Genomic DNA, 69054 nt, shown 5'->3' with positions numbered 1-69054 from the left:
GCGTCCCTTTAAAAACGCCTGAACTCTCGGAGTATCGGGTCCGAAAACAACCAAAGGAGCCTCCACTTTCTGATGAGGACACACAGCCCCAAGAGCTGAGGCGACTTGCCTGAAGTCACGCAGCTGGTTAGAGAAGCCAGACCTTCCCTGTCAAGGGCTCTTGGCTCACCCCTCCTTCAGGTTCCTCATGGACTTGGGGCCTGGCTGGAGCATTTCGTGAGTGAGGGAAGTAAAGCTCCTCTCATACAGTTCTGCCCACCTTGTCTTCCCCAGAGAACGCTCGCAGCCAGGACCGGGGAGGCCAGGGAGGCAGGCAGCCCCCACTGGTGCCAAGGGCCTGAGGAGGCAGACGCGGTTCACCTGCCCTAGTTGCCCCTTCTTTGGGTGGGGGTCACTTCCCTGTACCTTGTACTTCCCTTGTGCCCACTTCCTGGCTCCTGGCTCTGAACAGACCCACTTCCCTCCAGGTGCCACCCAATACACCCAGGCCTTTCGATCTTTGCCTTGGCTTGTAGTACACTCCCTCCCAATCTAAAGAATCCCTATTTACCCTTTAAGACTCAATTTGGGTCACCTCTTTTGTGACTCCTTTCTCACTCCCTGTCAGGCAGCTAGTGAATCTATCCTGTGTCCCCAGAGCACTTTGTGCGTGCCCTTCTGAAACACCTGCAGCCTCATGTTGTTCATGTTGTTATGATCTGTTCACCTGACTCTCGCCTACTCGACTGTGGCCTCCCAGAGGGCAGGAAATGAGTCTTAGCCATCTCTGCAGCGTTGGCACCGAGCACAGTGCCTGGTGCAGGCCCAGAGCCTGACAAATGTGCGTGGACAGAATGAATGAAAAAAATGAATGAATGAACGTGGCCCTGCCAGACATATACTGGGGTGAGAGGGCCCTGGAGAATGTGGGGTCTGCAAGAGCCTGAACTTCATAGTCTCAGGTCCCTGCCTTTGAGGTTCAAGTCCAGGTGCTTTGGCTGGCTGGCCAGCAGGCACAGCCATGGGGGAGGGGGGAGGACGCACCCGCTAGCCTGGAGGGTCCCCCGTGGGCACCTCACAGAGTCAGGGAAGTGGGAGGCACACACACAGGTGCATGGGCCACCTGCCAATCACATGGGCTCCAAGGTGCCTTTTTCACCTCTAATTCCCAAGTGGGCCAGGATGGGACAGGACAACCTCCAGGGGCCAGTCCGATGCCCGCGGGAAGGGATCAGGTGACTTCTGTCTCTTCCTTAACAGAGACTTGCTCACAGGATCACATCTGGCTCTTCCCCTCAAGGCCTATGAAGATACCTACTCCCCTGGGCTCAAGGGGACTCCTAGGCCCATCTCTTCCCACCCATGTTCTTGTTCATCCCCAGAACACCCCCACCTCCCCTGCTGTCATCAAGCTCTTACCAGAGAGCAGTTCTGGGTCCTGTCTAGCAGCCGGATCTGCGATAAGGGCCCAGGGCTCAGTCTGTAGGTTGAGAGAGCTACTGTCCCTCACCAGGACAGGCTACAGGTTTATGCCTCTCTGGAGGCAAGGATGTAGGCTTCCAGGGACCCCGCCTGCCCCGGTGACCCCACCCCTCTCCTGCTCTACTTCCAGGAGAACAGCATCAACCTGTTCAACGCGTGCCCTGCCCCAGGCCGTGGGCCCTGGCCTCCTGAGGGCTGAGGGGGCGGGGAGCTGCCAGGCAGGTGCCAGCGTGGGTGGAGGGAGCCAGACCAGAGACAGGTGGCCACCGAAGGTTGGCTTGATGGGCTAAGAGGAGAGGAAGGAAGGCACCTTTGGGAGAGGGGCAGCAGAGAGGCCGTGGGAGGGGTGTGTGTGTGTGCGTGCGCACGTGGACGGGTGATGAGGGAAGGCATTTCTGTTCTGTCATCATCACGGTCATTAGGAAGCATCTAGGATTCATGACGAGGCCTTGTGGGTGTGATAAGGGAATAAGAAATCCTGTGTGTCCACAGATTCCAGCAGAAAGCAGAGCAGCTGAAAAGTTGTCCTCCATCTTTCTGCTGGTCTGTCTGCACATCATTCGCTCCCTCCCTTTGTTTTAGCTACAAAGACATATCAGTGGCACCGCTAGCCGCCTATGTCTATGTAGGCAGAGACGGAGATAGACCAAGTGGTTTCCTGGTGTGTCGTGTTCAGCGCGTCGGCTCCTCTTGGAGTATTGTACCCACACGGACTCGCACATACAGAGGCAGAGTGAGTTAGTGGCAAGGGTAAAAGGCATGTGTGCTTTGGGAGTTGTTCTGAAGTCCGTGCTTGATAGGAATTTTAAGGGGGACTTTATGCACTGCGTCAGGTTTCTAGATGACAAATCAAGACATTTCCAAGCAAGACTCCTATAGTGTTGGGATATTGTGTCTATGTCTATATGCATATATATCCTGAATACAACTGAGTCTGTCTTCATGCTCTAACTCTGAGGCTCTCCTCAGCACTCATCGAAAAGGAAATGGAGCCTTGAAAACCATGAAGAGGGGCGCCTGGGTGGCTCAGTTGGTTAAGCGTCTGACTCTTGATTTCGGCTCAGGTCATGATCTCAGGGTGGTGAGACTGAGTCCAGCCCTGGGCTCTGAGCTGGGCATGGAGCCTGCTTCGGATTCTCCTCCCTCCCTCTCTCTGTCCTCTCCCCACTCTGTTCTCTCTCTTTTTCTATTTTTTTTTAATGATTTTATTTATTTATTTGAGACAGAGTGAGCAAGAGAGAGCACGAGGTGGGGGAGAGGCAGAGGGAGAGGGAGAAGCAGACTCCTGGCTGAGCAGGAAGCCCGATTTGGGACTTGATCCCAGGACCCTGGGATCATGACCTGAGCTGAAAGCAGATGCTCAACTGACTGAGCCACCCAGGCGCCCCTCCCCCCAATTCTGAAAAAGAAAACCATGAGATGAAGAGAAGCTAGGTCTTTACTGGAGGTATTCTTGAGGGGCTAGTGGTGAATGCCAAGATCAGACCATCCCACGCTCAGCAAAACTCCCTAAAAACCCAATTATACCTCTTTCTCCAAAGTGTCATTCAGTATGACAGATGCTCCCAAATCTCTCTTCTCTGTGTCATAAAACAAAACCTCTGCGGTCTCTGGTCCCTGCCCCCTATCTTTTGGCTCAGCTTCCTTCTCATCCCCTAGGCCCTTCTTCTGCGACTATCTAGTAGTGCTTCCTCCTTCAACAGCTCCAACGAAGGGCTTGGATGTGTGGGAAGGCGGTCATGAAGTCATTTGGTCCCTGTCACATGGGCGCATGTGTGCAGAAATAGGTGTATGTGCTATATTCATTCCATCTCTACCTATCTCTCCCTTTCTGTATCTCTTAATCAGTGCTTTGATGTGATACCACTGTCATGCAGCACATCGTCCTGGGCTGTGCAGTCTCTCACCCTTTAATCAGCTCCAGAGAAGGTGGCCCCCCCTCCCCTCCCACCGGCCCACCATTGCCTCAGTGAGACTTTTGGGAGTTTCCTGCCGGTGTCCACCCCCTTTCCACTGGCTGCAGGCCAAGGTTTCCAGTCCAGATCGTCCTCCAAAGACCTGGAGACCGGTTTCTAGAAGCCACATGTGTATCTGCTCTCTTTGAGGGCCTCAGAAGTCCATGTAGCCAGCTTTCTCTCCTCCGACCCGGAAGTCTTGCTCCTTTCATTTCTCTTGCCCTCCTTCATTCACTCTGGACCTTACCAGGCCTGTCTTTATTCTCCTTATGCCAGCCCCATCCCACCTCTGTCCCAATACACCGTCCCACAAACTGCCTAACGGCGTTCCAACAAGGCGGCTTTGAGGGTTCGAGGCAAAGAAGAAATAAGGGCTTGCGGGGTCAGCCAGGTTGAAAATCTCGTGCTTTTGGAATAAAAATATCCATGTCAGCTTTGTCCCTGCACTGTCCCTCCCACCCATCCAGAACACCCCGTCTTCTTGTTACTTCTCCAGGCCCCCTTCCTCGGAGTCTTAGGGACAGGCCCGAGAATCCCTTTAGAGTCCAGAGGCTCCTTCTCCTCAGAGTCTTGGTCTACAATCAGGGGAATCTGGGATATAATTTAAATTGTGCTGGAAGAGGTTTAATTTAGACTGATTCGAAAGAATTCTTTAGGTCAATTACAGTGTCTTAACTGAAAACAGGAGGCTGGGCGGTGCATGGTGCCATTGTAGGCGGCAGGCTCTGCTCTCTATGTCCCTCTGGTGGTCACTGCCATAATTACCTCTAACGTGGGCACCAAGCTTGTGATTTGTGTGTAGTTGCTAGAAAATGGGGATCAGGGAAGGGAGCTGACCTAGGGGAGGAAGCCACCTGTTCTCTGGGAACCTGAATGTCTCTCTGACCCATAGAGTCCCTGCAGACGCAGACGTTGGGACAGGCTGTTATTTCCTCACCCATTTTCCTTTTATGATTGTTGACTTTCTCCTTAGGAAGGGGCCAAAGAGGACAGAGAGGGAATAGGCTAGTGGAGTTCACAAGGGTGGAAGGTACTGATCCTGGCAAGAATGGGAAGAAGCTGGCACAGACATACTGCCAGATCTTCGCTGAGTAAAAACCAACTAGGGAGGAAGATGGGCTGGAATGGAGGCGTGACTATCTGGTGGAGAGGCAGGAAGAACAGGCCCCAGGGGGGTTGCATTTTATATTTCCTATGGGAGGTTGGAAGTCTTGGGGTGCAGATTGCAGATTGTGAGCTATACTTCTATAAATTCTCCTTTCTGAACAAAATAAAACCCCGAGAATTCTTTCTTTTCTTTTCTTTAAGATTTATTTATTTGAGAGAGAGCAAACGAGAGAGCATGAGCAGAGGGAAGAGGCAGACAGAGAGGGAGAAGCAGGTCCCCCGCTGAGCAGGGAGCCCGATGCGGGACTCGATCCCAGGATCCCAGGATCATGACCTGAGCTGAAGGCAGATGTTTAACTGATTGAGCCACCCAGGCACCCCGCCAGAATCCTTTCTTATCCTCTAAAATACTTTGAGGTTTCTTCCCAAACCCCCAAATCAGCTTTGGAGCCCAAGACACCTCCAAACTCCTGGTTGAGTAGACAAGTCTTGTGATACTGTTCAGGGCCTTGTGACACTTGTCGCAAGTTCAGGGTCTTGTGACACTTGTTCAACTTGAAGTTGTGCTGAAGAATTAAAGAAGTGTGTCAAACTTCAATGTGTCAGCTCTCGCTGCCCCCAGGCCTCCACTGCCAATCCCTCTACCCACGAGGCTGGTATGCAGTCCACTGCCAGTTCCAGCCTAAATCCAGAGATGCCTCCTCTGTCAGCTGATCCCCCCCAGAACCCCAGCTCTTCCTGAGCCCCTGGACATGCAGCTGGAAGAGGTGTTGGAGCTCTGGCCTACTTCACGGTTGATGAGAGAGAAACTTTCTTCCTCAGCTGTGATTGCTAGGCCTCTCCTGATGGGACCGAGCCCCTAGATCCTTGTAAAAGGTACTGGGTCCCAGATGGAAACTTTGAAGTTCTCCCTCCAGGAGAACTTGGAGGCAAAGTGCCTCTCCATTACACCAGCAACCCTGGGTCTATGCAAAGGCCCACTCTGCTTTCCCTAGTCCTGGTCAGGGAGAGCCAGGTGTTCTTGGCCAGCACCTGAAGGATGGAGGGGGTGGCATAGAGGGCACAGAGTGGTGACAAGGCATTGTGCTCCCTGGTATAGAGGGGTCCAGCCCCTCGTATGCCAAGGCTGCAGAGTCCTACCAGGGTCCAGGTCACCTACAGCCCTGACCTGAAAGTCCCTGCGCAGCTTAAAGCGAAGACAGAAAAGCCCTACCTCCCCCTAGATGAAATTCTAGTCCAGGGAGGTCTCCATCTGCACAATAGGGAATAAATATCATGGGATGATTTGCTTTGGGGAACCACCAGCTTCAGAAGTGGTCTGCAGTAAAATTTTAAATTCCAGCCCCTGCCCCCACCCTTGACCCCTCTGTCCATTAGTGCTAGAGTTGAGCAGACATGGGCACAGATTAAGAGTCTGGAGACCTGAATCCCATTGAAAGCTCTGCTAGGAGCCTGCTGTATGGCCCTGGAGAAGTACCTTCGTCTCGGGGCCAGAGACATCATCTGTGACCGAGAGGGTGGAGCTGCATGAGCTCTTGCATCCTTTCTTGTGCTCAAACTCGATTTTACCCAAGTTGTCACCCCTCACACCTGTCCTGCAACCCCCAGGCCCCTCACCAGCTCTGTCTGTCAGCAAGGAACTCTTTCTGCACAGACACAGCCGGCAGAATAATAATTCTTAATAATTTTTTTAAAAGACTTTATTTATTTATTTGACAGAGAGAGACACAGTGAGAGAGGAAACACGAGCAGGGGGAGTGGGAGAGGGAGAAGCAGGCTTCCCACTGAGCAGGGAGCCCCATGCGGGGCTCGATCCCAAGACCCTGGGATCATGACCTGAGCTGAAGGCAGACGCTTAACAACTGAGCCACCCAGGCGCCCCTAATTCTTAACAATTTTAAGCAAGAACTCCTCTAGTTTTCATTTTGCACTGAGACCTCAATTATATTGGAGGTCTGCCTTGGTACCTTTGGGTCTAAGCCAGGAGACCTGCCAGTCACATCAGGGAGGGACCCCAGCCCCACTCCCGACCCTTACCACGCAGAGCCCCTGCAGGTAGATCATGTAACCAGCCAGTATTGGGTTGGGTTTACTAGAAGTCTCCTGCAGTCATTCAGAGGACTGAGTCCCCAGCCCTGCCTCTTGGATCCCCAGAGTCTCTGGCTCACTAAGATCCAGGGACCCATCCACCTGGCCCATAGGGGAAGTGATCAGCTAGGTACTCCTACAGTCGGAGAGACAGGGAAAAGTCCCTGAGGAGGAGGAGTTCTCCCCGTTCAGAGAGAAGACTCCGTCAGGGTAAGGCCCCAGTCTCTCGCTTAGCTTAAAGAAGCCCCCCTGCAGTGCGCTGAGATCTCCCTGGGGAAGCAGGTCCGTCACCCCCCCTCCAGCCCACACGCGCCCCAGCCACCCTTAGCCCCGCCCAGGCCACCAAGCCCCGCCCCTGTCCTCTTAATCCCCGCCCCTTTCCGCCGATCATCTCCACCCGGGTCCCGCCCCCGGCGCTCACAGTCCGGCCCCACCACTCTAGCCCGCTCGGGATCTCCCTTATCACCCCGCCCCCGGCCTGAGAAAGCCCGCTCGCCCCGCCCCGGCCCCGCCCCCGGAGCCTCCGCCCCGCCCCCACCGTGTCCCCTACTCCCGCCGCACCACGCCTTAGCTGGGCGGCCGCTGTCCCCGGGTCCGGTCTTCCAGCGCCAGCCGCTTCTCCACCGCGGCCCGCAGCGCCTGAAACTCCATGTGGTCCCGGCTCAGGCCCAGACTGAGCTCTGGGTGCAGGACAGTGGTGACCAGGACCTTACCCCGCTCCACCCGCCTCCGCGTGACTTCACTGAGCGGGCTCCCCCACCCCCAGGCACAGAGGCTCCCTTCTGGGCCTTGGCGTTCTGTGCCCTCCCTCAGGTACCCCTCCCCAGGGGAAGATGATCAGGGCAGGTCTAGTGTGGGGTGCCCGGGAGCTCAGCTCCTAACAGTAGTTTCCAGGGGGCACTGAGGATCCTGCAGAGGGCAAAGGGACACACCGCGTCACCATGAGTGGCTGCCATAGAGGAGCAGGAGAGTCCCACGAGGGGTTGGGGGACGGCTGAAGACAGGGGAACTGGGCAGAGGGTGGAGCGGGGAGGGAAAGCCCACTGAGACCCGGAAACCTGGGTAAGCCGCTAGACTTTTCCAAGGTAGTTTTCCAAACGCTCCGAGGTGGGGACTGCAAATGTAACCTAGCCTGCCTCACAAGATTCAGGTGAGACATTAGATGGAGACGTCCTTAGAAAGAGAAGAGGGGAATTGTAAAAGATGAAGATGCTGCTATTAGGGGAACTGGGTGAGAGGCAGGTAAGGAGGAGAGAGGTTAGGTTGCCCTGATGGTGGGCGGGGATGCAGGGGAGAGTCCAGGGCTGTGGGAGGGGAAGGGAGGGGCAAGTGTGTGCGTGCATGGGGGTGGGGCAGAGAAAGCATTTTGAGGATTCCCAGGCTTTGAACCGCACAGCAGTGAGGAGGGGGATGGAATGCCCTCTCCAGGCTTTCCCCCCTTCTCCAGGGTGCCTTCTTCCAGCGGCTCCACAGCTTTGGTCACCAGAACGTACAGCTTCTCATGCTCCCAAAGCTTCTTCAGCTCCTGTGGTGTGTGGAGTGGGGCTGGCCCTGAGTGGGTGGGGCTCTCTTCCTATCCCCCTCCAGCTCCCTCGCTTGCATCCCTGGGTCCACCCTTGTTTCTCCCTATCCCTCCCTTGTCCCTTTCCCTTGGAAGGGTGTGTGTGTGTGTGTGTGTGTGTGTGTGTGTGTGTGTGTGTGTGTCCCCCAGAGGGACAGGGCCCCTGTAGGTTCTAGTCCTAGGTCTTCCCGGACTCCCTGTGTGACCTTGGACAACTCACTGCCCCTCTCTGGGCCCTTTTGTAAAATAAAGATCGCTGCCAGCTCTCACAGCCCGTGCTGCTCAGGTGGGGGCACAGCCCTCAGGAGCAGCCCCTCTCACCTGGCCTGGAACCCTCGACCGGCTTCCCTACCTCTCTCTGCAGTGTTTTCTTGGTTCTGGAGGACAGGGGCTTGTTCCCACACATCTCTCGCAGGAACGTTCCTTGATGGTCTGACTCTGCATGATAAATTGCCCCTGACCCCAAAAGTGAAGAATTGAGGGCTGAATTCACTCAGTCAAAAGTCTCGAGGAGACAGTGATGGCCCTAAGTGCAGATGTGAGTATTGTGACTGGGTGCAGGTAAGCTAGATTCCAGGGAGCGGGAGGTGCGTGGGAATGGTGGTGGCAGTAGGACATTAAACGGGGACAGAGAGACAAGAACTGAGAAGTGCCATGATGCACTCACTCCCGGTACTGGAGATTCCGGAGCCATCTTCTTCACCCGTCTGAAGAAAGATGGGCTTGAACCTTGGCGTTTGCTTTCAGTGCCCCACTGGGCTCACATGGCCCCTGCCGCCGGCCTCTGTCATGGCGGCTGCCGTCGCTAACCTGTCAGGTTGCCAAGGATGGATACCATGACTTCCTCATTTTTGTATCTGCAGTGCCTGGCACATAGTAGTAACTCAATAAATGTCGAATGAATGAATGGGCTTGTGGTGGCATCTCTTTTGGCAGCTCGAGGCCTTGCTCTGCTTGGTTTTCTGCCTTCCTGGTTGGGGACACAGTTCCTCATAGGCAGCGAGGTTGCTGGTGACAAAGTCCCAGCAAGATGAGGTGAAGCTGTTTGTAGTCGGAACTCCTCTTAGCCTAACGGGGGAGGTGCAGCCCTCCCCTCGGTGTAAGCTGTCCAGTTGCTTCTGGTTTTGAGGCTGATAAGCCCTCCCTCTCTTGCAGACAAGAGAGCTCGGTGTTGCACTTGAAATGTCTGCATGTGAGCCCAGGACAGGAAGGGTGGGGGCTGCGCCTCCCTCGGCTCCTTGGTACCCACAGTTAGCTCCCTGTTCACTTCCTTTAGTAGATAACAAGGCTTTGTAGATGCTCAGGTCTCTGTTTCTGGGGTAGGTCTTGGTCTCCCCAGGTTCAGAGCTCCCCAAAGAGAAAAGATCCTATTTCTTCCATTAGTCTGGAAGTTCCCCGAGAGTTAGGTTCATGTCTCTCCCCCTCAGACTGGGAGCTCCCTCAGGGCCGCTTCAGGCTTCTGCTCCACAGGGCAGGAAGAAATTGGTGTGCGAGGGCTGAGTGGGGGACTTCTCTTCTCCCACCCCTACCTACAGCCCGCTGGCTCCAGGATGCCGCATGTGGATGCCAAGCTGGGTCCTGCCCCAGACCTCTCAGGTTCTTCTGGACCAGATATGTGGCTGGGCTTTCTTTTTTTTTTTTTTTAAGATTTTATTTTTATTTATTTGACAGAGAGAGACACAGCGAGAGAGGGAACACAAGCAGAGGGGGTGGGAGAGGGCGAAGCAGGCCTCCCACCGAGCAGGGAGCCCGACGTGGGACTCAATCCGAGGACCCCGGGATCATGACCCGAGCCGAAGGCAGACGCTTAACGACTGAGCCACCCAGGCGCCCCTATGGCTGGGCTCTCTTGGCTCCTGGCAGCTCTGTTCCTGGCTCCCGCTCATCCCGGTGCGAGTGTTGGTTTTGACAGAGTGCATCTGTACCGACCAGAAGTGTGAGAAGCAGGCAGCAAAAATGAAACCGTCCAACTGCCGGCTTGGCATCTCAGAACATGGGTCCTATGATCCTTGGTCCCCAGTAGAGAGAAGGACGGGGGAGAAACTGGTTATGCCACCCCTTCCTGCCTGCCCACTGGACAAGTACGACCCAGAGGCCAGGGTGCAGAGGGAAGGGCTTAGGGATTCAGCGACTTCTGCTCTAGGCGGGAGCATCTCCGAGTCTGTGGAGGCTCCGCTCTGTCCAGTGTCCTGTAATGCACTGAGTTGGAGCTATAGCTTCCGATGCCCCCTCCCACCAATTTCCGACTCAGGGACCCCCAGCTGACTGGGGTGAAGGGGTCTCTCCCTGGCACCTCCCCAATCCCCCATCTTCTGTCCTGCTTGTCCCCCCTCTCCCTCTGCTGCCCTAGATCCCAAGAGAGAAAGGAATTTGAGCCAGAGGGGGCCATGGGGAGAACTGGTAGATCACTTTTACTCTCCAGGGCCCTAGGACCCCTCCTGACCTGGGTTCCAGGCAAAGTTTCCCTCCCTGGATCTTTCCCATCCTGAGCTTACCTCGGGGAATTGGTGTTAGGTGTCCAGATGGGGGAACCGATTCTCTGCAGATCTCAAAGGTGCCATTTCTGCGGCTCAGGATAACAGGAAGTCAAGTGAGGCTCCAGAGATGGGCATAGATGATAGAGTCTCAGGGCCCCACCTGTCCCCCAGCCTCCCACTCCCGTGGGTCTACATCCCAGCATCCCAGTTTCCCAGCATCCGGTGAGGTGCATCCCGGCCTGATTTCAGGAATGGGTAGGTGAGCAGAGAGGGACAGACAGTGGCAGGGGAGAAACTGATGGAGGATTTGAGAGGGTTGGGGCCAAGATTCCAAGGCCCAGGCTGGGGTGTGGCTGGGGCGGAGGTCGAACTACAGCCCGGAAATTCCCACATCCTTGTTCTTTCCCCACCCCTGAGCATCCCTGCAAGTGGGAGGCCCATGTCTCCTGGAAAAAGAGGATGGGGTGGGGGTCCCAGGTTTTTCGGAGATGAGTCAAGTTGAAGCTTCCTGGACGATAAGAGGGAGCTCAGCCTTGGAGTGGTGGAGGGAGCCTGAGAGATGGCAAGAGGAAGGGTGGTGGTGGTGGAAAGGAGACAGGGAAGTCAGGGTGGGTCAGAGGGACTGGGGAAGTGATGGGTTCCCCTTTGCTTCTCCTTGAGTGGCTGCCCCATCTACCCCAGGCTCTGCCCCAAACTGGGTGGAGCCCTGGTTCAGTGGTTTTATCTTCAGCTTCTATTGGGGTTTCCATGAGCTTCCCCAAAGCAGCTGTTTCCTCCCTGGAGGCCGCATGGCTGGATCATCCTACATGGGGGCAAGGGATGGGGTGTGTTGACCCCTTTGGTCCCTTGAGAAGCCAATTTGGTGATAGGGATATCTCATAGGGCCCCCCTCCTTTGGCCTACTTGGTCTCTGCCACCCCAGGAATTCCTTCATTAACTTTGAGCACATCTAGTTTCTCTGTACCCCCTGCTCAGACTCCCACTGGGAGAAAAGACAGATCGCCAAGAGGGGAGCAGCTCCCTCTCCCTTTGCTTCCTCTGCCCCGTCCAACAGGCTGGAGGCTGCCAGCTGATGACTGATGCCTGGACGTTGCCCTCCTTCCCTCCTCCCTCTTTGTCCTCCCTCCAGCCTCCTCCCATCCTCCATTCTGGTTCCATCATCATTAATTCACAGGCCCTGGCATCCCTAGCAGATAGACTCCGGTGTCAGGAGCTGGGAGGTGGGAGGGGAGAGAGGAGTTGGCATCCAGCCCAGTGGGAACACCCACCACCGAAGCGGTGGCAGAGGATGTGGTGAAGAGCTCAACACCCTCGCACTCCTCATTGTCAGGCCACAGATGTTCAGTGAGGTGAACAATAAGGAAGAGATCAGGGGCATTAATAAAAGTGACTTTTTTTTTTTTAAAGATTTTATTTATTTATTTGAGCAAGAGAGAGAGAGAGAGCATGAGCAGGGGAGAGGCAGAGGGAAAGGGAGAAGCAGGCTCCCAGCCGAGCAAGGAGCCCGATGTGGGGCTCGATCCCAGGACCCCGGGATCATGACCTGAGCCAAAGGCAGACGCTTAACCGACTGAGCCACCCAGGTGCCCCAAAAGTGACTTTATTGAGCTGTCCAGTGATATTCTGGGGGTGGGAGATCTCCTAGTCCCCATCCCCCTCCAGCTCCCAGTGACCTATCTTCAGCTCCGACATAGAGGAGACCACTCTTCTCCCAAGGGAAAGGGTTCAGAAAGCCCGTCAGTGTATAAAGGAGGGAGCAGAGAGATGGGGCATCTCTGGAAAAGGAAGCAGCGCTCTCTAAGCCAGGGGGGTCCCCAACAGAGGGCAGAGGGAGAGGAGAGAGGAGCCTGGAGCCAAGAGAGAGGCAGGAAGTGAGGGTGGAGCTTCTCAGGAGAGGTGGAGAGAGGAGAGCAGGAGACCACAGGGCCCAGCCTCCCCTGGTCTCTCTCTGCACCCTCTACTTCAGCCCCCAGGGATGTCTCGTTGTTGCCCATACTTTCCGAGTTGTTTGCATCCTCTTTGCTTTTGTCCATCACTTTGTAGCTGGAGTCCTCCCTCTTCTGCCCAAAGCCCTTCTCGTTCTTGAAGAGTCAGCTCAAACATCCACACAGCGAAGCCTGGAGATCACTCAGCCGGGTAGAGGCTTCTTCCTCTGTGCTCCCACAGCCTTCTGCTCCCCTACCTCTGAGTGGGCACTCGTACCATCTACTGTCCGTCTCTGTTCTGTTGCCCCCCACCATGGGGACTTGGGAGCTTTGGGTCTCTGAGTTAGAGTAGGCACCAAACACTCCAGGCCCCACAGAGGGTGTTGGTTGAGAGAGAGATTGGGCTTTTAGGGGAAATGGGAAAGGAAGGGGGGTGGAAGTGGGATGGGATGGGGTTGCAGAGGAGGCAGAGAGGGTCAGGGGAAAGGAGAGGGCGGAGGGGGAGGAATGTAGGCCAGGTCATCAGAGGGGGCTGGAGGGGTGGCCCCGGTCCTCAGACCACTGTGCTGAGGGTGGAGGAGTCCTCGGAGCGCCCGGGCAGCACCGGGGCCCGCTTGAGGGGACGTCGGGGCTCCTCCCGGTTCTGCCACACGTAGTGGGCCAGATAAGCCACCACAAGTGCCAGCCAGCCCCCCATGGTGACCAGCAGAGCCACATCAGTGCTCCGCTGGGCCCCGGCCCGCCCCGCCCCACACAGCTCCTCCTCGCCCGCCAGAGGCAGGAACTCCTGCCCCACGAGGTCGGGGCGGGCTCCGGGGCCGCACACGATGCCTGTTCCAGGGCCTGGTGTCAGCCTCACCTGCCTGAGCACCTCCTGCAGGGCACAGTCACAGCGCCATGGGTTGGCGGACAGATTCACTTGGACCTGCAGGCCCACGAAGGCCTCTGCGGGCACCGAGGCCAGCCGGTTGGCAGAGAGGTCAAGGCGGCGCAGCGTGCCCGCCAGGCCCCGGAACGCGGCCCCCGAGAGGTGGGCAAGGACGTTATGGGACAGATCTAGCTCCTCCAGGATAGGAAGGTGCTGGAAGGCTCCTGCGGGCACCGAGGCCAGCCGGTTGGCATCCAGGTAGAGCTTGCGTGTGTCGTTGGGGATGCCGGTGGGCAGCGTGCTCAGGCCCGCCTGGCTGCAACGGAATGTCCGCTCACCAGCTTCTTCGGCCACGTAGCAGCCCTGAGGAGGTACCCAGGGACTGGGCTCCGTGCCACATGTGCCTGTCACCAGCAGGAGAGACAGCAGGGGACCGGCTGGTGGGAGCATGGCTGAAGATGGGCATAGTCCTGGAGTGCAGTAGGAGCTGGGGAAGAAAAGAATGAGTCGAGGGACTTCCATTCCACACATTTCCCACCACCAGCTCCCTCTTCTGGAGGTTTCCCCGTGGGGGCTCTGAGGGCTGGGGCCTTCCTTTGGGGGTTCACTCAAGTCTGGGTGACTTTTGCTTCTTCTTTGGGGTTTAAGGTTCCCTTTTCAGGCCCTTTGGGTAAGAGGTCCCCTGGGCCTGAGATTCTTCCAGCACCTCTTTGTTTCTGGAGGGTTAATCTATGACGTCTCTTGGTCCAAGATCCTGTTGGTCACTCTGGGTCTGGGGGCTTCCAAGTCTCTGCTTCCACGCATGTATTAGTTTCTCTTATTGGAATAAAGTCTTTCTCTGCCAAGCTAGCTGGGTGGCTGCCAGGTGGGCCCCGTAGGCACCAGAGGGCCAGGTTGGCTCTCATATAAAAGAGACAAGGAAGACAGGTCAGCGATCGGACTTCAGGGCATTCAGCTAGGCTAGGTGACGAAGGTCTGCTTTCTATGGCCATCTCCCCGCTCTCCTGGACCACCCACCTCTCTGCCTGCCCCAGCTTTGTCCTCTCCACCCCGCTCTTCCTCGCCCCTCCCCTCTCTCCTCCTCTCAACCTCTCACCCCTGTTGGTGGGAGAGACTTCTCCTGTGTGTCCTCTCCCCGGAAGTAGTCTGTCTCCCTGCTGCCCGACTCCGGAGACCCGCTTCCTCCTCCAGAAACCCTGTTTGCCTGTAGCTGCTGGAAATTGGGGGCTGGGGCCCAAGAGTGTTGGGTTTCCTGGCATGTGACTCCGGGCCCCAGGTGTCAGATACCTGAGCCGTGGCCTGGCCAGGAGATGCCAAGACAGGGCAGATCCTGGACCCTGATGAACTCTGCCATGGGGAGGCCAGGCCCCAATTCCTTTCTCTGCCTCAGGCTCCCCTCCCAAGGCCTTGAACACCGCCATCTTCTGTCCCTCTTCTCTGAGCCAGAGCTAAGACTCTGCCTTCCAAAACCTCTGCCGCTCGCCCAGAGCCTGGCCCAGCAGAAGGATCCCGGCTCGGCAGGCCTGGGGTGGGGGTCGGGGGCAGAAGTGGGGTGGGCCCCATCTCACATCCACTGCCTCCAGCAGCCGTCTCCCCCAATTCTGTCCCTCCCCCACTCTCCTTCTCTGTCCTTCTACCGTGCCCTGGGCCACCTTCTTCCGTGGTAAATGGACTTCCCTCAGCCTTTTCCTTGGACCTCAACTCCTGACTCCTCCCAGTGCTCTGGTGCCCAACGCTCTTGCCTGGTAGAGGGCACTGTGGCTCAGTTTTCGTTTGTCCTCTGCACCATGGGTGGATGGCCCCTCCAGGAGTTGGAACGGGTTCTTCAAGGTGTCTGAAGTCTGATACAGTCCCCTATAAGTTTTCCTGCTGATTTTCTGTTTTGGGTTGGAGCTGACTCCGGTTGTCTCTGTTCGCTGGAGCCCTGGACTCCCAAGTTGGTCCTTTTAAGTCTCCCTCATGTCTGGGAGCCAGGGAGGGCTCGTTCCCCAGGGCCTCTTGATCTCAACCGTCATTTGTACCCCACGCAACCCTATTACAGCACCCTCTCCTAATGCAGTGAAAGAGAACTGGCGAGTGGGGTTTCACAGGACACCTCCTTTCTTGCACAAAGGCGGCTGAGGACATATGCTGTGGAGACCCTACTAAGAAGGAAAAAACCTCGCTGGATTTTGTAAGAGACTATGAGTGACCAGAAGCCGACACATAATTTCAGGGCCCAGTGCCAAATGAAAATGTAGGGCCCCTTGTTCAACAACTGTTAAGAATTTCGAGATGGTAACAGCGGATTGTAAAACCAAGTGCAGGACCCTCCTGAGTGCGGGGCCCGGGGCTCTGTGGGATGGTACAGGCCACGTGCCCGTGAAGCCGGCCCTGGAGGTGACCTTTGATCAAGCAGTTTCAGAAGTGGGATGAGGGCCAGAATCTGATATCGGATGATATCATCTCTGGAGACACTCAACCAGTGACTCATGCTTGTGACGTCAACAGGGGCACTTCTCAGACTCACATTTGTCCAAGAAATCAGATAAGACACATTTTCTACACTTGGGCAGGAGAAGTGAAAATTTTGTCCGTGGGTTGCTTGTTAGGCACTCTGCCCCTGAAAACTTGCGTGTCCATTTTGGGATTGTGGCTGAATGTGGAAGAGCAAACATTTGGGATCCTACCCCTCACACTGTTCTTCTCTCACCCTGGGCAGGAGTTTAGCTAACTAAGGCGCCCAAAGTGGGCCTGGCTGTTGATGGAATGATGTCCTTCTAAGACAAGGGCAGCTACTGAGAGGGAGAGAGCAGGACTGGGGTGCCCAGCACAACAGCGTCAGGAGAAGCAGGCAATGTATAGACAGGAGGGTCCACCTGGAGCATACATGCGGTTAACTGAGGGTGGCTAAGGGCCATGCTGAGCAGAGAAGGAACGCAGAGGAAGGGGGAACCACAGGGGATGATGCGCAGTGCCGGCTGGGGGTCGACAAGGTTGGGGCAGAAATTCTCTGCCATTCATTCCTCTGCTCAGTGAGGATGTCCCGTGTGCCTCGTGTCCCAAGAACTGTGCTCACTGAAGGGGACATAGACCCTGTTCTTCACCCGGATCGATTAAATTCAACTCTCGGTGGCTGGGGTCTAGGCGCTGGTATTTTTCACAAGCTCTGCAGGCATGTCTCGTGTGCAGCCCGAGCTGAGAGCTGAGAACTGCCTGTCTAGAAGGAAGACACGGACATGCTGATCCAAGTCTCCACGGGCATTCACGTGATGTCTGATGTGAGTACGAGGAGCTTTCAGACCCAGAGAGAGAATAAGTAACGGTGGCAGAATCTGCCGGCTGTCAACGCCGTGTTGCCGGGGAGGTGACGTTTTCCCTCTTCCCTCTTAGGGCTTTTCAGCGGGGCCTGTGGACTGAACTCACAACACAGATCAACGGGAGAAAAGCACACACATTTATGTAAGCTTCACATCACCCAGGAGCCTCATGAGAAAATGAAGACCTAAAAAAGTGGCAAGTTGCGAATACTTTTATGTTAGGTTGACTAAAGAGAGACAATATATGGAGAGGCTAGAGAAAGAGAAAGATTATTTTTAACAAGGTCTGTTTGTACAGAAGTCTCTCAGCTTTGACTCCCCATCGAATAGTACCAGGAGGGCATCTTTCACACGGGAGTTTTGTCTCCTGTTTTCAGGGGAAAAAAGGTGGGGAGACTAGAATACCTTTCTTGCCTCTGTTTTTTTTTTTTTTTTTTAATGTGAATTGAGCTCAAAATAATCGTAATGCCAAAGTGGCATATTTTGGGGTGGCGTATTCTGCCCCCCTTCAATGTCTGTTCCTTATTTCCTTCCTTTATACCACCCGCCGATTTGGGAGGAACAATGTGCTCGATCCCTCCTGATAGAGCCTGATTGGTCCTCTCAGTCTATCAGGAATCCCTGTTGCGCATTTTCCCAGCCTCCTTTGTGGCTGGGGGGCTGGCCCAGTTCAATGACATCTAAGGGGAAGTCTGCTTGAGGGCTTTCTGGGACAGTCTTTGATTTGTTTATAAACGAGGACGGCCCCATCCTTCTCCCTATTGCTTTGTCCCTGCTCTGAACATGGAGGGTCAGCCATAGCTATCCTGTGACCATGAGGCAACGAAGCAGGAAGGAAAGGTCAAGAGTATCACCGAGAAATTGGCCTGAATATCACTGAGCCACTCAACCAACACTAGCAACCGCCTGCTTCTTTCATTATGTGAAAAAAATAAACCCCTGCTTCAGTGATTTTCAACGTGGCTTCACGTTAGAATAGGGGAGGTTTTGAAAACTACTGGTGCCCGCACCCACCACAGAGATTCTGATTAACCTTGGTCTGGCATGTGTCCAGTAGATGGGGACTTTTAAAAGCTCCTTGGGTGACTCTCCTGGCAACTCAGAATCATTCCCTTGCTTGGGTTTTCCGTTGCTTTCAGCTGGAAGCATTCCTACCTGATACACTCACTTCTCCAGGATATCAGGGAAGGCTTTACCAAGGAGCGAACATCTGTGCTGGGTCTTCAAGGCTGAGTGCATCAGGTGGAGAAGCAAGATATGAGCAAGAGCAGGGGAGCACGAGAAGGTTTGGCTTCTCCTAGACTGTAGAATGGAGGGCTGGTGGCAAAGGCTATGGTTGAAGTGGAAAGGGAACAGATCCTTGTGGTCTTTCATACCAGGTAAGAATTGGGATTTGATTTAGTGGCCGGTAGATGAAGGGTTTTAAGATTAGCTTTGATGTTTCGATCACTTTCTGGTTGTGTGGAGGATGTATTGGTGGAAGAAAGACCAGTTACTGGGACAGTCCAGGTGGGACGTGGTAAAGGCCTGAGCGGAAGCTATGGTGCAGGACTGAAGGAACTATGACTAGGGTGTTCCATTCTTTGCCATGGCTTATGGTGTACATGGGAAAACCCTTGGGCCGGGCCCAAGACCACTTCTGCCATTGGCTGCATCCCTCTCCAATCCCCTTGGACCTCTGGACCTCATGTTCTCTGAGCTCCCTTCCAGCCTGATGTTCAGTGTGTCTATTATGGTGGGGCAGGGACGAGGTTGAGGCATGGCAGGGCCTGGCTCCCAAGGGCAGGGCCCAGGAGAGACACCCACCCTGGTTGAGCTGAGTCCCAGCTCCTCCCTTCAAGGGCAGTAACTCCATGCCTCTAAGATGTGACCTTGGAGGAGAGAGAGTAGGCCTTCAGGTCCCTACCTCCCTGAAGTGGAAGGCTCCCACATCCAGCCTGGATAGAGAGGGATAATTGAAAGGAAAGGAAGAGGGCTAACCATTGTGTTAGCCAGGGACTCATCTAATGCCAGTTTACTGGGCAGTTTAGGCAGGAGGGGCAGCAAAGGCCTTTGCTGGAAAGTTCCTCGTGGGAAATGACAAAGGGGGGGTGCGTATACCCATCCATCTCTTGTTTGTTCAACTCATACCTCCTGGGCCTCTTAGACATCGGGGATGCAGAGAGAGGTAAAATGTCCCCCAGACAATAGATGAAGCCAGACCTGTGCACCTGATAGCCATGGGGTGGGCTCTAGCTGGGGTGTTTGCAGAGGTCAGAGGAGCGCGGAGGTCTGAGCAGTAGACTCTGCCTGGGCAGTTGGAGAAGGCTTCACAGAGAAGGTGACAGGTAAGGGATGGCCTTGAGGGATGAATAGGAGTCTACCAAATGGAAAAGGCTGGGAGGAAAAAGCACTGCAGCCTAAGGTAAGAGCCAGAAAGAACAAGGTGTATTCTGAGAATGGTTAGGAGCTCAGAGAGGGTGTATCTGGGATGTGCAGGTCAGTTCTATCCTTCTGCTAACATTCACTGACAACCCACTGTGTGGAGGAAATGCATATGAGTAAGACACAGAGCCAGCAGCCTAGCAGGGGAAGCGGGTGTATAGCAGATAATTTAAATATAGTGCCCTCAGTGCAGATAGAAGTCTTTACAAGGCACCTGTGGGAACATGAGGGACACAGTGGGTGGGAGGTATGGGGCCAGGAATGGATTTTGGGAGAAATGCCACTTCCTTAGTTGTGTGACCTTGGGCAGAATATTTAAACTCTCTACCGCAATTTTCCCATTTTAAAGTCAGGACAATAAAAATACCTACCGCACAGGGCCGTTTGAAAGATTAAAAGAGCTCATACACGTGAAGCCCTTTGCCCAATACCTGGAACACAGCAAACACTGCGTAAGTTAGTTGTTGTTATTACTGGTGGAGGAGTGGGCATTAGACAGGAGAGGAAGGTGATCTGGTGCAGTAGAAATCCTGCACCCCAGGATTTCTAGAGAGGTAGGGCCTACTAGAGGTAGTAATGCGGTTGGGATGCACTAGGGGACTTCTTCTTAAAGCCACGGTTTCCCTATCTGTTGCCCTTTTGCTCTGTAATATTCGCAGTTGTCTAGCCTACTTTTTTTCCCCAGGGGAGAAAATGTCAATGGTCCATATCAAAGAATATGCAGATAGAGAGGTGTCTAAAGAACAGCCCTGCTCTTGGTTCTCAGACGGAGGTTCTGGTTCCCAGGCCTTGCCTCTGGGCCTGGAGGCCCCGGGCAGGGTCCAGCCCCAAATAGCCAACCACAGGGCTGGATGCTGCGCGGAGAGCGAGGCCCCCCTGGCAATGCTCCCTGTTTCTCACCAGCTCAGTAGCTCTCACTCAGTGCTTCTTTGTCTGCTCAGCATCACCGCCCCCTCCCCACCGCTGCCACCCCAGGCTTGGGGTGCCCCCCACCCAAACCCAAACCCCACTGCCAATGAACTAAACAGCTCTTTTCTTCCTTGCACTTGGTCTAGGTGTGACCTTCCTTCAGGAAGGAGGGAGGTGAGGTAGGGGGGTAAAAGAATGAATTGGAGGGGAGGAGGGGGTAGTAGGAGTGGAGGGGTGACCTGCTTCCCCCCCGCCCCCCAGCGGTCAAGGAAAGGGGCTCTGTTTCTTGACACCCCACCTCCTCACTTCCCACCACTGCCATCATCTCGGGAATGTGTTCCCAGCTATGACCCCGCCCATGTTTGCTATCTCGGCCTACGCAGTTGTATCTGTGGCAAGCAGAGGCCTCGCCACCCTGCCAGATGGAAACACCAAGGCTGGGGAATGTGTCTATCTCAGCAGACTAAGGAGCTCCCAGAGAGCAGGAGAGCCTCTGAGAGTGGCTTCCTCTGTTTTCAAAACACAAGCACATTTCATAAAAAATTGAAAACTCATAATCTCGCATTACACAAAGTTTGAAACTAGAGCATGAAGGAGATCGCCCCCAACCCCTCCATCCTAACACAAGATCTGTTTTTATTTTGTTGGATTTCCACGGCCTAGTAAAGTAGATGCTCAAACATCATTCAAAGGTAGACTGGATTAATAAAATGTAACACGGAGCACTTACTAGGCGCCAGGAATTGCTTGAAGTGCTTCACATTGATGGAGCCATTTAATCCTCACAGCGACATGAGGGTGGGCATGATCATGCTCATCCCCCTCTCCTTTTAGAAACGTGGTAACTGAAACACAGAGAGGTTCAGTGACCTGTCTAAGGTCACACAGCCGGTAAGTACAGGAGCTGCTTGTTGAACCCTGGCAGTTTGGTGCCAGGGTCTAACGGTGTTGCTCTGTTTTTTCTTATCATCGCCGTTACTGCATATGCAGATTTATAAAAGCTTTTATTTTTTATTTTTATTCTTTTTTTTAAAGATTTTATTTATTTATTTGACAGAGAGAGACACAGCGAGAGTAGGAACATAAGCAGGGGGAGTGGGAGAGGGAGAAACAGGCTTCCTATTGAGCAGGAAGCCCGATGTGGGGCTCGATCCCAGGACCCTGGGATCATGACCTGAGCCAAAGGCAGACGCTTAACGACTGAGCCAGCCAGGTGCCCCTATAAAAGCTTTTATTACAGACAGTTTCAAACATAAAGTAGTAGAAAAAATAATATAAGGAATCTCATGTCCCCATCTCTCAGTGTCAATAATTGTCTCACAGCCCATCTTGTTTCTTGTATCCCCCCAAGTCCGTAAGCCCAGATTATTTTGTTTTTTTTTTTAAAGATTTTATTTATTTATTTGACAGAGAGATAGAGAGCACAAGTAGGCAGAGTGGCAGGCAGAGGGAGAGGGAGAAGCAGGCTCTCTGCTGAGCAGGGAGCCGGACATGGGGCTCAATCCCAGGATGCTGGGATCATGACCTGAGCCGAAGGCAGCCGCTTAACCGACTGAGCCACCCAGGCGCCCCAAGCCCAGATTATTTTGAAACAAATCCAGTCATCACTCATTTCCTCCACATATATTTTAGTATATATCTCCAAAAGAAAAGGAAGACTTTTTATTTAGAAAAATCACAAGGCCATATCATGCCTTAAAAATTATTATTCCTTATATCATCGATATTAAGTATCAATATTCAAACTTCCCTGATAACTTAATAAAATCTTTTTTTTTTTAAAGTTAGTTTGCTTGAATCAGGATCCAAATATGGCCTTTGGTTGATATATTGCTTGATTTGTTTTACTCTGTCTTTCCCTCTCCTTTTTTCCCTTCTAACTTATTTGTTAAGGGATTGGATGTTTGTTCTAGTTTCCCTTTTCCTAGATTTTGCTGACTGCATCCCCAGGGAATACTCATGCTATTTTTTCCCCCTGATCTTTTCATATAACCTAGCAAACATTTTCCCATACTGACCCATGGTTTTCCAGAACCACTAATTGTGCCATAACCACACTATGCCATCCAATGGCTATACTATAATATTTTTCTTTTTTTTAAAAGATTTTATTTATTTATTTATTTGACACAGAGAGAAAGAGACAGAAAGAGAGAGGGAGCATAAGCAGGGGGAGCGGCAGAGGGAAAGGGAGAAGCGGGCTCCCTGGACTCGATCCCAGGACCCTGGGATCATGACCTGAGCCGAAGGCAGACGCTTAACCGACTGAGCCACCCAGGTGCGCCTCCATAGTATTTTTCTTGGGCATTTAGGTTGCTTTCTGTTTTCCACATTATAAAAAAACAACAACGCAGGAATGAACATGGGGTATACTTCCTTAGAATATGCTACCAGAAATGTAATCATGCCTCTAAGGTCCGAGTGACTTTTCAGCCTCTTGGCCCATATTACCCGTTGTTTGTTCAAGGGATTGTGCATTCCCCAGCACCACATAAGAGTGCTGTCACTCATTCTGAACAGTACTTAGGCCTATTCATGGCTGAAGGATGTTTGGTAAAGACAGGGTAATTATGAAGGCAGAGAGCTAAAGAAGGAGAAAGATGATGACAGGGACTCAGGCTAAATTAAGCAGAAAGTGATCCACAATTTACCACAGACCTAGAGTGAGTCAGAACTCTGTTCATTCCCATTGTGGAAAAAAAAAACACAACTCGATAACAGGAGTTATTAATAGGGCATGGCATGTCGGGTAATCTTTCCGTTAGACTATGCATTAGTCAGCCCTTATTTGAGACGTGGATCCAGTCTGGGTCACTGAATTTCACAGAAATATGAAGAAACTGGCAAAGATCCCGAGAGCTTGATCAACTTGAGGGACGATGGAAGAATTCCAGAGAAGAGTCAAAGAATCAAGCAGGCTCACTTTGGAAAAAATAAGACATCTTTTTTGCCTCAGTGCTGGGAGGTTTCTGTAGAAAGGCCAATACTCAGTTGTTTGCTTATGTCTTCAGAAGGCTGACTACAAAAAAGGGGCTCCCACGAAGCAGGAGAAATTTTTGTATAAGGTAGAACTTTTTCAGACTCTGGGGTGATTATTTAAGTCTTGGGATGAGCGCTCTTTGGCCATTGGCCCTGGAAATATTTGAGAAGCTTCCTGTTCTCCTGCTCTGAGAGCTTCAGATATCCACTTGCTTCCCACTTGGTGCCTCTGGGGGCCCCCTCCAGTTTTGTGATGACTGTTTCCTGGCAGTCGCCTGGGGAAGGGCAGGTGAGGTCTCAGGGAAGTGCTCCCCAGTTTCCCTGGGCCAGCATTCTCCTTTCTGGCCCCTCACATTCAATCAGGCTGTGCTTACAGCCAGTCAGGCTGGCATGTCATGACGTCATCTGACCCTGCTATTCCAGCCCTGCGGTTCAGAGTGGACTCAGAAGCTGGGTGGGGGCAGTGAAAATGACTCAAACAAGGCCTTTTTGGTGACATGGAGAGTGGGACTGACCCAGGAGACCTCAGGGCCATTTAGTTCAACTTCCTACAGAATAGCTTCCTACAACGCAACAGGTGCTTTACCTACATTCTTTTGAATTCGCACAACCTTGGAGATAGGGTTTCATAGATGTGGAATTGGAGATGAAGACATTTTTGTCTTTGCTCAGGGTCACACTGCTGGTAAAGGAGTGCCTATGTTATGCTGGCCTGGCAATAAAATCTGTGCCCTTGACTATGGGACATACAAGTGAGAAAATTGTGGCCCAGAGAGGTGGAGCCTCCCACCCAAAGCCACACAGGCTGACCTGGGACTAGAATTCAGGCTCCTAATGATTTATCATGGAGTCTTCCCAAGACACGTGGCCTCTTCTGAAGCCTAATGTGGGGTGGTCGAGGATGTGGGCTGGCAGCCTGGCTCAAGTTAACTGAAGGGTAGCCAGCCTCTGGACAAACGGTGTCCGTAGGCTGCTTTCTCTGCCCTCCAGACTCTGCTCCTAAACAACGTTGTGAGAAGCCAGCTTCCAGGAGGGCCTGCCAGGGCAATGGACCCGGCTAGTCTGTTTCTCGTGGAGCCAATATATGGCCAGGGCAGAGCCAGCGAGGTGTATGGAAAAACTCTGACGTGGGGTCAGAATCTCCGGGTTTTGGTCCCTACTGGGACCCAGCAGGCACCTATGGCAAGTCACTTAAAACTGAATTTCCTGATCTCAAAACCAGGCAAGAGTAAACCGCACTTGAAGCGCGCGGACGCAAAAGTAGGAATTGTTACACGCCAGAGCAATACCATCTGAGGTCAGTTTCGCGTGCTATTGAAACGTCTGGCCTTGCGGCTCCAGCGAGGCCAAAACTGCAGCAGGGGGGAGAAAACTACAACTCCCAGGAGGCACCGGGCGGGCCCGTACGCGGGCAAAGGGAGAAACTACAACTCCCAGGAGGCACCTGGCGGGCCGGCGCTGGGCGGTGACGTCATGGGGGTTGGAGCTGGGCGCTGATTCGGTCCGAGCTGCCAGCGGGGTGGCTGCCGCGGCGGGTTGTTACAGCTGCTGGAGCACCCGCGGCCCCGGCCCCCGGGCACCCCTCCTGGGCCCTAGACCGCCGGCCCTGTACGGTGAGTCCGGGCGAGCGGCTTCGGGGTGGCCGAACCGGGAGCCTCCTCTTGGGGCTAGAGGCGGCGCGGGAAAGAAGGTGGGGGCTGCTGGGGAAGCGCCCCGGGCTGAAGGGGACCTGGGCAGGGTGAGCGGAGGTGGGAGGAGGTGCATCAGCCGAAGGGATGCCCACAGAGGAAAGTGGGGGGGCGGAGACCGAGTCTAGTGTGTCGGGAGGAGTGCTCGGGCCGGGGGAGGGGGCGGGGAGAGGCTCGGCTTCGGGGATAAAGGTTTGGCCGCCTCCAGGGCTGGGTGAACGCGTGGAGGTGGGGGTGGGGCTTCGGGCCGGGCCGGGCCGGGCCCGGGCTCCGAGTGCGAGGTCCCAGGCCGGGGAGCGGAGCGGGAGGCCCCTCTTCTGCTTGAGATCCCGCGCCGAAAAACCCAACAATAGCATAGACTCCACCTCCTCGTTCCACCCTCTTCCCCAGCTAGTGGGGGTTCGCCCCGGTACTCGCCGTCTTTCCATTCCCACGGCCCTCGCGAGTCCGGGAGGCAGGGCCCGAGCTGAGAGGTGAGCGACTGTGGCCCTGCGGGTTGGGCGGTGGGCACGATGAAAATGGCATTGTGGAATGCTGCCAGGGTCTCCCCGTTGGGCTTGGATGTTTTGTACTCCTCCTCTAGAAGGCAAAAGGTTTGCTGCTTAAAGGGCTGCCCTTACTTGGGGGAAAGAATGGGAAGCGCTCACCTGGCAGCTGTCCTGGGGCGCACTGTGGCCCAGGCTTAGGTGCCAGATTGACAGGTTGGGCAGGGATATTTGTGTGCGGAGCTGGGGGGGGGGGAGGAAGGGAGGGAAGGAGTAGAAAAGAGCTACCAGCATGAAAGTAGTTAACAGAACGGAGTTGCTGCAGGCTTTGGTTTGAGGCAGGTTATGAAACCATATCAGGCACTGCCAGGGCAGCCCCCTGCCAGCTAGGGCAACAGAACTTTTCAGCCTCAGCCGCTGTAGACTCACTCGGCCTCTGCCAGGCTCTTCTCCCCATTTCTTTCCTCTGGGTGAGGGGCGATTGGATTTTTTGTTTTGTTTTGTTTTACTAATGGAAGTGATATGTACCCTTAGTCACACAAACCTTAGGAGTGCTTTCTGGCTGCCAATCGTTTTCTTAGTTTCTTGATTTCTTCTGTCTTTTGGTGGGGTCTTCTGGGATTTCTGCTGTCAGGGCAACTGGTGTTCGGTCTTCAGGAAGACGCTTCCGAGGGTACCAGTTAGGTCGTAAGTCTAGGCCCCTCCTAGATTCATTGATCTTCATTGGATGCCCTGTCTCAGCAAGAAAGAAGTGTAGGATGATCTGGGATTCAGCAAAGCCCTTGGTACTGCTAGACAAAATACCAGGGACAGCTACAGGTCTCTGCACTCCTACACCTTTGTTTATCTAGGTTAGGGAGAAATGGGGAGGGACAGCAGTTTCTGGTCAGACTTGGGGAGCTCTGCCTCTCTCCTTAGTAGTAAGTCCTTCAGAGGCCTTACTTCTTAGCCAGCTCCCCACCGCCCCAGGCTTTTGCGTAGTATGTGTCCCAGGAGCCGTGTTAGGGCAACTGAAGCTCCAAGGCCCTGGGAAGGTAAACAACCGAGCCAGTCCCGGTTTTCTAGTTCCTTGGGTTTCTGTTAGGCCCAATTATCCGGCCTAATGGGCTGAGCTGATGGGCCCCAGGAGCATTACTTCTAGGATGCACCCTGGGTCATCTCACGCATGTTTGCATGTTGGGAAGTGTGTTGTGGGTCACATTTCCCCTGAGGTCTCTTAGCCTAGAGCTCCCTAAGAAGAGGAAACTTGTTCTCATTATTCTGGAAGTAAGGAACTGATCCTTGAGAATCCTGGCTCCCACACAGGCTTGGCTGTGATCCTAGCCAGAGATAGATAGCAGCGGAATCTGAGGGGGGTTGTTGCAGCAGGGTGAGGGAGATGGCTTTCTGGGTACTTTCCGGATACCCCCATCCGGGACCCCTTTCTGCACCCCCAGGAAAGATAGGGTTGTTTCCATGGTGATGACCTAAGGTCTTTATCAGGCAGGACCTGCCCTCACCTAGGGAGGTGAGCCAGTACAAAGGCAGTCTGTTCCCACCTCCTACTGGTTCCAGGGCCCTTGGGGATCTGGGGACAGCTGAACTCTAGACAAGGGGCTGCTCATTCCCCTCCTTACGTGCATCCAGAAATGCAGCTGGGTTGTGTTGTTTCTGGGGCATCAAGGGCAGCCCTTCTGGTACCTCCTGCTGCAGGACTTCTGCTACTGGAGGTGGGCAAGGAAAGCATGGTGCAGGTGCTGGGGAAAGAGGCTGAGGTGAGGCTGGGCTGGGCAGAGAGGAAAGGGGGCAGGAGACAGGCCGCAGGGGTGGTTTTTATGTCCTTGGGAGAGGCGTGTTATTGTGGGTTTGAGCGACTCGTGGGAGCTGTAGATGTTGGCCGCGTTCTCCATCCTCGCCCCTCCGATGGTGGGGAAAAGGGCACTGGTGGTTTGGCAGCGGAGTGGGTGGCATCACAAGGGTTAGCCTGAGTGGCTGTCAAAAGGATAAAACATCTTGCCTGGGTTGTTTTGTGTCACCAAGAAAAAGGCCTCCAAGTCTGGGTAGAGGTTGTCCCTAGTCTTTTGTCTTCTCTTTTCCCTCTCTCCCTCTTTCCACTCAGTTCTCCTGGATCAGGGTTGGGAGAAATCCAGGATTGGACAATTAGGGGAGAGGGTAGAAGCAATGACCCCTATATATTGCATCTACTGCTGCCTGTTCTCATGGGCCCCACCCCCTTTTGTTCATTCTAATGGTGCAGGGAGCTCAGAGATAGGAGATGCCCCATATCAGGCCCTCAGCAAGATAGTCCAGAGGGGTTATGTTGCGTGATTCTGAGGGGATAGGCCTCTTCTCCCCTCCCCTGGACCTTGTGGGAAGAGGGCCCTCCTGGGAATGTTCTGGAAGATGAGATTGGGGAACAGGCAGTGGTTTCTTTGCTCTGGGCTGGGTGCCTCTTGATGACCTATCCACCCAGGCAGTCCCAGTGCCTGGAGGGGCACCGTCCGGGTTGGCCAATGTGTGGGGCAGCCTGGTGTTTATCCCAGTCGAGCGCAGTGGAAAATGAATGGAGTTAAGTCCACCCAGCCTTTCTTGGGCCTCCTTGCTTGAGAATCAAAGCCAAACTGCCCGGAGTTCCTGGGGAGAGCAGAGCCTCCCTCCCTGAGGGATATGGGTGGCGTGATGGGGCAGGGAAAGTGGTATGACCTGTCTCACCCGTGCTGCTTGTTTGCAGAGCAGCGGCACGAGAGGGGCAGCAGGATGAATGTGGGCACGGCGCACAGTGAGGTGAACCCCAACACGCGGGTGATGAACAGCCGCGGCATCTGGCTGTCCTACGTGCTGGCCATCGGGCTTCTCCATGTCGTGCTGCTCAGCATCCCCTTTGTCAGCGTCCCTGTTGTCTGGACCCTCACCAACCTCATCCACAACATGGTGAGGGCCTGCCTGCTGCCTGCCCGGGCCATGTGGGCTGCTCTTTGGTGGGGCTGAGGAGTCGGAGGAGCCCCCCCAGACGTGGGCCAGATGTCAGGGTGACGTGCTGACAACACCTGTCACCGGAGCCCGGACGCACCTCTCATCTCTTCCTCCCCCCCGACTTCTGGGTTCCAGCCGCATGCACTCTGAGGATGACAACCTGCCGATTTGTGCACATCTCCAGCATGGGGTGGCTTGGGGACCTGGAGGGAGGGCCGCTGGGAGCTGTACTAAGGGCTCCAGAGAGTCCCCAGGACCCAGGCGCCCAGCCCGGCACAGAAATGCCCCTCTCCCGAGTCCAGATCTCCAGCCCCTCTGCTCCCTTGGCCCCTGCTTGCTAGCTTGTACTCTGGCAGGCAAGCAGGGGCCATCCGCTCGACCCCAGCTCTCTGGCACAGGGAAGCTTACACTGGGCCAGAGGGGCATTTCTGCAGCTAAGTTCTCCCCATGCCTTATCCTCATGCCAGGCCTGCGCTCTCACCCAGTGGGTCCCCTTTGTCTCCTGCCAGGCTCCCAGCTGCTCCATCCTGACCTCCAGCCCACAGCCCTCTGCCCCTCAGAGGGCGGCTCCACATAACCCAGAGCCCACTTTTTTGGGGTGGAGGAGCTGAGCTGGAGGGCCTTTTGCTTTTTGTGTCCTCTAACGAAGGCCCCTCCCTCCAGGGCATGTACATCTTCCTGCACACGGTGAAGGGGACACCCTTTGAGACTCCGGACCAGGGCAAGGCGAGGTTGCTAACCCACTGGGAGCAGATGGACTATGGGGTCCAGTTCACAGCGTCTCGGAAGTTCTTAACCATCACACCCATCGTGCTGTGAGTGCCTTCAGTAGAGAAGGACGCCAGCAGGCAGGCCAAGGCCTGGGGAACCCTGGGCCCTGCCAGGCTTAAACCTGCCGCCGGCTCTGGCTTTTGGCATGGGCGGAGGAAGGGACTTTGGAGTATCCCCGGGTCCTCTGCTGGGCTCAGGCCTTGCGCCTCCCTGGCCCTGTCTTTCACCAAATGGGCCTTCCTGCCTACCAGTGATGTAAGCCCACAGACCTGGGGTCAAGCATGGGGACTGGGCTGGGAGGGACCTCTTTAACGGGGTGATCTTGCCACTCTGCTTCTGTTCTGGGGGTCTTTCCCATAACTCCTCAGCTGTGAGGATCTGCCACTCCCCACCCAGGAGTGAGGGAGGAAGGGGTCCTCCAAACAGAGTCTTATGCCTCTTCCCAACCTTCCCACCTAGGTACTTCCTCACCAGCTTCTATACCAAGTATGACCAGATCCATTTCATCCTCAACACTGTGTCCTTGATGAGTGTGCTCATCCCCAAGCTGCCCCAGCTCCACGGAGTCCGGATTTTTGGAATCAATAAGTACTGAGGGCGCAGCCCCTTCCCCTGTCTGGCTGGCGGGGGGAGGAGTAGGAGCCTGTGCTGTGATGCTGAAGACAGAAGGAGCCTCTGGATCCTGCTAGAGATGGGGGTTGAGCCTCTGGGCCCTCGTTTCCCCCCTCACTTCCCCCGGTAGCCGACTTGAAGTAGCTTGTAGTGGAGTTCGGGTGGACCCCCCCAGGTCTCTGACCCTTTCTGATTTTTTTGATCGTTTCCTTTTGCCTTTTGGATAGAGACTTCGTGGGGGCAGTCATGGAATGGGCTGGGCTCCCGGCTGAATGCAGACATGTGAGGTTGGGACAAGAGAAATCCCCTGCTCACTTGCTCATCCTCAGACTGCTAAAGCACTTTAACCCCTGCAAGGGGAGCAGGGGGTTACGGTACAGCTTCTGGATGGTTTCACTTTAATTCTTAAGTCTTTAGGATGACACTCAGTGTGTGCTCGTATATATGAAAGCAAGCGCATGACGGTGCCTCATTCCTCCGGGTAGAGAACTGTCTATTGCAAGTCTCATGCTTTTGGCAGCTCCCCTCCCACCCACCCTGGGCACTGGATTGGAGTGGGGAGGGTAAGGAGAGGGGTGGTGGGGCTGGGTGTGGGTGGCCTGGTCCCAGAGGTGAGGGGGCTGCGTCCACTCTCATCTTGGCCCTGGTGGAGGTGGGGAGGGCGGTTGGGGCAGGGCTGGGGATGGAGAATTGAGACATGAAAGAAGGGGCCACACAGCGGCAGAGATTGGTGTAAGGGAGGGGGATGGGGATAGAAGCCGGACCTAACCTCAGTCTTTGGGAAGTGGACAGGATGGGGCAGGCTCAGGGGCTGCCCCACAGCCTGGTGGTGATAATAGGACGACAGGAGGCTGTGGGGGGTTGGGAGCTCCCGCGTCAGCGTGGGGGGTGCGGAGGGGTGGAAGAGGCCTGTGAGTCATCGCTAGCACCGGTCCAGTGTGACACTGCCTTGTGCGCTGGTGTGAGGGGTGTGGGGGAACTGGGACATGTGATGGGTGGTAGGGCTCTTCTGCATCCTCCGCCTTCTCCTCATGCAGACTGGAGCTGGTGCAGGGCCTCTTGTGTGGCGTGTACCTGTGGGGCTCTGGGGCCACCCCCGAACGGGGGGCGTGGGCCACAGAATGGCCCCTGCCCAGGCAGGGTAGCAGAAGGAGCCAGGAGTGACCTGCGGACGCTGTCGCCTCAGCTGCCGCCAGGAGATGTGGGGCAGGGGCCTGAGTGTGGGCTGGAGAGAGGGGCTGCTTTCTCCCCTGCTTGATCTGACCAGGGTCTGGGTTACTTTTGAAAAGGTGTGGGTGCCCATGCCCCGCCTCCCAGGGCCCTGAGGGAGGAGGGGAGGTCATTGGTCCAGTTTCCTGCCTCCCGATTCCCCTGCTCCCCACCCCATGTGTCATAGGGAACTTTCACCTCAAAATCTTTCTAAGCAATGTGTGAATAGGATTTTTACTCCCTTTGTACAGTATTCTGAGAAACGCAAATAAAGGACAATGTGTTTCTGTTTCCCCTGAGTCTGGCTGTTTCCTGGAGGGCCCCGGGGGAGAGGGCAGGAGATTGGGCCACAGCTCCTGCTGAGGCCAGTGTGTGAGCGTCTGGGACCCTCTGCCTAGATGGAGGCCGGGGCTCTGGGGCTGCGGCTCTTCCTGCTGCCGCCCTCCTGCCCTCCCTGGCAGAGCGAGTCGGAGGGGCTGGGAGGGAACTGGCAGAGGCAGCTGCAGGCCAGAGTGCAGGGTTCTGCTCTCTGATCTTCGTGCTGGTTCCTCTGTCTGAACTTACACCTCTGGTCTCCTGGGGCTGGCTGCGCCAGGCTGTCATGGCCAGGAAGGGGATCAGTGACTCGTGAATGAAGCCGAGTCCCGAGGGGTGCCCAGTCCTTTCCTCAGGATGCCTTCCCCTGTTCTCGCTTCTTTTCCCTCAGTGCTCCCTCCCTGGGAGCACTGCATTTCCTCCTCGCCTTTCTGCCTTCAGGGGAACCGGTGCCTCCTCTCCTGGCCACCGCCCCCCAGAGAGTGAGTGGGGGGTTGGGGAGGGAGGAGGTAAGCCTCCAGGACTTGTTTAGGCTCACAGGGCCAGGAAAGGAGGGAGCCCTTTAGTGAAGGAACTCTGATCTTTGGGCTTCTGGGCCTTTCATTGTGCGCTCTCTCTGCAGGACCAGGTGCTATTCCTGGATCCCAGGTAGAAGGGAGGAGCCGCCCCGGGCAGTCTGGGCCCCTCTCTGGCTCTGGGCCAGCGTCAGTGTCCTTGGAGTGGGTGCTGGGAAGAGCGCGGGGTCTTTGCCCAAGTGCACCGAGTGAGGCCCACACAGCGCTGGGCGGAGCGATACGGCCCCCTGGGCCCAGTCGTGAGGGTGGGGGTGCCCTGGGAGCTTCCATGCACTTGCAGGAGTGCAGTCAGGGTGAGGGGCTGGCGCACATCAACAATCATCTGCGGTCAAATCCTGCTCTGCCACTTAGCGGCCTCGTGGCCTCACTTCTGTAAGCTTCAGTTTCTTCCTCTGTGCTAGAAGGATAATCCGTGTCCGGGCTGTTGGGAGGATTAGCACAACACCTGGCACCTAGTAAGTACTTCATATGAGGTAGCCACAGTAGCATGATTCCTGTTGTTACTACCAGGATCATCGCCTTAAACGTTGCTTCGGAGCGGGGCCCAGAAGACAGGCCAGGCTCACTCTGTGGTTATCTCTGAGGACTGAGGGCTGGGGGCCAGAGGCCTCCGCCTGGAGACAGAGGTGGGTGGAGAACACAGGCGGAGGCGCATCTCCGAGAGGGCTATGGGGGAGCACGTCCTGGGCACTGCCCTTCTGGGCACCCAGAAGAATTCCCAGGCTGGGAGGGAGGCCGAGTCCTCCTTGCTGGCCGGCCTGTTCCCCTCAGCGGTCAGCGGCTCTTGCTCTCGGTCTCCAGCCCTGCCCACCACAGCATGGCATTTTGGTAGCTGGTTCCAGCTCGACCGCCCTCCTCATATGCCCGGCACAGCCACAGCCGTTGCCTGCTGGCACTTGGATTGCACTTGGATTGGAGGCCCAGTATGCCTCCTTCTGCACCATTCTCTGGCCCAAACGCACCTCGAATACGTACCAGGTGAATACATAGGTATCTCCGTCCTGGCTCCCTGAGTCCAAGAGGAAGGAAGAGTTTCTTACGGCTAGCCTTATCTACCTCCAGCCCAGCCAAAACGGGGCTTATCTGAACGCCCGAGAGGTGGGGCCCCTAGCCCTACCCAGCTTTCCCGTTCTTTCAGTTCCCTTCTAGGGCTTCCTGAGACACAGTGGCCAGCACCTGTGCAGGGATCTTACAGAGGGCAGTCTCACAGCCGCCATTCCTGGTGAGCAGCTGAGGTGAGTGGCCCCTGGGATGGGCCTGTGGGTCCTGGGCACTGCCTTTCTGGGCACCCAGAAGAATTCCCAGGCTGGGAGTGAGCTGAGAGCTGGCCACCATGATGGGTGAGTAAGGTGCCTGGGCCAGCCAGAAAGGACTTAGGGGAAGGCGGCCAGAAGTAGGTAGGATGGGGAGGCGGAGCCCAGAAAGCTTGTGAGGGGAGTCCTGGCCCCAGGAGGAAAGCAGAGGAGCCTGAAGAAAGGGAAAGAGATCTCAAGAGGAAGGAGTTGCAGAGGGATGGAAGGGGAGAGAGAGAAGGATTTGGCAGGGCACCTGGGTGGCTCAGTCAGTTAAGCATCTGACTCTTGATTTTGGCTCAGGTCATGATCTCGGGGTTGTGAGACTGAACCCTGCGTCAGCCTCCGCACTCAGTGGGGAGTCTGCTTGAGATTTCCTCTCTCCCTCTGCCCCTCTCTCTCTCAAATAAATAAATAAATCTTAAAAAAAAAAAAAAAAAAGAAGGATTTGGAGGTAAGAGCGCCTGAAGGGTCCATTGTGGTGGGGACAAAGAGCTCCTGCTGAGTAGAAACAGGGAAGGACCAGCTGCATGTGGCAGGCTGCACTGGTAATGGGCCTATGGAGGGTCCCACATGGGGCACTAGAGAGGTACAGGGGCCAATTGTAGACCAGGAGTGGGTGAAGGGGAGAGTGGGTGGGGGAGATGCCCCAGGTGGGCTTTTGGGATTCATTTTCTTTTACCCAGAGTAAAGGAACCCTTCAGAGGCTGACCAGTAACTGAAGAGACAGGACCTGGGGATGGAGGGGCTACACAGGGCACCCACCCCCAAGCCGCTCTTACACGCCATCCTTTGTCTCTTGTTTCCTTCTGAGGCTGACTTACCACTATCTAACTGGGAGACGGTGGGTAAGAACACCCATGCCACTGACTTGCAGAATACAGCCAAGGGAGGGAGGCCCAGGAGTCAGAGCCAAGGGAAGAAGTAATCACTGGGGTTGGCAATGTGAGGTCTGGCACCCCTTCCTGGGTCCTCTGTTCACCAACACTGGTGGGGCTCTAGCTGGAAGATGGTGAGCCTGCCTTCCTACCCCTCAGGCCCCTCTGAGCAAAACGGCACCTCGGCTGTGGGAGATGCAGAAAATAGGTCTCGCTCTCCTTTCCACTTGGGGTAATCTCCATCTTCCCTCCAGAAGCGTTCTCTAAAGGACAGAGGAGAATCTAACATTTGTGATGGCCACCCTCCTTAGTGTGTAGTGACCACCTCACCGTCTAGAAACAGGGAAGGCAAATAATGCCAAGTCCTGATTGTTCTAGAACTTTTGGGTCTTCATTGACCCCAGGCTGCCAAAGGTAGATTTAAAAACCCGAACCAATATCCCCCTCCCCCAAACTGATATTAGCTTCTTTTTCTCCGGTTGGTCCAGGCACAATATGGAGTGTAGTTGAGGAAATCCCGAGTTGTGGTCCAGGAGATGGATGCTGGAGGGGATATGACTGCTGTCAGAAGCATCCTTGACGCTGACAGATTTCACTGCTGCTCTCTGGTGAGGGGGAGGAGAAATTTCTGGGGGCACCAGTACCACAGGACAGACCTCACCCTAGAGGACATACTGGAGAGAGGGAAGGGCGAAGGGCTGTTTGATAAGCTGGGTTCTGGGCCCCGAGGTCAGGGTGAGGGGTAAGAGATGGCCAGCCAGGAGACTTTGCCCACTCCTGCTCTATCTAGCACACTGTCAACTGTCCATTGCCAGCAAGCACGGCAGCCAGCCAGCAGAGAACTTGTATGTTCTAGAACATATGTCCTGTGTGCACATGTCCATATTCCTCAGTGTAAGAAATGCACAAAAGATGTTAACTAACTGGAATTAAATAAGAACTTGAAAAAATGCACAAAAGAAATGCACAAGGGGCGCCTGGGTGGCTCAGTCGTTAAGCGTCTGCCTTCGGCTCAGGTCATGGTCCCAGGGTCCTGGGATCGAGCCCCGCATCGGGCTCCCTGCTCAGCGGGAAGCCTGCTTCTCCCTCTCCCACTCCCCCTGCTTGTGTTCCCTCTCTCGCTGTCTCTCTCTCTCTGTCAAATAAATTAATAAAATCTTAAAAAAAAAAAAGAAATGCACAAAAAAATATGCATGGGGAGAAAGGAACTTTCCCCTGTTCTTTTAGTGGAAATTTATTTTTATTGGCAATTATTCCTAAATTGTCTTCCTTTCCCATGTTTTCCCCTTTGTAAATAATTCACTTTTAAATTAGCTGAGGTCTTCCGGTGTGTTTACATGTTTATCATTTAGATGGGTAAATAAACGGAGGCAGTTTGCTTAGTGGTTAAGAAAGGACACAGGCCTTAGAGCCGAGAGCACCTGGTTTCTAAGCCTGGCTCTGCCTCCTACCAGCTGGGTGACCCCTGGACAAGTTCCTTTCTCCGTCTAAGTCTGTTTCCTCATCTGTCAAATTGAGAAGACTTGGAAAAATCAAATGAGACAAACTAGGTAAACCATTTCTCACAGTGGCTGTGCAGAAGGAGCATGCAGTCACAGTTCAGCCCCATCCTCCTGCTGCTGGCTGTTATCCTTCCTATTCCCCGGAGATCATGACTAAGTAGGTGACCAGGACTCCCTAAGGACTTGCAGGATTTATAGAGGAATCTATTCCATCCCCCTGCCTCCCAACTCAGTTTTTTTGGATTTCAGAAGCCCCAGGGTAAGTGCTGTTGAGCCCTCACTGGGAGACTTATTTCAGTGTCTCACACCTGAGGGTGAGGACTTTTCCGGCTCAGACATCTCTGCTACAGCCCCTCTGGATCTCACCAAGAGATGGAAAAGAATCTGAAGAGTACCACTGTACAGTTTTAGAGCGCCTGCCATGTGCCAGGCACTGCCGTATGTCACCAAGAGCAGGGCCGTATGTCACCAAGAGCAGGGCCCAGATTACTTGGAGGCGGTGGGCCTTTCCACAAGTGGGGTTTCGTTAAGAAAGCGAGGGGCTTCAGGCAAACTTCAAGGTTATCGTTTTTCAAAGACTCTGAGTTAATTTTCTGAGAAGCAAATTGCCAAGAGGCAATTTACTAAAAGCGGGGTCTCAAAAAAAAAAAAAAAACAAAAAACCGAAAACCAAAAAAACAAAAAACAGTTTGCTAAATGACCAGTTCATTGAAAACAGGGGAAAAAAAACCACTTTAAACTAGGATTCGGATGTTTTGCCATGATCATATTACTCTCCATGGGCAGGGGAAAGCGTTAAGTACAGAAAAAAATCAACTAAGTCAGTTAACTTCCTTTAAGGGAAAGTCTTGTCTGTTTGCATAAAAAATTCAGAGGCAGAGGTGAAACCAACTTAAAAAAAAAAACCCTTACAAATGAAAGATTGTTTTTTAACTATGGTGCTGATGGTATGGTTAAAGTGTACATAGGTTTTTGTTTTGTTTTGTTTTCCCGTTAACTAAAGTCCACATACTTCACTCTGGTTATCTTGGTTCTTACCTAATATCCTTTTTCTGTTCCGAGATCTCATCCACGATACCACGTTAGCTTTAGTTATCTTATCTCCTGAGGCTTCACTTGGCTCTGCCAATTTCTCAGGCTTTCCTTATTTTTGATGACCTTGACAGTTTTCGGGAGGACTGGTCAGGGATATTGTAGGATGCTGTCTACTGGAATTTGCTTGATTTTTTTTTTTTAAAGATTTTATTTATTTGACAGAGAGAGACACAGCGAGAGAGGGAACACAAGCAGGGGGAGTGGGAGAGGGAGAAGCAGGCTTCCCGCTGAGCAGGGAGCCCGATGTGGGGCTGGATCCCAAGACCCTGGGATCATGACCTGAGCCAAAGGCAGACGCTTAACAACTGAACCACCCAGGCGCCCTTGCTTGATGTTTTCTTCTCACGGCTAGATAGAGGCAATGGGTTTTGGGGAGGGAGACCACGGAGGTAAAGTGCCATTCCCACTGCGTCATAGCAAGGGGTGCTATCGACATGACTGATCACTGTTGGTGTTGACCTTGGTCACCTGGCTGACGTGGTATTTATCTAAAGTTTCTCTCCCGACACTATATCAAAAACTAATGATGTAATGTATGGTGATTAACATAACAATAAAAAATAAAAAAAAATAAAGTTTCTCTCCCGTAAAGTTAGCCTTTTTTCCCCTTCTCCATACTATACTGTTTTTGTGCGTCACATTTCATTTCTCTTTCCTCTTGGACAAAGTACGTGCCGACTTGTACATTGCTCAAGAAACAAATGGGCCCGGGCGTTAGTGTCACATACATAGGACTGATGTGAGGCACTGTTGCCAGTTCTGTCACGTTTCCACCGGTTCCAAAATGCGTGTTTCTATGGAGATCCAGCCCTTCCTCCCCGCCCCCCAGCAGTAGAAGCTCTTCCTCCTCTGTACGGGTCAGCCTCAGCATAACCTTTACCCTTCTCTTCCCAGAAACCTCCAAAGGCTGAGTTCCAAGTTCTGGACATGGTAGACTCAAAGGGAATGTTGACAGTGAAACTGCCCAAAGAAATAACAACTGTAGGGGCCTTCCACAGGTCCCACAAGCAGAGAGTCAAGATACTGGAGCCCCGGATACCCCAACAATATCTGGATTCTCTTGAGCCCTGGGAGGCTGGAGTTGGGCAGCGTGAGGAGGAAGAGGGGGAGCGCCCATTTGGAGCACCGCAGGCATCTGAGGTGGAGGTGTCCCGGCCGGTGCAGCCCCTCGACGCCCTACTCCCAACCCTCCCCGAGCCCGCTCCTCACTCCAGCCTGCCATCCTCTTACCCCTTCGGGGAGCCTTCTCATTCTGTCTGGATCAGCCCCCGGGGAAACCTTCAGACACCCCCACCTCAGTCGCATCCTGCTAGCCTCCAGGGTGATTGATTCCTCCGACTTGGACCAAAACCTGCTGGTTTCAAGAGGCCACTCTCCTTGTTCTCCTACTGAGTTGCCCAGATCTGTGCTTTGTGCAGCTTCACTCCGCCTGTGGCAAGCCATGCCGCCTCCCTCAGTGGAGTACGGAACAGCTTGCGACTGGGCGGGACTGGCTCCGCTAACCGCTGTGTTTATCCCCAGCGTGCAGTAGGTGCTCAGTAAGACAGCCGAAATGAAGGGCAATGAAATCCAAGTACCCCCGCACAGAACGTTTCCTGCACAGAAAGTGCCACCACCCCACCCCACCAGGGTGGCGCTCACAGAGCGCCACAGAGGTTCTGATGGCCCTGGGCATGGTGCCTCCAAGGGACTTAGAGGGACATCACCAGCCTTCCCCCTCAGCAGGGATTTTGTTGTTGGTGTGGGTATTTTCTTTCCCTGCTGAAGTTGTCGGAAACTGTGGAGCAGCTCAAGGGAGGAGACTCCGCCTTGCTCAGGGCTAGCCCTCCTAGAGTGCGGTGATGCCTTTTGTTTTCCTTTTTTTTTTTAAGATTTTATTTATTTATTTGAGAGACAGAGAGAATGAGAGAGAAAGCACATGAGATGGGGGGAGGGTCAGAGGGAGAAGCAGACTCCCTGCCAGGCAGGAAGCCCGATGTGGGACTCGATCCCGGGACTCCAGGATCATGACCTGAGCCGAAGGCAGTCGCTTAACCAACTGAGCCACCCAGGCGCCCTTGTTTTCCTTTTTTAATTGAAAAGTGAAAGGCTTACACTGAAATTTTACTGGTCCTTTGAACTACCCCTCCCTACCATAGTGTTGCTGGGGAGGGGTCTTTGGAGTTTTTCTAAGGGAGCTCAGTTTTTTCTAGAATGCCTGTTGTTTCTAGAATGAAGCTCTGTGGTGTGTGTATAAAGAATTAGGGGGAGGTTATTAGGTAGAGGGGGTTTAGCAGAGGCAAGGATGTAGGTCTTCCTTGAGGGTCTTTTGGTTGCAAATTTGGATGAAGTTCCATGAAGCTATTTTTATATCCTTATGGAATCAAAGATGTCTTCTGGAGCCCAGGGCTGTGGACAGTGTGGCCAGGCCCCAGGGACCAACGTGAGGACTTGGAGCCCCATCTCAGAGAAGTGGGTGTTATGACCTGGGAAAATGCCTGTCTCAGTGCCATGGGCAGGGCCCATGCTTTGGGCTCATACAGACTAGGGTCTGAATTCCAACTCTACACTTATTAGCTGTGTGACCCTGGACCATTCACAACCTGTTTCTAGGCCTCAATTTCCTCATGAGAAATGGGTGCACTTCTGCCTACATCACAGAATTGTGGTGAGGGGGCAGCGAAACGATGTGGGGAGTATCTCATGGTGCTGGCACACTATAATCTTCCAGAGATGCTACTGAGTTCCCTTCCCACCTCCTACTTCCTTGCCCCTACCGTGGGTACAGTGAACTATGATGGGGTGCCATGTGCCTTGGTTTTCCAGCCTCAGAGACCCTCCATCTCAAATAGGAACTAGCTGAAGGAGAGGGAGAAATGTCACTGGCAGGTGGGGCTCCTGGGATCCTGAGCTCTAATCCCCCGCTCGGCTCCCTCCAGGAAGCTGAGGAGAAGACTCCCCACTTTGTTGCAATCAATCCGGAGAATGAGAGCAGACCTTTATCTGGTGACAGAGATTCTGGAGACGGCAAGGAAGGAAACCCTGAAAAGTGAACGGCTGTGTATGTTGTGGAGCCAGGTGAACGCAAGGTTAGGACCCTGGGGGGCAGGGCCTGCGAGCGAACCAAGCCTTGAACCACCCACGGTAGGTCGGGGGATGCCAGCCCAGACCCCAGGCTCTTCAGCTGTTCTTCCAGACCTCCCTGAGCAATCTCAACTGCTCCTGGGCCTTCTTAGGCCTTCTCTTCTCGCTCCAAGAAAGTGTGTGTAGCATTGCTAAGTCCCTCCGCTGTTACTCTCATGTGATGCTCTGTTTTCATTTGCTTCTCAGCGTTTCCTACGGTTCATAATTACATGGGGATTTTTTGCTTATTGTCTGCCTCCCTTTCTGAGAGATAGGAAGGCAGGAGCCACAGTGCCTGGAATAAAAAGGTCCTCAATAAATATTTATTGAATCAACAGTGGAAAGAACATGAGTTTTGGGGTCAGATGCGGGTTCATATTTCAGCTCTGCTACTGTGTACACTGTGAAACTGGCTTACCTACTGATCCTTTTTTTTAAAAATATTTTATTTATTTGACAAGAGTGAGAGAGAGCGCGCGCCTGCATGCATGAGCACATGAGCAGGGGGAGGGGCAGAGGGAAAGGGAGGGGCAGACTCCCCACCGAGCAGAGGGCCCAACCTGAGCCAAAGTCAGATGCTCATCCCATTGAGCCACCCAGGCGCCCCTACTGATCTGTTTTGAGTCTCAGTCCTCTCATCTGTAAAACGGGGATTGTTTGGGAGATCTAGCAAGATAACCACGCAAAGCACCTAGGGATTAATCAGTACGAGCTCTTTTCTCCTAACACCAAAGGTCAGCGACCAACCTCCTAAAGGGGGTCCTGGGCTATTGAGTAAAGCAGCTCATCTTCCCCAGCCTGGGGACAATGAGTAAGCAAGGCCTGGTGGGGGCAGGGGAGGTTGGGGGGAGGTTCAGCTAGGCTCTGTGTCAGCCTGGAGGGGCCCTGGTGAGCTTGAACGTAGGGGGAAGTTCCAGGGAAGGGGGAGGGCTCAGGGCTGGGTAGGAGGACTGAGGTTCCTTGCTCAGACACCCAGGATTTGCCCCACCATGATACAAATCCTTCCCTAGCTAGAGGTGTTAATGCCTAGCTCTTTCTGAGTTTGTTTTCATTTTTTGTTTTGGTGAGGGGCAGAGTGTAAGGATTGGGGAGAGACATGAAAGAGGAACTTACAGAGACAGAGAAAGAACTTGTCTTTCTGAGAACTGGTTCTCTCTCTCTCTCTGGCACTAGTTTAGATAATTTGTTTCTTGGGCAACACAAAAGCCTTTCCAGAAGGTGAGTGGCTTCTAGGCCTTCTGTTCATCCTTCCAGAATGGGCAAGGATACTGTTTTTTAAAAGAGCATAACAAATGGCCCGGTATTATAGGGTTCTTAGGGTTGAGAATGGGATAGGGTGCACCCGGGGGTGGGAACCGTGGTGTGGGCAGGAAAAAAACCCTGCCTATTGGAGCAGGTTGGATTGCACGTTGGCCTCGGGTTTCCAGGCTCTGACAACTTTGACTTGCGGTGTCTGGAAGAAGGATGCTTTATTTTAACAGGAAAAGATTAGAAGAAGGAAAGAGACAGAAAAGTGGTCTCATGAAGAATGGGGTCTGCAGGGGCCTTGGTGATAATGGAGCTTGTTGGCTGGGTAGGTCGAGTTTTTTTTTTTTTTTTTTAAGATTTTTATTTATTTATTTGAGAGAGAGAGAGAGAGAGAAAGAACATGAACAGGGGGAGCAGCAGAGGGAGAGGGAGAAACAGACTCTGTACTGAGCACAGAGCCTGACGTGGGGCTCAATCCCAGGACCTCGAGATCATGACCTGAGCCAAAGGCAGCTGCTTAACAGACTGAGCCACCCAGGCGCCCCAAGGGTAAGTCGAACTCTTAATTGCTGTCTCTACAGGGAAGTCCTTGAGTTTAGAGGATTTCAGAAACATGAAGGAGAAGGAGCAGGACAGGGTGAGAGGCCTCTAGGATCTGACTGAGAAGGAACAAAAAGATGTGCTAAGCTGCCTCAGAGGGCAGTTACCACTCTCTGCTAAAGTGGGACTGGTGCTCATCTCCCCCATTTGCTGGCCCTAGGTGTTTGAGGTCCTGATCTCTGGGTCTAGACTCATCTAGAGATGGAGGGTCTAGCGGGTCTTCTCATAAGTAGCCTTTTCAATGCTGCTGGGTTCTTGGTAAAGGCACATACAGAATCCATTCTGGATATCCTGGATGCTTTGATTAGTGAGGAGGGATGTGGCTGTATGCTGGTGTGGATGAATTGCGGAGCAGAGGGGTCTGTGGGGATTCAAATCCTAGGAGGAAGGGGCCATACATTGCCTTTTACATTTTGTGCATGATAGACCTTCACATTTTAGAACCTGGCCATTTTCCCTAGGCCAGGGATTAGGGGATGCCTCCTCTACCTCCTGGCACAGTCTGACCTCCTGCAGGCTAAGAGGGAAGCAGGCGCCATAGCAAGAGCCCATTTGGAATAACTCATCTATCACTGCCAGGGGCCCTCTGGAAACTCCTTCTGATGCTTGTCCCAGGTCTGATGAGACACTGAAGCCCCGTCCCACTGTGTGCTTCTCCTCTCTGCCAGCCACCCTATTCACCCTCTTTTTTTTTGCCTCCAGAGCGTCTGAGGAGCAGCATCTCGTGGCTGAGGCCCTAGAGAAGGGGACCCTGCCCCTGTTGAAGGACCAGGTAAGACAGCCTGGGCTGAGGGCCAGGGTCATAGCAGAAGTGAATGGCCATGCTCTCAAGGGACTCAGAAGTCCCAGGGTACAGTTCTTCCTACTTCGTAGCTCTCTGTCAGCTCGCATCCATTCAGCTGGCCTGTGGCAATTCCCTGGAACACTTGGTTTCCAAGACAACTTGGGGTGGGCTTTTTAGACTCTGTTGCTAGCCTATGGGCGGGGTGGGGGGGAACTGTTAGTCCCAGGATGACAGTGCCAACACTGATTAGCAGTGCCTGTCACTATGTTGAGAGAGTATAAGGCTTTCCAGGATCTGCAGGGAAAAGTGCCATAATGGATTACTACATCTGCCACCACCCAGGATCAAGAAGTGTGGCCAAGTATTTGCCATTTCTGGTATGTTTCCTTGTTCCTAGCTTTACAGTCTGGTGTGTTTCTTTCCAGGTGGATCTGTCCTGGAGCAGAACTGGAGTGAGCAGCCCCATGATATGGGCTGGGACCCTGACACACGACTTCTCTGTGCCCTCTATGTTGCTCTCTCCCTCCTGCTGCAGCTGGGTGAGAAGCTGACCTCAGTGCCTTCCTAACTATCTGTTAGCCCTTGAACCATTCTTCCCACAAGCCTCTGGGTGCTCCCATCTCAGGCCATCCCTGACCCCCAGTCCCCCCCCACCCCCCCGACCCCCGTCACCAGAACAGTGTCTTTATAACAAACAGCCGACTATTTTGCAATACATTACTTCCCCTACATGATAATGTCCAAAAATCAGCCTGGATTGTATGCATGGGCTTCTGACTAAAAGTGGCAGATTGGTCATATTAATTTTCTCTCCCTCTTGAAACCTCACTAAATAAAGTAAAACAATAGAAAAGATGTAAACACACAATGATACAGAGAACGGGGCAGCAGATAAGAGATTCTAACACATCTGGGCGCCTGGGTGGCTCAGTTGGTTAAGCGACTGCCTTCGGCTCAGGTCATGATCCTGGAGTCCCGGGATCGAGTCCCGCATCGGGCTCCCTGCTCAGCGGGGAGTCTGCTTCTCCCTCGGACCCTCTTCCCTCTCGTGCTCTCTATCTCTCATTCTCTCTCTCAAATAAATAAATAAAATCTTAAAAAAAAAGAGAGAGATTCTAACACATCTTTGGAAACTAGAAGGTAATTAAAGGCATTCTAGCCGGGAGGTGTGGGCCTGAGGGGAGCGGGGAGTGTGGGAGGAGAATGCTGTTCTCTCATCATGAACCTTTTCTCTTTAATATTTTTTAAGACAAGGTAATTAAAAGTAAAAGAAATATATGCTTGTTGTAAAGTATTTCAAATATATCTCAAAGTCAAAGGTGATCTCCCCTTCTTCCTCTAATATAACCACTGTTAACAATTTGGGGCTATGTTAACAGTCTTCCTGTGAAGCAGTGTCTAAAATGGTAATTTAAACACGAACCTAGGATGATATAACAAATTTGATTTCTGTCTTTGGTACTCAAGTTGTTTTTTCTTTTAGATTGGTAAAAATATTATATGTAACAGGACTTCTCATAAATGCTGTTGGGAGTGAACTGCTTTAGAAGATTGTTTGACGGTATCTACTAAATCTAAACACATGCCTATGAGCCAGCCACTCCACTTCCTAGGCACATACCCAAGAGAAAGGAGTGCATGTCTCCACCAAAAGACACACATATACAAAAACATGAGCTTGGGGGTGCCTGGGTGGCTCAGATGGTTAAGCGTCTGCCTTCGGCTCAGGTCATGATCCCAGGGTCCTGGGATCGAGTCCCACATCGGGCTCCCTGCTCCTTGGGAGCCTGCTTCTCCCTCTGCCTCTCTCTCTTTCATGAATAAATAAATAAAATCTTAAAAAAAAAAAACAAAAAAAACATGAGCTTAAGAGCCCCAAGCTGAACACTACTCAAATGTCCAATAACTTTAGGATGGATACATATATTGTGGCATATTTATGCAAGAAAAGAGAACAAATTACTGCTACACATAACAATATGGATGACTTTCACAGGCACAGTGCTAAGCAGATAAATCCAAACACAAAAAAACATATTTATGTTTGAGTCCCCTGAGAGGCAGGTGCCAAAACAGAATTGGATGTGCAAAAGTCTTAGTAAGGGAAGAGCCTGTGAAGAATAAAGGGCAAGGGAGCAGGAATGGCAAGGCTTCAATGCAGGTCTAAAACCTATGAAAGGAGAGAAGGAGGGGAGGATTGAGTAGGAAGAGTCTCAGACTGCAGGGCACTTCTGAGAGTCTCTTTGCTCAGACCTGAGCAGGAGTGGTCTACTGGAGGAGTCCCCATCGGGCAGGATTGGCCAGGCTCTAATATCCACACTCATGCTCAGCCTTTGGCTAGAAGCAGCCCAGGAAAGCTTGATCTCAGGAGGGAGATCTATAAGGCAGCAGGTAGAGGCTCTTAGTCAACTGTGCTTCCTGCAGCAGGTTCTCTTAAAGAAAATCCTCCATGACCACCACAATACTGTATGCTTCCATTATATGAGGCTCAAGAGCAGGGAATAATAAGCAATGGTGGTAGAACTCAAAATAGTGGTTATCTTAGTATCTGAATAGTCTTAACTGAGAAGAGGCATAAGGGAATCTTCTGGGGTTCTGGAAATATATAAAGATTCATTGCACTAACATTTAAATCAGTATACTTCACTACATTATATATCAATGAAAAAAGTTAAAGAAGTACATAATGTATAATTCCATGTAAATGAAGTGAAAACCAAGCAAAACTAAATGATAGTGGTAGAAGTCAGAATAGCGGGGGCAGTACTGGCTTGGAAGGGCCATCAGGGAATCTTCTGGGGAATTGGAAATACTTTATAACTTGATCGGGATAGTGGTTATGTGGATGTTTACATGTATACAAATTTAATAAGCCATACATTTAAGATCTGGGCACTTTAAGTTTGTTTTTAACTTCGTGTTACTGTAAGGTTTTTTTTTTAACCTCAATAAAAATTTTAATTTAAAAACATTGCATACACATGAAAACATACTTGAACAAAACAGAATATAAAAAATTAAATAAAAATTTCCTCTCAAGGGGCGCCTGGGTGGCTCAGTCGTTAGGCGTCTGCCTTTGGCTCAGGTCATGATCCCAGGGTCCTGGGATGGAGCCCCGCATCGGACTCCCTGCTCCGCGGGAAGCCCGCTTCTCCCTCTCCCATTCCCCCTGCTTGTGTTCCCTCTCTCACTGTGTCTCTCTGTCAAATAAATAAATAAATCTTAAAAAAATTTTTTTTCCTCTCAAATCCCTTTACCCTATAACATAGTCCCACTTTCTTTAGATAGTCACTAAACTTTAGTTCTTGTTATTATTTAGTTTTAGTTTTTGTTATTATTACAACTAAAAATGATATTCTTACATTTGTTCTTGAGTTATTAATTTTACATAGTATTTATTGACGTCCCAGTACTAAGGAAGAATATTACAAAGAACAGACATTGAACAAGAAGTACAAACCAGGAAGAATGTTATTTAAAAAACACAGGGTACCTATGAAAGTGTTTAGTGAAAGACAACAGGGTGGTCCCCTCCTACCTGTGACATTGTCCCCTTCCCTCTTCCTTAAATTTGGATTCCAGCCACACCAAACTATTGGCCTTTTATTTGAACATCTGCTTGTACAATGACATGCTTGCTTGCTTATTTGTTTATTTATTTATTATTTGTTTATATTTTGGGGGAAAAATTTAAGTTATTTATTTATTTATTTATTTATTTATTTATTTATTTATTTATTTAAGTAATCTCTATACCCAATGTGGGGCTTAAACTCATGACCCCAAGATCAAGAGTTGCATGCTCTTCCGACTTAGCCGGCCAGGCATCCCTACCTTTCCCCACCTTATCCATCCTTTAAGCTACAGTTCAAATATCTCTTCTTCAGTAGTTATCCCAGTTACCCAAAGAATTGGGTTACTTCTTCTGTATGGCCCATAACACATTAAATACATCCCAATATGGCACTCATCATATTGTACTGAAATTATTAGTACATATGTCTGTTTCACTGATGTGAAAGTTTCTAGAGAACAGGGTTTAAATCTAACTTTTCCTTGCTGGGGCTCTGTAAACAACTGTTTTCTTCAGAAGTACCTTTGAGTTGGGGGAAAATTTGGGAGACAGATCCAGAATTTCATGAGGCTGGCTCAACTTCAGAACTACCAGTTACCACTAGGAATTTTTGTTCTGTCCTCTCAGAGTCTCAACAAGGGACTACTTGTCCAAGGGAGATTACACTGACTCAGAAACTTGAGGTTCATATTTAATCTACAGATTTCCCTTATCTCACATTCCTGATTCCAATGTGAAATTCAATACATTAACTGCATATGTCTGTAAGGAATTTCCTGTTCCAGCTGCTGAAACTGTGATAGAGATGGCTTTGAAATGGGGGCAGTTGGGACAGTCATTACTTGAGCTTGGAGAGATGTGGGAGATTCCACTAACTCTTACTCATTCTTTAGAACTCTTAGCTCAAGCAATACCCACTTCTGATAGTTTCTATATCTCTCCAGGCTGAGTTAGAGACTTCTAAAGACACTGTGCTTACCCTTTGGGGGAAGGAAACCCTTTTGGAGAAATGCTAGTTAAGCTAGCTGGAGGTAGAGACGATCCTATGGAGTTGGATGTCTTGGATAAAGGGAAAAACTACTTTGTAGGAAACAAATCAGGGAATTTATTGATTTTGCTCCTAAGATGGAGTAAAGGGACAGTGAAAGGAGAAAGAATGGCGGGGGGGGGGGAAGCACAAGCAAGACAGAAAGAGGCTGAAACTATGTGAGGTGGTAAAAACTTCTAGATATGAGATAGCAGAAGAACATTCAAGAATGGTGATACCAAACTTGTTTCTGGAGAACAGGGTTTAAATCCAGTAAGCTAGATTATTTGCTCTAGCTCTCCCATAGAAAACAATTTAAAATGCTGGTTAAGATAATTTATTTTTTTAAAGTTTTATTTATTTAAGTAATCTCTACACCCACCATGGGGTTCGAACTCATGACCCCAAGATCAAGAGTTGCATGCTCTTCTTGCCTGAGCCAGCCAGGGGCCCCTGGATAAGATCATTTAAAACATTCATAAAAAGCATCAAACTGCTGACAAGAAGCGCAAGCCAAAATATAAGTAAAAAGGAGACCCAGGGAGGTAAGTGAAGTATCAGAACACTAATGCAATTTTGCCCCACATGAAGGAGACTGAGATTTGCAAATCCAGGCAAGCTGGGGCTTCAGTTTGGCCAGCCTTCTGGATTGATGAATCCAGAAGTCAAGGCAAGGACCCACTCAGGTGGGGAATCTCATTAAAGGAGACCTTTCCCATATAAAACTGGAATCTCAAAAGGCTACAGCACTGAGGTAAAAGCGAATCATCCGGAAACCCATCCTCTTGCCTCACCTGCAGGGGATATAGAGAAGACTCTTGGCACTGAGTGAAGAGGAGGTTAAAAAAAGAAAGAAAGAAAAAACTTCTGAAATATCATGGCCATAGACTTGTGTTTTCAGAGAACTCAGCCTGGATTTGCATCGTCTAGGTATTTCAGAGAATCTCAAATTGCAAACTTAGTTTGCGAGGGTCCAGGATTGTTTGTGTCCCTAGATGTCAGTCAGAATTAAACACGAGTCTTTTCTGGAAGAAGTCATCTTCATTTCCACAAATAACTTTTTAAAGAAAATAAGTGGTAAAAAATATCAAAGCATATAAAGAAATGACAAGAATAAGCAGAAACAACAAACAGCAGAAACAGGCTTATAAAGATATCATTATTGGAATTATTAGACTAGATTATAAATATATGCTCATTACACTTAAAGAAATTTGAAAATGAGCTTGATAATACCAATGGCAAGAAGAAACTATTAAAAAGTCACCTATCATATTTGAAAAGAACCAAATATAACTTTTAGAAATGAGACATTTGATCCTACATTAAAAACATAATAGATAGGTAAAAGAATAAACTGGATGTAACTGAGGACAGAGTGAAATTGAAATCGGAAAATAATACTCAAAATATAGAGACACAAAAGATGGAAAATATGGAGTGAGGTCAAGAGACATAGAGGATAGCATGATAGGTATTAAATATATTTATGGGGTGCCTGGGTGGCTCAGTCATTGAGCGTCTACCTTCGGCTCAGGTCGTGGTCCCAGGGTCCTGGGATTGAGCCCCACATTGGGCTCCCTGCTCTGTGGGAAGCCTGCTTCTCCCTCTCCCACTCCCCCTGCTTGTGTTCCCTCTCTCACTGTGTCTCTCTCTGTCAAATAAATAAATAAAACCTTAAAAAAAAAGAATGAAGGTAAATAAAGTTATTTTTAGACAAACAGAAATTGGGAGAGTTTTCCAACAGTAAGTTCTCACTAAAGTAAATTCTTGCAAAAGGAAAGAGACCCCAAATGAAAGGTCTGAGAAGTAAATGAAGTAATGGAGAATAATGAAGAATAATGAAATAAGAATTAAAAAACCTGGTAAATATATGGTTAAATCCAAATGAACAGTAATTGTGGGGCACCTGGCTGGCTTAGTCAGTGGACCATGTGACTCTTGATCTCAGGGTCATGAGTTCAAGCCCCATGTGGGGTGCAGAGATTACTTAAAAATAAATGAACAGTAATTGTATATAAAAATAATTTAAAAATATTAATAGTATCTTGTGGGGTTAAATAATAATAACATAATATAATACTACAATGAATTTATTAAAAGTCTCTATTAAAATGATATATTTTATCTGGGAAGAAAGAAAAGATATTGCTTAATTTTGGACTTTGATCATTTAGTATGCATGCTATAACTTTTAGATAACCATTAACAAAATAGAAACAAACCAGTGGAGGGAAAAAAGATACAATGATAAAAAACCTACCAACAAAAATACAGGAAATGAATGAAAGAGAAACCTAGAACAGGTGAAACAAATAAAAAACCCAAAAGAAAATATGGAATGAAATCCAATGTATTAGAAACTACAGTATGCGTACATGGGCTTAATGAACCAGTAAAAATGCCAATATTGTCAGAATGGATAAATCTTATCTATTTGTTGTTTATGAAACATCTAAAACATAAGGATAAAAAACATTAAAAACAAAAGGATAGAAATATATTGGATATATAAATACTAACCACAGGGAAATGGGTGTGGCTATGTTAATATTAGGCAAAATAGTTTTTTTTTAAGATTTTATTTATTTATTTGACAGAGAGAGACACAGCGAGAGAGGGAACACAAGCAGGGGGAGTGGGAGAGGGAGAAGCAGGCTTCCTGCGGAGCAGGGAACCAGATGCAGGGCTCGATCCCAGGACCCTGGGATCATGACCTGAACCAAAGGCAGACGCTTAACGACTGAGCCGCTAGGCAAAATAAATTTAAGGCATAAAGCATTATTAGTGGCAAAGAAGGTTACTTCATGATTATAAAAGTTTCAATTTACCAGCAAGACATAACAATTTTGAATTGCTATAAACAATGATATTAGCCTTAAAATATAGAAGGCAAACATTGACAGATCAGAAAACAAAACAGTCGGGGCGCCTGGATGGCTCAGTCGTGGGATCGAGCCCCGCATCAGCCTCCTTGCTCGGCGGGAAGCCTGCTTCTTCCTTTCCCCCTACCCCTGCTTGTGTTCCTGCTCCCTATCTCTCTCTCTTTCAAATAAGTAAGTAAGTAAGTAAATAAATAAATAAATAAATAATCTTAAAAAAAAAAGTCAAATGCACAATCACTTCCCTTAGTAATTGATAGAATAAGCAGCTAAAAATATTCAGTAAGCATATAGATGTTTTGAACAACATGATTAGCAAACTCAACCTAACGGACATATTTAGAAAGCTGTACTAAGCGATGACTGTAGAATATATGCCCGGAACGTTTATAAACATTGTCCATATGTTGAGCCATAAAATAAGTTTCAACATATTTCAAAAAAAATGAAACCATATATAGCATCTTCTCTGACCGCAATAAAAACCACATGGAAATCAATAAAAAAAATTACTAAATATCACCATATCTTAGGGAAAGTAAGGCACACATTTATAAATAACTCATGAGAGTCAAGGGAGAAATCCTAATGAAAATTAGAATTTTGGGGATATTTAACAACAAGAAAAATATACCTATCAAACTTGTGTGATTAAACTATTTTGTAGAGGTAAAAATATGTATCACCTTAATTATTCATGTTAGAAGACCAAAGGAAAAATAAATCAAAGAGTTAATTATGTCAAGAAGCTAGAAAAGAAAAGCCAGCAAAATAAATCCAAACAAATGGAAGGAAAGAAAAAGAGCACAAGTTTGTAAAATAGGAAACAAATAATAAAGAGTTTCAATAAAGACAGTTAACAGATCTTTGAAATGATTAATAAAATGGACATACCTCTGACTAGAGTGATAAAAGGAAAAAAAAGGCACATAAAGTGGACAGTCCTATAGATGCTGCAGGCATTAAAAAGATAAGAGAATATTAAGAACATCATTATACCAATAAATTTGAGATTTTAGATGAAATGGGCACTATACTAGAAAACTATAATTTGCTAAAAGTAAACCAAGAAAAAACAGAAAATATTAAAAATCCTATAACCACAAAGGACATTATATCAATAGTAAAATATCTTCCCACAAAGAAAATTCTAAGCCCAGTGGTTTCTCCAGTAAATTCACTTAAGCATTCAAGAATAAATGGTTCCAATCTATACAAACTCCCAGGGAGCAGAAAAAGAGGGAACACGTCCCAACCCATTTATAATGCTAGTAAAACCTAACAAGAACAAAAGAAACTAAAATGCAGGCCACTTTTACCCACAAACTTATATGCAAAAATAAGAAATTAGCAACAAACAATGAATCATGGAACACTACATCAAAAACTAATGATGTGATGCATGGTGATTAACATAACAATAAAAAATTTAAAGTAAAAAAAAGAAATTAGCAAACCAAATCAAACAATAAAAAAAAAGATAATACGTTAGGACAAGGTTAGATTTATCTAGGATTTCAAGGCTGCTTTAACATTGAAAAATCAATTTTTGTAATTCACCACATTAACAGTTTAAGAAAGAAGGATAACATGATAATCTCAATAGATACAGAAAATGCACTTGATAAAATTCAATTTCCATTCATGATAAAAATTCCTAGAAAACTAGGAATAGAAGGGAATTTCCTTAACCTGATAAACATATTACAAAATATCTGTAGTAAACATCATATTTAATGGTAAAATAAGCTGTCTTTCTGAGATGAGAAACAAGAAGAGGATGCCTGCTCTCACTATCTATATTGACATTGTATAGAAGGTCTAGCAAGTACAGTAAGTAAAAAAAAAAACAAAACCCACCAATATATAGGGATTAAAAAAAGAAAATAATATTACTTGCAGGTGATCTAATATGTATATAGAAAGTCCAAAAGAATCTACAGATAAATTATTAAAGTGAATAATGATTTAGCAATTTGTTAAAATCAATATACACAAAGCAATCATATTCTTATATATACCAGCAGCAAAAAAAATGAAATTTGGAAAAATACTCATTGTAATAGCACCCAAAATATGAAATACCTAGGAATCTATCTAACAAAATGTCGTAAAGAGTTCTAACACATTAAATTTTAAAATCTTATTGAGAGGGGCACCTGGGTGGCTCAGTTGGTTAAGCGTCTACCTTTGGCTCAGGTCCTGATCTCAGGGTCCTGGGATTAAGCCCCAGGTGGGGCTCCCTGTTCGGTGGGGAGCCTGTTCCTCCCTCTCCCTCTGCTGCTCCCCCTGCTTGTGCTCTCTCCCTCTCTCTCTCTCAAATATATACATTAATAAAATCTTAAAAAAAAATCTTATTGAGAGACCTGAGAAGACTTAGAGATACCGTGTTGAAGGATTACAAGACACAATATTGTGAAAATGTCAATTCTTCCCAAATTAATTTATGGATACAATACAATCCCAACAAAATTTCAACAGTTCTGTGTGAGTGTATAACTTAAGCTGATTCTAAAATTTAATACAGAAGTGGAAAGGGACAAAAAGAGCTATGATACTCTTGAAGAATGAGGTGGAAAAACTTGCCCTACCAGATATCAAGATGGATTATAAAAGCTATAATTTTAGTGTAGCATTAGAGCAGGGATAGAAAAACAGAAGAGACTGCTTAGACATAGATTCTCCTGCATAAATGAACATTTCATATAGGAGAGAAGTATTGCAGATTAGTGGGGAAAGGCTAGACTTTTCAATAAATGGTACCAGGACAATTGGGTAACCACATGGATAAAAAATGAAATTTGATCCCTACCACACAGCATATATAAAAATTAATTCCAGGTGGATTTTAGATCTAAATGTGAAAGGTAAAACTACACTAATATTAACATTAAAAACTTGTGTTCACCAAAAGGTATCATCAAGAGGTGAAAAGATAAACCATAGAGAGGGAGAAGATATTTAAAACACATGTAACTCATAAAGCAATAGTATCCAGTATCCAGTATAGGGAGCTTGTAAAAATAAAAAAAAAAGACAACAGAAAAATAGACAAAAGTCTTTTACAGAACTTTTTAAAAGAGAAAAATCCTAAAAATAAATAAATAAGAAAATCCTAATGGATATGTTCGGTACTATCTACAATTTTGGGCATCCACTGGGGGTCTTGGAATGTATCCCTCACAGACGAGGGGAGATTATTGTATATCTATATAATGAAATACTATATAGCAATGGATACAAATGAACTAATGCTGTGTGAGATTAATCCTGAGAAAGAATCAAGGCATAAAAAAATATATTTGATTCTCTCCACATGTTAAAAAACAGAGAGGATCCAAAGTGATGGCATAGTATCTGTTTATCTAAACTCCACCTCACATTTCTAGCAGTCTTCATAAAAAACACTGACACTCTAGAACTATACTTTGGCACCAGTCATGTTTCTGCAACTTCAGGGGGCTTTTAGGCCTCGATAATTCATTATTGTGCCATAGATGTCTGAAGTTACATTACTTCCTAACAGCTACAATTTGTTTTCTTGGCTACTGAATTTTCAATTCTGAGGAATGGGTTACTGGTGAAATAAATAAGCCTGCTATGGTAAGAAAGTAATTTAGGAATCCACACTTTGGTGGTAAAAGAAAAGAAAAGAAAGAAAATAATTATTATGAATCATCCTTTTTGGAGCAGGGATATGATCAGGGAGAGGTGCACAGGAAAGGGATGGGTTTCTAGGATGCTAGATGTATTTTTTCACTTGGGTGGTAGGTAGTTCAGATGTTTATTTGATAATTATTTGTTAAGCTATACTTTTGTATGTAATGCATGTTTCTGTATGCACATTATAATTCACAATAAAAGTGGTGGAAAAAAGAAAGAATGGTGATGTTTACTGTTCTACTTGAAGCTTTTTGTGTGTTGTGGCAGTGTAAACCCTTCCTCCATCTGCCTTCTGAAATCTTCCCTAAAGTCTACCACCGAAACAGTCAAGGGACAGAGGGTCCTAAGCTACCATCTAGGTTACAATAGCACTTAATCAAGCAGTACTGTACTAATCTGTCTCAGACACGAGTCTGTGCCCTCCCTGGTGACAGAGACAGAGACTATTGAGTGTGGTAGTGAATGAAAGATTATTGACTGATGTATACACAGTATGGAGAAAGCCATGGATTCCTAACTGTATAGACTCGTTTATCTATCACAGGTCCCACAATCTAATACAGAACTTTGAAATTGTTGGTGTTTATGGTTTACAAAGTTCTTTCTTATAAATTATATGACTACATAAAGTTACACTGTAAGGTTGAAACTGGGATTAGTTTCCCCACAGCTGAGATGAGAAAATGGTCTTTGCTAAAGATGTACTAGAAACTGAGGGAGTTAGGACTAGAATCAGAAAGCCAGGGTCTTTCCACTGTAGACTGCAGATTTTTCCTCACTTGTTTTCTGTCATTCAGGACAGACATGTCTTGGAAGATGCTTTAAAGACCATTGAATATTAGACTCAAACAAAGCTTGGTCAGAAGGAAAGGAGAGGCACATGCACACATCTCTACCCTCGATTTAGTCATCCTCTGCATTTTAATTTGTTTGACTTTCTTCTATGTGACCTACATTTCAGAAAACTTCCACAGAAATGAGGGAGGGTCCAGGAGCTTTTTCAGTCAAAAGCTGTGTGATCTATGTCTGCAAGAAACAGACTTCAAGCTCCTTTGGACTGAGGTGTACTTCCTCTACCCTCTAAGTTGTTATGCAACATCTTCTAATCAGTGGTTGGTGGTTAAACCCACTTTTTCTCTTTTTTGCTTCCTGTTTCCTTATCTCTTTTGTTTTCCAAACACCTTCATTGTTCTCTATTTGTTTCTGGATTTGGATACCAGATATCAATGTGTTACCCTGGGAGGATCCAAAGTGATAGCATGGTATCTGTTTATCCAAACTCCACCTCACATTTCTAGCAGTCTTCATAAAAAACACTGACACTCTGGAACTATACTTTGGCACCAGTCATGTTTCTGCAACCTCAGGGGCTTTTAGACCTACACAATTCATTATTGTGCCATAGCTGTCTGAGGTTATATTACTTCCTAACAGCTACAATTTGTTCTTTCTTGGCTACTGAATTTTCAGTTCTGAGGAATGGGTTACTGGTGAAATAAGCCTGCTACAGTAAGAAAACAATTTCATTCTCAGCCACTGACACCTGCACAAAGCTGGCAATCTTGTGTTTTTATCCATTATTGTAACTTAAAAATTCTTTTTCTTGAGATCAGGTCTTGTTTCTGACTGTAAAACTATTTCTACGCATAGAGCTAAAGGTAATCATACTAATCTGTCAGTTTATCTACATTCTTCCTTCCGAGGGATAAAGAAGCTTACAAAACCGAAGGAGGAAGGCAAGAAGGGCCCTGAGAAACATTTATCACATGCATGGGCTGTGGAGTAAGGAAAGCTTGCCAAGGATGAACACAGTTAAGATGCAAAAATGGCAACAATCTAAAGTGTAAAAGGACACTGGAGGATGTAAAATAAAATGTAAAAGGAGAAAATAGTTTCCTGGCTCGGGGAAAAAAGAAATTCACAGACTCAAGAGCAGTGCCTACATTCTGTGGGATTATCTAAAAGAGCTGGGGAAGCGGCGCCTGGGTGGCTCAGTCAGTGAGCATCTGCCTTCGGCTCGGGTCATGATCCCGGGGTCCTGGGATCGAGCCCCACATTGGGCTCCCTGCTCAGCAGGAAGCCTGCTTTTCCCTCTCCCACTCCCCCTGCTTGTGTTCCCTCTCTCACTGTGTCTCTGTCAAATAAATAAATAAAATCTTAAAAAAAAAAATAGGGGCGCCTGGGTGGCTCAGATGGTTAAGCGTCTGGCTTCGGCTCAGGTCATGATCCCAGGGTCCTGGGATGGAGCCCCACATTGGGCTCCTGGCTCAGCAGGGAGCCTGCTTCTCCCTCTCCCTCTGCCTCTCTTCCTGCTCATGCTCTCTATCTCTGTGTCTCAAATGAATAAAATCTTTTAAAAAAATTTTAAAAATGTGAATAATGAATATGTAGCTACTATGACAAACATGAGGACTATTGAATAACTACATCAAAAACATTTAGAATAGTACCTGGCACATAGTGCTATGTATGTGCTATGTATGTGTCAGCTCTTCTTTGGGAGCACGTGCGGCTTTTCCCCCTTCAGTTCCCTGGGCATCTCTCTCTCTAGGATGGTTCTGGTGGTAGTTCCACCTTCAAGAAGGAGACATTTTTTTTTTCTTTTAAAGATGTATTTATTTATTTGAGAAAGAGAGCACGAGTGAGTGGGGGCAGCACAGGGGGCGGGCAGCAGGAGAGAGAAAAAATCTCAAGCAGACTCCCTGCTGAGGGTGCAGTCTAACACAGGTCTTGATGTCATGACCCTGAGATCATGACTTGAGCCAAAATTAAGAGTCAGAGGATGCTTAACTGACTGAGCCATCCAGGCGCCCCGAGACATTTAATTCTTAAGGGGATAGAAGTTTCCCTTTAGAATTCAATCATTAAAATGTTCACATTCTATTTCTCTCTTTTATAAAATTCTGTTTCAAAATGAGACAGGCTATTATAAATAAAAAAGAATAATGCATTAGTCCATCTCAGGGCAACATTATATTCATTAACTTGTGTGACTAATTCTTTTTACACTGACAGAGTAAAACTGTCCAAACAACAGAGATTCATCCTTACTGGAAAAGACACAAATTCTGGGTGTGGATTTGCCTTCTGTGCTCAAAATGCTTCTGCCAGCACCAGTGGACTCATAGAGCACCTTATCTACCATCATGACATATCACACGGCATTGTGTCTGATCAAGGAATTCACTTCAAAGCAAAGGAAGTGAAGCAATGGGCTCATAACCATGGATTTAAATGGTCTTACCACATACCCCATCACCCAGAAGCAACTGGCGTAACTTAAAGGTGAAATGGCTTACCAAAATCTTAGTTACAGTGTCAGTTGAGAGATAATACCCTGAAACAAAGGGGTTCTGTATATGCTTTGAATCAGAGACCAATATATATAGTGCTATCTCCTTCATAGCCAGAATAGTCCATAAATCAGAGGTGGAAGTAGGAGAGGACCCTCTCGAAACTATACCTAGTAACCCACTTGCAGAATTTTTTTTACTTTCTATCCTGGCAACTTCAAGCTCTACTGGTTTGGAGATCATTGTCCTCAAGGGGGGGAATGCTTCGACCCGGAAGCACAACAATGGTTCTTTCTTGAATTGGAAGATGAGACTGTCACCTGGACATTTAAGCTCCATATGCAATGGAATCCAACAGGCCAGAAAAAAGGGAGGCGGTGTGTTAACTTACTGACTGGAACAATGATCCTGATTACCAAGGGAGAATTGAGTTGCTACAAGATGGCAGCAAGGAGGACTGTTTCTGGAACCCAGTAGATTTTCTGAGGTGTTTCTTAGTCCTTCCTTGCCCAATAATAAAGGCTAATGGAAAACTACATAGCAACAATAAAAAAGGGCAGAACATGGCGACCCATACCCTTTGGGAATGATTTTGGTCATTCCACCAGATAAAGAACCCAGAGCAACTGAAGTTCTCTGGCTGAGGCCAAGAGAAAGATAGCATGAGTAGTTGAAGAAGGAAGCCACAGATAACAATTACAACCTCATGAACAATTACAGAAACAAAGTGCTTTGCATATTTTCTCTTTGCTTGTTATATTCATGGTTATTTTAATTCACTACCCTTTTTCTTCTCTCTGATTTTTAGTTTATATTCAAATTGTTGGAAGTGAATTTTAACAATTTAGTCCTTAGGAAACAGAATGGGACTGTGAATGAATCTGAGGAAGAATTAATATAGTCAGCAACAGAAACAATGACTATTGGAACTTTGTGTCGTTATATTTTTAGGAAATGGTGAATACTTGTATGATGGATAGCTGTATCTTCTTAGGTAGAAATATAAAATTCTTTGTCAATGTACAAATGTTCAAAGGTATGTACAAAAGTGTATATGGAAGCTGAATAGTCAAAGGGTCATACTGTGTCAGTTAATTTGTTGCCTCTCAGCTCTAAATATATCTTTTTTATCTGTTTTGTGAAAACGGATCTGGGTCTTGTAAATGTTTTCCTTTACCAGCTGGCACAGTATTAAATTTGTCAGAGACGATGCTGAAGAGACACTAGAGGAGGAAAAGAATTTTCTTTCTGGTTCTAGATTGTTGCCTTGGCAGGCTCCTGAGACATTTCCAGTGTTCATTTCCCACAGTGCATGGTGGCCAGCAGCTTTGGCAAAAACCTCTCCTCCTTGTGTGGTTTTATAGTTGAGTAAGAAATTACCCCATGAACAACTTTCCTTGGCACCCTAAAGGGTGGATCTCTGGAAAGTTAGAGTGATAAAAACTCTCAGCAAACTAGGAATAGAGTAGAACTTCCTCAACTTCATAAAGAACATCTATTAAAAAAACTATAGCTAAAGAGTGAATTTCCAGCATCAGTGACTTCTGCCATTCAGTGACCCATGGTTGTGCCCTCTTCAATAAGGTCTGGATGTCTCCTCTGGGAGATGGTGGCTCATTCTTGGACACTCTCTCTCAGTCCTAGTGGCAGTAGCTGCTCTTTATATCTGCTATTCCTATATTCTTTAGGGTTCTCTTTATAACTTACTAGCCAATTCCTTGCTATTCTAATCCCCTGTTATAGTTAATACTTCTTTGTATTAAACTTTTCCTGCTCAAATTACTTTGTATTTTCTGTCTCCGAAGAGGATCCTGACTGACTCACTTATCTACAATGTTAATACTAATACTAAATAACCCTATTATTAAAATCAGATAATGATATTACAAGAAAGAAAAACTGCAGACCAATATGTCTCATGAATATAAAAGCAAGAATCCTCAACAGATGATTAGCAAATCAAATCCAACAGTGTATAAAAATAATTATACACCATGACCAAAAGGGATTTATTCTAAATATGCTAGAATTATTCCACATTTGAAAATCAATTAATGCAATCCATCTCATCAACAGGTTAAAGAAGAAATCATATGATCACATCAATAAATGCAGAAAAAGCACTTGGCAAAATCCAATACCCATTCATGATAAAAACTCTCAGCAAACTAGGAAGAGTAGAATTTCCTCAACTTCATAAAGAACATCTATTAAAAAAACTATAGCTAACATCATATTTACTGGTGAGAAACTGGATGCTTTCTCTCTAAGATCCAGAACAAGATAAGGATGTCCTCTCTTACCACTCCTATTCAGTATCATACTGGAAGTTCCAGTTAATGCAGTAAGACAAGAAAGTGAAAAATATACAGACTGGGAGGGAAGAAACAAAACTGTCTTTGTTTGTAGATAACTTGATTGTTTATGTAGAAAATCCCAAAGAATCAGGGCACCTGGGTAGGGCAGTCTGTTGAGTGTCTGACTTGGTTTCCACTCCAGGCGGTTTCCACTCCAGTTGTAACCTTGGGGTCACGGAATAGAGCCTGGAATCAGGCTCCAGGCTCAGCGCAGAGTCTGCTTAGGATTCTCTCTTCCTCTCCCTCTGCCCTTCCCCCATGCACACATGTGTGCACATGCCCATGCATGCTTTTTCTCTCTCCCTCACAAATAAATAAACCTTTTTTTTTTTAAAAGAAAACCCCAAAGAGTCAACAAAAAAACATCTTGGAATTAAGCAATTACAGTAAGATCACAGGATATGAGGTTAAGCCAATTGCCTTCCTAAATACCAGCAATGAACATCTGGAATTTGAAATTTAAAAAATACAATGTAATTTATATTTGCATCAAAAACTTTAAATATTTTGACATAAATCTAAGAAAATATGTACAAGATCTATGTGAGGAGAACTACAAAACTCTGATTAAATAAATCAAAGAAAATTTAAATAAACAGAGAGCTATTCCATGTTCCTAGACAGGAAGACTTGATATATTTAAGATGTCAATTTTCCCCAATGCAACCTATAGATTTAATGCAATTCCAACCAAACTCCCAGCAAGTTATTTGGTGGTTATCAACACACTGATTCTAAAGTTTATATGGAAAGCCAAAGATCCAGAATAACACAATACTAAAGAAGAACAAAGAGGACTGATACTAACCAAATTTAAGATTTACTATACAGCAATCAAGACACCAAGGTATTAATGAAAGGATAGACAAATTGATAAATGGAGCAGAATAGAGAACCCATAGACTCACACAAATATAGTCAACTGATCATTGACAAAGGGGCAAAGGCAATTCAATGGAGGAAAGGTAGTCTTTTCAACAAATGATGTTGGAACTGTACATCCATATGTAAAAAAAATGAATCTAGACACAACTTATACTCTTCACAAAAAACTAATTAATGTTAGACTTAAATGTAAAACATGAAACTATTTAACTTCTAGAATATAACAGGAGAAAATCTAGATGACTGTGGGTTTGGTGAAGAGTTTCTAGTTATGACACCAAAAGCATGATCTGTGAAAAAAAAACCTGGTAAGTTGGACTTTACTAAAATTAGAAACTTCTACTTGATGAAAGACACTGTTAAAAGACTGAAGAGACAGAATGGGAGAAAATATTTGTAAAACATTTATCTGAGAAGGAATTTGTAGCTAAAATATACAAAGAACTCTTAGAACTCAGCAATAAGAGAATAAACAATCCAATAAAAAATGAACAAAGATCTGGACACCTAACCAAAGAAGATATACAAATAAACATATGAAAGATGTTCTGCATCAGATGTCATTAGAGAATTTCAAATTAAAACAACAATGAAATTCTACTATATACCTAGTAGAATGGCAAAGTCCAAAAAACTGAAAATACCAAATGCTGGTAAGGATGAGAGGCAACAAGAACATATTCATTGCTGGTGAGAATGTAAAATGGTAAACCAATTTGGGAATTTCTTACAAAACTGAACATAATCTTACCATACAATCCAGCAATCATGCTCCTAGATATTTATGCAATTGAGTTGAAAACTTAAGTCCACACAAAAGCCTGCACACAAATGTTTACAGCAGCTTTATTCATAATCACCAAAAACTGGAAGCAACCAAGATGGCCTTCATACATCCATACAATGGGATATTATTCAGCAATAAAAAATGATCAAGTCACAAAAAGACATGGAGGAACCTTAAATGTATATTGCTAAGTGAAAGAAGCCAGCCTGAAAAGTCTACATACTGTATAATTCCAAGTACACGACATTTTGGCAAAGGCAAAACCAGAGAGACATTAAAAAAAATCAGTAGTGTCAAGGGTTCTGGAGCAAGAGGGAGAGATGAATAAGTAAAGCACAAGTGATTTTTAGGGTGGTGCAACTATTCTGTATGAAACTATAATGGTAAACACAAGGCATTATGCATTTGTCAAAACCCATACAACTGTATAACACAAAGAAGGAACGTTAATGTAAACTATGAACTATAGTTAATAATAGTAACAACTTTGGTTCATTACTTGTAACAAATTTATCACACCGATGCAAGAAGTTAATAGTAGGGGAAATTGGGGAGGGGTGAGGGTATATGAAACTCTATGTAATATCTGCTCAATTATTCTATAAATCTTTTTCTTTTTTTTTAAAGATTTTATTTATTTATTTGACAGAGAGAGACACAGCGAGAGAGGGAACACAAGCAGGGGGAGTGGGAGAGGGAGAAGCAAGCTTCCCACCGAGCAGGGAGCCTGATGTGGGGCTCAATCCCAGGACCCTGGGATCATGACCTGAGCCGAAGGCAGACGCTTAACGACTGAGCCACCGAGGTGCCCCATCTAACACTACACTTTTATTTTTTTTTATTTTTATTTTTTCTAACACTACACTTTTAAAACTAATTATTTAAAAAACAAACTAAAAGCAAAGGGACCAAAAGAAACAACTTTTTTGGTTCTAATTACAAAGGTAATATATATGCCTTATATCATATCAGAGTGATTTCAAACAAATTAATATATGGTAAGTATAAAATTTTTATTATATTAAACTTTGCCACTCTTCTTGACCTTAATACAGGCTTACGTACAGAGCAACAGATTCAGTTTGTAAACAGCAAAACATATTTCACTGAAAATCGTCCACTAATACACTTTCCTTTGTCCACTGGAGATATTAGATTCCTTCTTAGAAATGCCATGTCAACTATCATTTTAAAGTTTCTAAAATGTATGTTTTCCAATGTTTTGGTCTTACTGGTCTTATTTAATGGATCTCTGATGCTCCGGGACGTGAACAAATTATCCTATGTTCCCCACCTCCACAAGCAAGTAACAATACTTTCACCTCTAGTCTTCATAATATGATTTTTGTCTGAAGTTTATGTGCAAGATTTAGCTCCATAAATGTGGACGGAAATGCAGCTCTGACAAGTAACATCAACATCAGGACTAAAAGTCCCAGGACTACAAACCACTGCAAAGGAAAAATATGGGGTAGATTACTATCATGTCAGTTAGAAGTATTTTATACTAGTAATATAAATCTTGCCTTCAGTATCACAGTTTCTACACCTATGCTATCCTGAGTAATGTTCAGCCAATTAAGTTGTGGAAGATTATTTATGAGTTTGAAACACTGTAATTTGATGATCTTAAAGGTAGGAGAAAGTTAGAATCCTATTTTTTCCTTTAACATCAGCATTTTACAGTATCTTCTTGAGTGCCCCATTTATGAGTTCCTATTTCTAGGAAAAAGCAATTCTGTTTTCTAGATAGGACCATTCTGTTGTTTTCCTTTGTAGCATAGCAGCTTAACTCAGAACACTATAGAAATGTTTTATAAAACAGAAGAGTGCATTAGGAAGAATTAATACACATGAGGATGATTATATTTAGAAATCTGGGCTTTGAATTTTTACTTCCCTTTAACTAAATATAACTTATGGTGAAAGAATCACTATATTCAATTATCCTAAGGGAACTACTAATCTATTCTTCTGACTATATAACCTAAATAGTTAATATTTATATTTTATAATTACCGCAACAGCTAGCGCAATTACTGTGTAGACCTTCATTTTTTCCAAAGCCTGGACGACAGCTATCCACACGTATTACTTGAAAACTGTGGTCCACAAAATGCATAGCTGGTATAGTTTTATTAAAGTCATGGTAGTAAATATATGCTTGGCTCCGGAAAAATTCTTCTATCCGATCTCTTGCCTAAGATTTTAAAATACCAGAAAGAAGTACAATAACTAAATTGTGAACCAAATTTATCCTCCTGTATCAGAGGCAATGAAATATAGTATAAACATGTCATGCTTTATCCAACAGATGAATTCCTGAAAAGTTGTGTGTTAATACTAAAATTTGTCTAGCCTTGACCTTATCAATTATTGTCAATTCATATGTATAATAGTTAAGAAAAATTAAATGGAGGTTTAAATTATTTGCAGCATGTCTATTTCATGTATGGATAACTGAGAGTTCATTATTTCTAATTCCAAAGAGTCAAGCAAAATGGAAACCAAAACTGTTCTCTAATCAGCATTACAAACCAATGACATAATTTTTATTTTTATTTTTTGAACACAGAGTTTAATAACTAATATTAACTGAGTGCTTTCCCTAAGCCATGCACAATATTAAGGGTATTAATGGGCTCAGGAACTAGATCAGGAGAGTAAAGGGAGTTTTTAGACCATGCCCTTAGCCTCTGAGAATGGCAGAGGGGAAAGCAACAATTATGACCAGCAGAGATACAATTTTGGAAGAACTACTGGTTTAACCTAGGATTCCATGATTGTGAGGCTGTTCTTCAAGCTGCTACTGAGTTACCATCTGGGAAACAAAAACCAGGGACCCATCCTTCCATCATAGAAAAAATACATACTATTAACCTGGGGAGCTATATATTATTCTAGATGTATTATTCCAAAACATCTTGATATAGCCGACTCTCACAATCTCTGCTTAAAAAACTGAAATCAAATATCAATACTTTACATTTTTAAAAATAGTAATTTAAATCTACTTGCTTAGAATGTCTGTTATTAATATTCACAACATGGAGAAATCGATTTTTGAAGAAACATTTAAATTAATAAGATGAAGTATTTACAAAAATTTTTACACATCTTTATTAACTATTCAAATACTTTCCCCCTACAATGAAATTCTCACCTGGAGGATATTATGATTAGTGATATCTTCACAGTCAGCCAAATCATTGCATGCACCTTTCCACCCTGGTGCAAAAGGATTAACTGGAGAGGAAAAAAATGGTATCTTCACAAAAGAATTCTAAAAAGTTCCAACCATTCCAATAAAGCTTTGAATGCTGAATTCAGTATGTATGCATGCATGTGTTTAATCTATCTAATCCTAGTAATAAAGTGCACAATTTGAATAATTTATACGTTATGATTTCACTCCATCTGGGGGCTAATCAAAGTAACTACAATGAATGGAAATCAATTTGGTTTGGTTCCTCTCTCTTTTTTTTTTTAAGATTTTATTTATTTATTTGACAGAGAGAGACACAGCAAGAGAGGCAACACAAGCAGGGGGAGTGGGAGAGGGAGAAGCAGGCTTCCCGCTGAGCGGGGAGCCCGATGCGGGGCTCGATCCCAGGACCCTGGGATCATGACCTGAGCCAAAGGCAGACGCTTAACGACTGAGCCACCCAGGCGCCCCTGGTTCCTCTCTTTTAATAGGTTCTTTTCAAAAACACAATTTAAGTTTTTAGGAATTCATAAATTAAATATTGGCTGGATAGTATTTATGAAATGATACTGACTTCTAAAAGATAAGCAACAATACTGGGGTGCTTGGTTGGCTCAGTCGGCAGAGCATGCAACTCTTGACGTCAAAGTTGTGAATTCAAGCCCCACATTGAGCATGGAGCCTACTTAAAAAAATAAGTAAAAAAATAAAAGATAAGCAACAATATACCATTGTTTAAAGTAAATAATTAATATATTAATTTTTAAAACCTTAACCAGGCTAGAACCAACAATATACTTTAGTGCTTAACAAATATTTAAGGCTTACTATTTTGTGAGATATCTCACATTAAAGAAATGTTAATTTTTTTTCTTTACCTTGAAAGGCTATAAATAGCTCATGCATGAGGCCATGTTTGGGAATTTTAACAAAATGGCATTTATATGATGGTTCTATGACATGGCATGACAAATCAGAGATTAAATTATCCAAGATTTTCTTCAGCACTCTAAAAAGCAGGTCATTGTATCTTCCTTGACAAGACTTTGTGGTAAAACGTACAGCCATCTGATATGAATAATCAGGTTCCCGATAGGCTTTAAAAAATGATGAGAATAAAAATAATTGTGCTTAGCTTTGTGTTACTAAACAATTTGCAAATAATGTAATATTAAATCTCATTAATCTTGCAAATCAGCATAGAAATTTATCTAATAAAATATTTTATCAGTTTGTCCTCAAAAAATATACAAAACTAATAACTTTAATGAAAAAAGGTTGTTTTCATCTGATGTTATCTACTCAGTACAAGAGAAGAAATGGCTGGATATATATATAAATAAGTTAAAAGTATAAAAAAAATAAGATGGGCGAATGTTTAATTTGCAGAAAGTGTCATTGCTGTCAGCACAGTCCAGTGAAAAGGATCATCAATTTGCTTTTATAGAATTAAACATCAGTTTTAAATGACCTGGCAAAATTGTGGTAAAGTAGATTGTTCAGATGGTGGGAAGTGGGAGGCTGAAAGAGGATTATTTAGGACACAGTATCTAGATATCAATTTAAGAGTTTGCACGGTCAAATACGCCAAAATACTCCATAAGTCATAATGATTGTATACAACAGACTCATATTCACTAAATGAAGAGACCATACATTTAATTCTTAACCAAACTAAATGTATAAGTTAAAATGTGCCCATATTCTTACCAAAGATCATAAAGTCATATCTCTGCTTTACTATCGTTTCTTCTTGAGTTTCTGCTCTGACAGTCTTATAAGAAAGAGTACATGTGTAAAGTCCAGAAAAAGCCTCCAGAAAATCTTCCATCATCAGCTTTCCTGTTTTAGTTATATTTATTTGATTATTTCCTAAACAGAAATAGAAATTACTTGGTTATTTAACATATAACAATTCAGACATTATTTAGTAAACTTGGGGTTATAAATAAATACAAAATTTAAAAAATTAATGAACTATTGAACTTCAAGAATTCAAAAAAATCTTAATTCTGTTATTACTCTATGGAAAACCACAGAAGTACACTTTTAAAATATATTTTGGGGATGCCTGGGTGGCTCAGTTGGTTAAGCAGCTGCCTTCGGCTCAGGTCATGATGCCTGGGTCCTGGGATTAAGCCTGGCATCAGGCTCCCTGCTCAGCGAGGAGTCTGCTTCTCCCTCTGCCTGCTGCTCCCCCAGCTTGTGCTCTCTCTGGCAAATAAATGAATAAGATCTTTAAAAATATATATATATATATTTTGGTTTTCTTTAACTCATTTCTTGGCCTCTAATTTTTTTTCTTTAAATTTTTTTGTTATGTTAATCACCATACATTAGTTTTTATTGTTATGTTAATCACCATACATCATTAGTTCTTGATGTAGTGTTCCATGATGCATTGTTTGTGCATAACACCCAGTGCTCCACACAGAACGTGCCCTTTTTAATACCCATCACCAGGCTAACCATCCCCCACCCCCTCCCCTCTAGAACCCTCAGTTTGTTTTTCAGAGTCCATCGTCTCTCATGGATTGTCTCCCCCTCTGATTTACTCCCCTTCATTCTTCCCCTCCTGCTATCTTTTTTTTTCTTAACATATATTGCATTATTTGTTTCAGAAGTACAGATCTGTGATTCAAGTCTTGCACAATTCACAGTGCTCACCATAGCACATACCCTCCCCAATGTCTATCACCCAGCCACCCCATCCCTCCCACCCCCCCACCACTCCAGCAACCCTCAGTTTGTTTCCTGAGATTAAGAATTCCTCATATCAGTGAGGTCATATGATACATGTCTTTCTCTGATTGACTTATTTCACTCAGCATAACACGCTCCAGTTCCATCCACGTCGTTGCAAATGGCAGGATCTCATTCCTTTTGATGGCTGCATAATATTCCATTGTGTATATATGCCACATCTTCTTTATCCATTCATCTGTCAATGGACATCTTGGCTCTTTCCACAGTTTGGCTATTGTGGACATTGCTGCTATAAACATCAGGGTGCACGTACCCCTTCAGATCCCTACATTTGTATCTTTGGGGTAAATACCCAGTAGTGCAATTCCTGGATCATATGGTAGCTCTATTTTCAACTTTTTGAGGAACCTCCATACTGTTTTCCAGAGTGGTTGCACGAGCTTGCATTCCCACCAACACTGTAGGAGGGTTCCCCTTTCTCCACAACCCCGCCAACATCTGTCCTTTCCTGACTTGTTAATTTTAGCCATTCTGACTGGTGTGAGGTGGTATCTCATTGAGGTTTTGATTTGTATTTCCCTGATGCCGAGCAATGTTGAGCACTTTTTCATGTGTCTGTTGGCCATTTGGATGTCTTCTGCCCATTTCTTGATTGGATTATTTGTTCTTTGGGTGTTGAGTTTGATAAGTTCTTTATAGATTTTGGATACTAGCCCTTTATCTGATATGTCATTTGCAAATATCTTCTCCCATTCTGTTGGTTGTCTTTTGGTTTTGTTGACTGTTTCTTTTGCTGTGCAAAAGATATCTTGATGAGATCCCAATAGTTCATTTTTGCCCTTGCTTCCCTTGCCTTTGGCGATGTTTCGAGAAAGAAGTTGCTGTGGCTGAGGTCGAAGAGGTTGCTGCCTGTGTTCTCCTTTAGGATTTTGATGGACTCCTGTCTCACGTTTAGGTCTTTCAACCATTTGGAGTCTATTTTTGTGTGTGGTGTAAGGAAATGGTCCAGTTTCATTCTTTTGCATGTGGCTGTCCAATTTTCCCAACACCATTTGTTGAAGAGACTGTCTTTTTTCCATTGGACATTCTTTCCTGCTTTGTCAAAGATTAGTTGACCATAGAGATGAGGGTCCATTTCTGGGTTGGCCTCTAATTTCAAATGGTTTATGCTGGTAATCTAGTAAATGAGATTACACTGCTCTGTAGTACTACACAATTTCCTCACATAAGACAGAAATTAATAATGCTAATATTCCAATACACTAACATCATGAAAAATTACATATTAGATACTTCATCTCCAATACAGATGCTACAAAGATAAATTTTGTTTTTGTTTCTTTAAAGATTTTCTTTATTTATTTGACAGAGAGGGACAGTGAGTGAGGGAACACAAGCAAGGGGGCGTGGGAGAGGGAGAAGCAGGCTTCCCACTGAACAGGGAGCCCGATGCAGGGCTCGATCCCAGGACCCTGGGACCATGACCTGAGCCAAAGGCAGACGCTTAACGACTGAGCCACCCAGGCACCCCTGTTTTTTGTTTTTTTAAGATTTATTTATTTGACAGATTTATTTAAGATTTTATTTATTTATTATTTGACAGAGAGCGGGAGAGAGCACAAGCAGGGGGAGAGGGAGAGGGAGAAGCAGGCTCCCTGACCTGGGACCCTCGGATCATGACCTGAGCAGAAGGCAGACACCTAACTGACTGAGCCACCCAGGTGCCCCAAATTTTAGGTTTTATAAAAACTTTTGAACTAATATAGCTCTGGGAAGGATACAAAAATTACTGTTTCAGTTTTCTTCATAAATAGAAAATAAGGCACAGACCTAGATATAACACGATTTGCTATATCTAAGTATGCAGCAGGTGAAACCACAGTTAAAATTAAATTTCAATTTGTTCATCCCAATAAGTGACAGTGCTTTTCTTTAAAAAAAAAAAAAGTCCCTATCATTTAAGAAGATAGCTAAGATCAAATAAATTACCTGTTAATGGCTTTTCATTAGGCCCAATCCATAAGTAGGTGGGGTCCACTGTTTCTTTTTTAGCACGTTTAAAATCCATACAGGCAAGGATTGGGCTACTGTGATGTAATTTTACATATATTTTCACTGACAAAATAATATAAAGCAAAATTAAATTAAGAAATACACTTCCTTCCATTTTGTCCCAAACACACACTGAGTAGTTCTTTTTGGATTTCAGTATTTTAAAAATCAGCATATCATTGTAACACTTAGAATGCTAATATAAATTTCTTCTTGTAAGTTTTTAAAACTCTAGACTGATAGTATTTTTTTCTGTGATATATTTTTGTTTATAAAAATGTACATGAAATATTTAGTTCCTTTTAATGTACAGATTCAGAACTCACTTGAATCACAATTCTTTGAAGGGTTAATGGAACTGATTTAAAGATCAGAAAAGGATTTGAAATTGGTTGCAAAACTATTCTCAAGATAATCATTGTCATCCCTAAGAGGAACTTGATATTTAACAATAAATGTCCT

The 69054-nt window shown here is 47.3% G+C and overlaps 5 protein-coding genes across 12 annotated transcripts in view; 2 read left to right on the top strand and 3 right to left on the bottom strand.

The window, feature by feature from the left end:
* The window catches only part of GSDMA (gasdermin A), an 11849-nt gene extending 11263 nt beyond the window's left edge, over positions 1 to 586 (bottom strand). The window contains exon 1 of the mRNA XM_025859450.2: positions 551 to 586. The gene's annotated coding sequence lies outside the window, so the exon portion shown is untranslated. The remainder of the gene's footprint in view (positions 1 to 550) is intronic.
* An 11503-nt stretch (positions 587 to 12089) lies between these two features.
* On the bottom strand, positions 12090 to 20916 carry LRRC3C (leucine rich repeat containing 3C). 3 transcript variants are annotated; one of them, XM_073883810.1, is made up of 2 exons: positions 20805 to 20916; positions 12090 to 13929 (listed from the first exon to the last, which is right to left on the bottom strand). In XM_073883810.1, the coding sequence occupies exon 2, from the start codon at positions 13890 to 13892 to the stop codon at positions 13128 to 13130; it is 765 nt and encodes a 254-aa protein (XP_073739911.1). In that variant the 5' UTR covers positions 13893 to 13929; positions 20805 to 20916; the 3' UTR covers positions 12090 to 13127. The 3 variants fall into 3 exon arrangements, with proteins under 3 accessions (XP_073739911.1, XP_073739913.1, XP_073739912.1); XM_073883812.1 differs by lacking the exon at positions 20805 to 20916 and adding an exon at positions 17897 to 17925; XM_073883811.1 differs by lacking the exon at positions 20805 to 20916 and adding an exon at positions 14149 to 14436.
* A 3617-nt stretch (positions 20917 to 24533) lies between these two features.
* On the top strand, positions 24534 to 31061 carry ORMDL3 (ORMDL sphingolipid biosynthesis regulator 3). 4 transcript variants are annotated; one of them, XM_025859377.2, is made up of 4 exons: positions 24534 to 24666; positions 27937 to 28136; positions 28842 to 28993; positions 29409 to 31061. In XM_025859377.2, exons 2-4 carry the CDS (start codon positions 27963 to 27965, stop codon positions 29542 to 29544), a joined length of 462 nt encoding a protein of 153 aa, XP_025715162.1. In that variant the 5' UTR covers positions 24534 to 24666; positions 27937 to 27962; the 3' UTR covers positions 29545 to 31061. The 4 variants fall into 4 exon arrangements, with proteins under 4 accessions (XP_025715162.1, XP_025715161.1, XP_025715160.1 ...); XM_025859376.2 differs by having other exon boundaries at positions 24536 to 24666; positions 27942 to 28136; XM_025859375.2 differs by having other exon boundaries at positions 24612 to 24743.
* Positions 31062 to 32328: 1267 nt separating this feature from the next.
* GSDMB (gasdermin B) lies at positions 32329 to 43242 on the top strand. The gene is made up of 6 exons (XM_025859451.2): positions 32329 to 32433; positions 32534 to 32638; positions 32810 to 32895; positions 39346 to 39495; positions 42080 to 42149; positions 42587 to 43242. The coding sequence occupies exons 1-6, from the start codon at positions 32329 to 32331 to the stop codon at positions 42710 to 42712; spliced, it is 642 nt and encodes a 213-aa protein (XP_025715236.2). The 3' UTR covers positions 42713 to 43242.
* Positions 43243 to 61623: 18381 nt separating this feature from the next.
* The window catches only part of ZPBP2 (zona pellucida binding protein 2), an 8562-nt gene continuing 1131 nt past the window's right edge, over positions 61624 to 69054 (bottom strand). For all 3 annotated transcript variants that reach the window (XM_025859372.2, XM_025859371.2, XM_073883709.1), the window contains exons 3-8: positions 68530 to 68655; positions 65545 to 65706; positions 64713 to 64931; positions 63793 to 63875; positions 62649 to 62829; positions 61624 to 62080 (exon numbers count right to left, since the gene is read on the bottom strand). In XM_025859372.2, the coding sequence (XP_025715157.1) occupies positions 61986 to 62080; positions 62649 to 62829; positions 63793 to 63875; positions 64713 to 64931; positions 65545 to 65706; positions 68530 to 68608 (819 nt within the window). In that variant the 5' untranslated portion in view covers positions 68609 to 68655 and the 3' untranslated portion in view covers positions 61624 to 61985. The remainder of the gene's footprint in view (positions 62081 to 62648; positions 62830 to 63792; positions 63876 to 64712; positions 64932 to 65544; positions 65707 to 68529; positions 68656 to 69054) is intronic.

Source organism: Callorhinus ursinus, unplaced genomic scaffold, assembly GCF_003265705.2.
Source record: "Callorhinus ursinus isolate GAN/ISIS: 27379988/994484 unplaced genomic scaffold, GSC_fseal_2.0 scaffold52, whole genome shotgun sequence".
NCBI lineage: Eukaryota > Metazoa > Chordata > Mammalia > Carnivora > Otariidae > Callorhinus > Callorhinus ursinus.
Note: the sequence above shows the minus strand (reverse complement) of the source record. Positions and strands in the feature narration are given on the sequence as shown.

What these genes read in the sequence shown, in the direction of transcription:
- LRRC3C (XM_073883810.1), bottom strand. Translation starts at nt 13,892, where the DNA reads ATGCTCCCACCAGCCGGTCCCCTGCTGTCTCTCCTGCTGGTGACAGGC.
- ORMDL3 (XM_025859377.2), top strand. Translation starts at nt 27,963, where the DNA reads ATGAATGTGGGCACGGCGCACAGTGAGGTGAACCCCAACACGCGGGTG. An exon ending in CCAACCTCATCCACAACATG is followed by an intron (nt 28,137 to 28,841) that starts GTGAGGGCCTGC and finishes CCCTCCCTCCAG; the next exon opens with GGCATGTACATCTTCCTGCA. An exon ending in ACCATCACACCCATCGTGCT is followed by an intron (nt 28,994 to 29,408) that starts GTGAGTGCCTTC and finishes CTTCCCACCTAG; the next exon opens with GTACTTCCTCACCAGCTTCT.
- GSDMB (XM_025859451.2), top strand. Translation starts at nt 32,329, where the DNA reads ATGGGGGAGCACGTCCTGGGCACTGCCCTTCTGGGCACCCAGAAGAAT. An exon ending in CCGGCCTGTTCCCCTCAGCG is followed by an intron (nt 32,434 to 32,533) that starts GTCAGCGGCTCT and finishes TGCCCGGCACAG; the next exon opens with CCACAGCCGTTGCCTGCTGG. An exon ending in TGCCCCTGTTGAAGGACCAG is followed by an intron (nt 42,150 to 42,586) that starts GTAAGACAGCCT and finishes GTTTCTTTCCAG; the next exon opens with GTGGATCTGTCCTGGAGCAG.